Below are 72,089 nucleotides of genomic sequence, written 5' to 3'. Positions count from 1 at the left end.
GATGATGAGCAGTCAAAGGAGCAGCCAGAAGCCCGGCCAAGTTTGTCTGGCAAGAGTACTGCAAAAGGTATAAGCAGACTATTGGGGAAAGTAAACAACACACAGCATATGTTAAAACTATATTAGAGTGAACCTGAATTTTGCTTTTAAGGACTTTATTTTAAGCTCTTACAAAACTTATTTGCTAACTATTAAATAAACAATTACTTTCTTTTGTCATACATTTTCTAAATATTTTTTGAGTGACATACTTGAAATTGCTGTTTGATATGATTAAAGCTGTACTCCCGCTACATTTTAGAGCATTACATAGTCGCCTCTGACAATCAACATCCGTTGCACCCTTCGTTTGGTCTGCAGGCACTTAGTCGGTTGTCTGGGCTGCGTCTTCAAAGAGCATTATATTCAATCATGGGGGTTAATCATTAGACAACGCTCTGCACAATCTCACTGACAGGCTGGAAAACTAACTGACAGATGGACGGACTGCGTGTCGGATAGTCAGTTAGCTAGTCCGTCAGTGGATGTTTTGCTTTGCAAATTATGCATAAGAAATGCAGCAGTTGAGCCATTAGATTGAGTGGCCCACCCGGCGTATGATTGATATTTCAATAGGCGGATTTGCTTTGTTCGCCGGTGGCGAGGAATTTGCTCGGCTCACGCTAATGACTAACACGGGTAATTATAATGGCCTTAATCCCACCTACGCACACACACGGTGCTCCTTAATTGGGTGCTGAAAAACGCTAATTATTTCGTTCAGTGAATGCGCCTTTTGATGAACACCTCGTAGGTCCTTTTTGTGCTCACTCATCCTAATTAGTTGGCTGAATTTTACCCATACGTTCTCTATAAATAATACAAAAGTCAACGACCAAGGCGCCTCCTGCTTATCAGGAAAATATCTTTTTTAGATATACTTTGTTAGAGTCAAGGTCTAAGAAAATCATTACGGTCGCTTATAACGACAACTCTAAGTACTTTCGTTTGTAAAATATTAATAAGGCTTAGCATTATACTTAAGCTCAACTTAGTGCACTTTTACTGCTTTTTGTAGGTGCCTGCGAAAGGACAATGTAGTGAAAATAGAAGACTTGAAATGCAGCGACTAAAAACACTTGCTGTCTAATTTGAGTTACCTTTTTGGCTTGGTTGTTCATTTCTATTTGCTTAATTAGCGGTCCGTATGACAATGAGTCAACCCACTCAACCTGCTAGAGAAACCCACAACCTCCAAAAAAAGCGGAAGCTAAAAAGCTTATATGGAAAATGTTTTCCCTCTTGCTATCCATTAGTTGACTAATGACATGGAGTGTAGAAAAGTTGTATGCATATGTATTGTTTTACTTTGACAAATAGGTTCATTACACGTAAGTCAATTAAATACATTCGTCATACATGTGCAGGAAAAATTGATTAAACATGCTTTTCAAAATAAAAGTATGTAATAGAAAAGGTTCATGTGCAAATTGTAAGCTAGAACTAAGAAATCATATACATAATATTATTATTTTTCGCTTAAAATATACAAGAGGATACTTTTAAAGTTGAGTTTATTGGTCCACACATTCATAGATGTTTATGCTCTGCCATTTCTAGCCATAGTTGGCATTTGGTGCTCGCAATGCCGTTGTTGTTCTGCCATTTTTGCGGCTTTCGGCCAACACACATGCAACAAACAGGCAAACAAAACACAAAGAAAACCAAACAAAACAAAAAGTGGCCCAAGGACTGATGGAGGATGCGACTGCTGCAGCCCATTGGATGCGACTGTGAGAATTTCTCTTGGCATTTTATTTAAGCGGATTATTTGGCACATTTGCGCTTGGGTTTTATTTTTTTATTTTTTTGTTGCTCCATTATTTCGCTTTGGCGTATGTGTTTTTGTTGGGGCTTTCTGGTTGGCATTGGAATGCCTAATGAAAGCATAGCTGGCGGGCATGTGTGTGTACGTAAATTCACCTAAATGATGTGCACCCCAAATATGAGGCTTATTTGGCATTGTGACAAAAGTTATTTAATTATGATTATGCCGGGTCCTTGGTTCTTAGCCCGGCACCTAACTGCTCGTCCGTGTTCACCCGACTGCCCATTTGCACTAAAATTTACTTAGTTCCGTACTAACGCTGCACAGGCTCAGCAAATGTAGACATAAAACTTAAACACGCACAACCAACTTCATACAGTTGTGGTCACGATAATAATTCTTTCGCACTGGTACGCTCCTAAAGTCTTTGTTGTAAATAAATTGCTCGCTTACAAACAAAAAACGCAGTTATTTTATGGTTAACAATGCCACCAACTATGAGTTTTAACCCTAACTGTTCCAAGGAAGAACTAAAGGCTACTCTTGGCCTGTTTGAGTGCTTATTTTAGCCCGAATCACGTTACATGTTAGCTTTGGCGCCAGTGTCAAACGCTGGGCTCATGTCGTACGCACACTCCCTGGACTTAACTTCATCATTTCGTCCGCATGTCCTTGCTCTTGTGATGTTCTCGGTGTAAGGGCCATAATTATTTCCAAAATAATGTTAGAACTGAGTCAGTCAATTAAGATTTCTGAACCGAAGTTCTCTTGTCCTTGCCGTGTTCTGCCAAATATTATTTCAGCTAACACGAAGTTGGACTTCCCTGAACTAGCTGTATTACTTAAAACTGGCTTGGAAGCCTATCAACACATACACGCTCGTAAGAGGACCTCCCAAATAAATGCTAATGAACTGAATTTTTTACTGATCATGTTGAACATTAGTTAGGTAATAAATTGCGCAGTTTAAAGCGTATTAAAGTGTAGTATTATGACGACCATTTTGAAGGCAGCCAGATGATCCTCCCTGGATTCATATATAATTATCTATAATTCAGGCCGACAGTTATTAAGCCCCGGGCTGAGTTTCAGATATTTGAATGCCCATTGTCGACGTTCTCCGACGTTGGCTAAAACACTAGTGTTCCTGTGCTTATATACCTAATGAAAATTAATGCTTGAATTTCTTGCATTCTCTTTGCAAGGCCGGCAGGTTGATAATCCCTGGCAGGACGATATCCAGCACAGACCGACCATTTGATTCATTTTAGGTTAAGCCCCACATTTAATTAAGTGAGCAACACTGCAACACTTCCTCCCTAATGCAGCAGAAGTGCGTGTGAAATGAGTGTTAAGCTGATTGAAGTATACAATTAATTAAAGAGCCATTTTCTCGTGAGAACAAGAACGATTTAATATGGCCGTGGGTTACAGCTAATAGCTTTATGGGATTATAAATTAACAAAATGCTATGTGGGGCGGCTTTTTCCTATGCAGCTTAAGGGATTTATATTTTTTCATTGTGCCAAATTCATTTTATGACAATTGAAAGCCTCCGCTGGGCTTAGTTCAATTATAACAGCTTTTGCCAACTGCCAAGAGAGAAAGGGCGAATTGTGAGAAGCGTAAACAAATTAAACTCTGACAAGTCGAGAGCAGCGGGGAATGGGCAATGTGAAATGGGAAATGGGATGCAATTGCAGTTCCCTGAACAAATTGCACTTTGACTGCAAAAGGCAAGTTTTAGTGCCCCGCTGGAGGGGAAGCAGGCGGGGACGAAGCCGGCAAAAGTGCCCTCCAATGCATTTGACGGTCGTCCCGGGCGACCAACTGACAACGCTCTCCCTCTGACCTTCTATATCTGCATCCTCTATCCCTATCTGTTTCGATACAGTGAAAAAAAACCCTATATATCCTAGCACATCCGCAAATTTTAGTGTAAATTTCTTCATACATATTTCGGGGGAATAATATGATAATTTACCATTTATTTCTCACAATAGATTAATCTGGCCTCGTGTGGTTTATTGAAATAGCACTTATTTGCTGATATTTTCCGCGGTGTGTCCCTCTAGAATTCACCAGTTTTCGGAGCAGTCTAAGGCCAAGAACCAAAAATGCTAAACCAACCTGAAGACGGGAGATGGATGAGTGGTAGCCATTTTATGGGCAAGGCAACAGCAACGGCAACAGAAACAGAAACAGCCATAACAAAAGTCAAGAAAATGAAAACAGAACTGAAGATGAGATGGGACAGGGGGGACGAATAAATAGGGGTAAGTCGTGGCAAAGACAGTAGAAATGAATTTCAAGTAAAGCGAAATGAAATGAAACAAGGGAAATTACAAAGTTTTAATTCAAACATTCGCATTCGTTGAAAATACTTAAGCTGCAGCTTTTCCGAGAGATGGATGAGGGGCGGCATGTAACTGGGGCGTGGCACTGCTGCTGCACTGAGACTAAACGGAATGTTTTCCTTTCCAGATGCAACCGCCGCCTTGGCTTTCTCCATCGACCTCTCCTATACCTTTCTCTCCGAAACAGAGACACACTCACCTGGTTTTCCACCCACCTGGTTTTCCCCCTGACCTATGAGTTTTCCCCCCTGGTTGGCATTCTGATGCAAAGCTGCTTGTGGGCTGCATTTAATTGCAAATTAAAATTCTGCGCACAAGACTTTGTATGTAAAAGACTGGCAGACGCAAAGGATCCAAGTCCTTTGGGGTCTTCCTCGGCAGTAGCAAAATAAATAAATGTTGCCGGCTGTTTTTTGGGATTCAGCAGAAGGCCCTTTTTCCCCAGCATTTACCCAGCACTTGCCGCTTTTGTTTTTCTTTTGCCGCCACATAGACAAATGCCTAGAGGAATTTCCCGACGTCTGCATTAAGGAAGGAGGATCATTCCGAGGTCGGAGTCCCAAGCCGGAAAAATCCAAAAAAGATATCAGTATTATTTGGAGCATGCAGAACATGCAATTATAATTCAAAGGAGCAATAAAGTGACTTTAAAAAATACACATTGCTGGCAGATGCAGTAAACTAATTTACTCACTAGTTTAAATCTCTGATGTCTCCACAAATTGTTGAAAACATTTGGCATGTTATGGAAATTTGAAAGGTTTTCTCAACCTAATTTAATTTAATAGATTTAAATCGCTTTTATTGTTTAATAAGACCAAACTCATATTTTTATTGCTTTTCTTTGAACCTTGGCCTTTTGTATCTGTGTTTATTATATTTCACGAGCAGAGTTCATAGCTTTGAACCCTTTCAGTGTTTCATGTTAAGCCCCAATAGAGTACTAGCCCAATGAATTTTCCCAAACTTTCAGGGAATATTTCAAATGTCACAAGCCCTTAATTGTTGACCTAATGCTCTTATATATTTGAAAAGAAACCAAATTGAGTTTATTAAAAGAAGATTCGTTTCATTGTTACTATTATACATTCAATATATAGCTCCAAATTGGAATGGGGATATGCAAATTGTTTTGGACCCGTCTTTGATGGACAAATTGAATAAAATATTTTGCGGTATTGTATATTTTCCATTAAAATCCTGTGGCAAATTGTTGCCACATCTCCACCTAACTGACGCAGCTCGAAAAAAGGCCACTGAAAGTCAACTAAAACCGCGGCTAGAACTAAAGCCACGTTTGCATATTGCAAAAAAACTCGACAATAAAAAATAGGTACAGCGTGGTGGGTAAAACTAGCTTAGAACTGCATTTATGCGCTGACAAACTGACCAAACTGCAACTCCATGATGGGAAAAATTGCTGTCACAACACAAAAACTGGCGCCCACCTGCGAGTTTGTACAGCGAGTATGTGTGGCTGAATAAAACCGCTTAAGTTTTCACTCAGCGAACTGTAAAACTGCATTTGAATGGGTCAAAAGAAGGGGCACTGCTACCACCAAGGTAAAAAGGTACCATGAACTTGGTCTGCAGTTGCCTTCAATGTTTATAATAAAAGTGCGCGACTTGTCACACATTCAGGATGTAGCTCGTTTAGATTTTTTGCCACAGATTATGTTTTGATGGAACGCCAGCTGCACCAGCAGCATCTGCCGCCGCCTGATGATGATTTTAGTGGCTGCCAGATGCTGTCGAGCCGCAAAAGAGAAAAATACAAAAAAAATAAAAAACTCAAAGAAAGATTAAAAAAAATTTGCAAAAATAGAAAAAAACATCTAGCCAACGACGGGAACTGCTGACAGCGGCAAACGAACGTGTAGCTGCGGCAATAAAAACCCAAAAATCCGAATAAAAATGCTGCCAGTGACGTGACGCCGCCGCCGCAGCACAACTCTCAATTTTGATGGCCACCGCCGAGAACAACTAAAATCCTCGAGCTGGCACTCTAGTTAGTTAGTCGAGCCACTGCCGGGCAAGAAATTCTAAATCAAAATTCCATCCAGCCGGCCAGAGGGATCCAGGTGGGTTAGTGGGCCGAATCAGTGCTGTGCGCTGTGGTATCTATCAGCCAAAGTCAAGCTGGTACACCAAGGGTTATACAGTAGTACGGATGTGTATCTGGCTTTTACAATAAAGATTAGAATTATTTATTGAATTCAAACTGTGTATATGCATAATACGGTTTCAAGAGTTGAATGGTTCGCAAATGGGGGGACAATTTGCAGGAGCATTCAGGTACTTAACTAGACGTTATTCTCCACTATTTATATCCGCAGCTGCTTTTATAATCCCCAGTGGCCAACACTGGTAAGTTGGTTAGTGGGTTTCTGGTGCTCTGGTGCTTTGCAACGGTGCGGGCTGGCTAGCCATTCAGTTTGTAAACCGCGCTGCGCGTATAAATAAATATTTACAACTCGTTTGCCGCAGCCAAAGGTAAACGCAGGAGCACGGGAACGATGCGTCCGGAGACGGAGGTCCTCGGAGCCGCTCCTTCAGGTGTTGAAGCGTTCAAGGACCTGCCCACCTGCCGCCTGGCCACCAGGTAAAGCTGCGAGCTGCGAGCTGCGGGCTTGAACACCTTTTGCGTCTGACGCTGCCGTTGCCGCGTTAACAATGCAAACTCATTGTCAGTTGTGTTTTCTTATTTTCGTGGCTGCAGGATGAAAACGGTTTTCTTTGGCAGTGGATTTCAATGAATTTCGGTGACTTGTTCAGCGGCTAGAAGCGGGTTTGGGGCGACCGGGGGAATTCCTAGGGAATGAAGCTAACTTTTAAAGCAATCAGGAAGCTCGAGATTATTAAACCAAATTAAGTACTGCAGTAAGGCTTGACTTTAAGTGCAAGGAAGCTCCAAACTAGAGTAATAAAATATACTTTACGACTACTTTTATTACACTCCATTTTCATAAATAAAATAACGTGGAATGGGGCCACTTCAATATAAAGAAAATATTTTAAAAAGAAGCCGGAAAAAATAGTTGTTATAAAAAAAGCATCAACAGATAGTTGGAGAAATATCGAGTTTTAGTAATATAAAATGTTCATAATTAATTATTTCCCATACAAATACAGCCCTAATTTTGAAGAAAAGATGGGAAATAATGATCCAAGTATGGATTGTCATGCCTCGTTGAGCTCGTAATTAAACCAATCGAGTACTACATAAATTTGGAAACTTCAACTTTTTTGCATTTGGCTCAAATTCGCTTCGAGGCAGAAGGAAGCGTTTCCGACCATATAAAGTATATATATTCTTGATCAGGATTAAGAATGGACGAGTCAAACCGGCCATGTCCGACTGTCCGTCCGTTCATATAATGAATGAAGAAATTCAAAAAAATTAGGAAATGTCCAGAGCTGAAGTTCTAAAGTCCATTACTCAACTTATTTTAATCGGATTTTGAAGTGGGATACCTCTAAATGTTTCTGGAGCAATTCTCTAAATAACTGCATTTAAATTTAAAAATGCAATTTTTTAAAATTTTTTTGTAATTTTTTTCATGTGAGATGTGGAAATTCAAAAAATTAAGAAATGTACCAAAACTGAAGTTCTAAACTCCATAACTCAACTTATCTTAATCGGATTTTGAAGTGGCATACCTCTAAATGTTTCTGGAACAATTATCTAAATAACTGCATTTAAATTTAAAAATTCAATTTTTTAAAATTTTTTTGTAATTTTTTTCATGTGAGATTTTGTGGAAATTCAAAAAATAAGAAATGCCCCAAAGCTGAAGTTCTAAACTCCATAACTCAACTTATCTTAATCGGATTTTGAAGTGGCATACCTCTAAATGTTTCTGGAGCAATTCTCTAAATAACTGCATTTAAATTTAAAAATCCAATTTTTTAAAATTTTTTTGTAATTTTTTTCATGTGAGATTTTGTGGAAATTCAAAAAATTAAGAAATGCCCCAAAGCTGAAGTTCTAAACTCCATAACTCAACTTATTTTAATCGGATTTTGAAGTGGCATACCTCTAAATGTTTCTGGAGCAATTCTCTAAATAACTGCATTTAAATTTAAAAATTCAATTTTTAAAAATTTTTTTTTAATTTTTTTGATGTTATGATTTCTAAAAATCTAAAAATATTAGGAAACGTCCCAAGGCTGAAGTTCTAAACTCCATAACTCAACTTATCTTAATCGGATTTTGAAGTGGCATACCTCTAAATGTTTCTGGAGCAATTCTCTAAATAACTGCATTTAAATTTAAAAATGCAATTTTTTAAAATTTTTTTGTAATTTTTTTCATGTGAGATTTTGTCGAAATTCAAAAAATTAAGAAATGCCCCAAAGCTGAAGTTCTAAAGCCCATAACTCAACTTATCTTAATCGGATTTTGAAGTGGCATACCTTTAAATGTTTCTGGAACAATTCTCTAAATAACTGCATTTAAATTTAAAAATTCAATTTTTTAAAATTTTTTTGTAATTTTTTTCATGTGAGATTTTGTGGAAATTAAAAAAATTAAGAAATGCCCCAAAGCTGAAATTCTAAAGCCCATAACTCAACTTATCTTAATCGGATTTTGAAGTGGCATACCTCTAAATGTTTCTGGAGCAATTCTCTAAATAACTGCATTTAAATTTAAAAATGCAATTTTTTAAAATTTTTTTGTAATTTTTTTCATGTGAGATTTTGTCGAAATTCAAAAAATTAAGAAATGCCCCAAAGCTGAAGTTCTAAAGCCCATAACTCAACTTATCTTAATCGGATTTTGAAGTGGCATACCTCTAAATGTTTCTGGAGCAATTCTCTAAATAACTGCATTTAAATTTAAAAATGCAATTTTTTAAAATTTTTTTGTAATTTTTTTCATGTGAGATTTTGTGGAAATTCAAAAAATTAAGAAATGCCCCAAAGCTGAAGTTCTAAAGCCCATAACTCAATTTATCTTAATCGGATTTTGAAGTGGCATACCTGTAAATGTTTCTGGAACAATTCTCTAAATAACTGCATTTAAATTTAAAAATGCAATTTTTTAAAATTTTTTTGCTATTTTTTTCATGTGAGACGATGTGGAAATTCAAAAAATTAAGAAATGTCCCGAAGCTGAAGTTCTAAACTCCATAACTCAACTTATCTTAATCGGATTTTGAAGTGGCATACCTCTAAATGTTTCTGGCGCAATTCTCTAAATAACTGCATTTAAATTTAAAAATGCAATTTTTTTAAATTTTTTTGTAATTTTTTTCATTGTAGATTTTGTGGAAATTTAAAAAATTAAGAAATGTCCCAAAGCTGAAGTTATAAACTCCATAACTCAACTTATCTTAATCGGATTTTGAAGTGGCATACCTCTAAATGTTTCTGGAGCAATTCTCTAAATAACTGCATTTAAATTTAAAAATCCAATTTTTTAAAATTTTTTTGTAATTTTTTTTCATGTGAGATTTTGTAGAAATTCAAAAAATTAAGAAATGCCCCAAAGCTGAAGTTATAAACTCCATAACTCAACTTATCTTAATCGGATTTTGAAGTGGCATACCTCTAAATGTTTCTGGAGCAATTCTCTAAATAACTGCATTTAAATTTAAAAATCCAATTTTTTAAAATTTTTTTGTAATTTTTTTCATGTGAGATTTTGTAGAAATTCAAAAAATTAAGAAATGTCCCGAAGCTGAAGTTCTAAACTCCATAACTCAACTTATCTTAATCGGATTTTGAAGTGCCATACCTCTAAATGTTTCTGTCGCAATTCTCTAAGAAACTGCATTTAAATTTAGAAATTTATTTTTTTTTAATTTTTTTGTAATTTTTTTGATGTTATGATTTCTAAAAATCTAAAAATATTAAGAAACGTCCCAAGGCTGAAGTTCTAAACTCCATAACTCAACTTATCTTAATCGGATTTTGAAGTGGCATACCTCTAAATGTTTCTGGAGAAATTCTCTAAATAACTGCATTTAAATTTAAAAATGCAATTTTTTAAAATTTTTTTGTAATTTTTTTCATGTGAGATTTTGTGGAAATTCAAAAAATTAAGAAATGCCCCAAAGCTGAAGTTCTAAAGCCCATAACTCAACTTATCTTAATCGGATTTTGAAGTGGCATACCTGTAAATGTTTCTGGAACAATTCTCTAAATAACTGCATTTAAATTTAAAAATTCAATTTTTTTTAATTTTTTTTGTAATTTTTTTCATGTGAGATTTTGTGGAAATTCAAAAAATTAAGAAATGCCCCAAAGCTGAAATTCTAAAGCCCATAACTCAACTTATCTTAATCGGATTTTGAAGTGGCATACCTCTAAATGTTTCTGGAGCAATTCTCTAAATAACTGCATTTAAATTTAAAAATTCAATTTTTTAAAATTTTTTTGCTATTTTTTTCATGTGAGACGATGTGGAAATTCAAAAAATTAAGAAATGTCCCGAAGCTGAAGTTCTAAACTCCATAACTCAACTTATCTTAATCGGATTTTGAAGTGGCATACCTCTAAATGTTTCTGGCGCAATTCTCTAAATAACTGCATTTAAATTTAAAAATGCAATTTTTTTAAATTTTTTTGTAATTTTTTTCATTGTAGATTTTGTGGAAATTTAAAAAATTAAGAAATGTCCCAAAGCTGAAGTTATAAACTCCATAACTCAACTTATCTTAATCGGATTTTGAATTGGCATACCTCTAAATGTTTCTGGCGCAATTCTCTAAATAACTGCATTTAAATTTAAAAATGCAATTTTTTAAAATTTTTTTGTAATTTTTTTCATGTGAGATTTTGTGGAAATTCAAAAAATTAAGAAATGCCCCAAAGCTGAAGTTCTAAAGCCCATAACTCAATTTATCTTAATCGGATTTTGAAGTGGCATACCTGTAAATGTTTCTGGAACAATTCTCTAAATAACTGCATTTAAATTTAAAAATGCAATTTTTTAAAATTTTTTTGCTATTTTTTTCATGTGAGACGATGTGGAAATTCAAAAAATTAAGAAATGTCCCGAAGCTGAAGTTCTAAACTCCATAACTCAACTTATCTTAATCGGATTTTGAAGTGGCATACCTCTAAATGTTTCTGGAGCAATTCTCTAAATAACTGCATTTAAATTTAGAAATTTATTTTTTTTTAATTTTTTTGTAATTTTTTTGATGTTATGATTTCTAAAAATCTAAAAATATTAAGAAACGTCCCAAGGCTGAAGTTCTAAACTCCATAACTCAACTTATCTTAATCGGATTTTGAAGTGGCATACCTCTAAATGTTTCTGGAGCAATTCTCTAAATAACTGCATTTAAATTTAAAAATGCAATTTTTTAAAATTTTTTTGTAATTTTTTTCATGTGAGATTTTGTGGAAATTCAAAAAATTAAGAAATGTCCCAAAGCTGAAGTTCTAAACTCCATAACTCAACTTATCTTAATCGGATTTTGAAGTGCCATACCTCTAAATGTTTCTGTCGCAATTCTCTAAGAAACTGCATTTAAATTTAGAAATTTATTTTTTTTTAATTTTTTTGTAATTTTTTTGATGTTATGATTTCTAAAAATCTAAAAATATTAAGAAACGTCCCAAGGCTGAAGTTCTAAACTCCATAACTCAACTTATCTTAATCGGATTTTGAAGTGGCATACCTCTAAATGTTTCTGGAGAAATTCTCTAAATAACTGCATTTAAATTTAAAAATGCAATTTTTTAAAATTTTTTTGTAATTTTTTTCATGTGAGATTTTGTGGAAATTCAAAAAATTAAGAAATGCCCCAAAGCTGAAGTTCTAAAGCCCATAACTCAACTTATCTTAATCGGATTTTGAAGTGGCATACCTGTAAATGTTTCTGGAACGATTCTCTAAATAACTGCATTTAAATTTAAAAATTCAATTTTTTTAAATTTTTTTTGTAATTTTTTTCATGTGAGATTTTGTGGAAATTCAAAAAATTAAGAAATGCCCCAAAGCTGAAATTCTAAAGCCCATAACTCAACTTATCTTAATCGGATTTTGAAGTGGCATACCTCTAAATGTTTCTGGAGCAATTCTCTAAATAACTGCATTTAAATTTAAAAATTCAATTTTTTAAAATTTTTTTGCTATTTTTTTCATGTGAGACGATGTGGAAATTCAAAAAATTAAGAAATGTCCCGAAGCTGAAGTTCTAAACTCCATAACTCAACTTATCTTAATCGGATTTTGAAGTGGCATACCTCTAAATGTTTCTGGCGCAATTCTCTAAATAACTGCATTTAAATTTAAAAATGCAATTTTTTTAAATTTTTTTGTAATTTTTTTCATTGTAGATTTTGTGGAAATTTAAAAAATTAAGAAATGTCCCAAAGCTGAAGTTATAAACTCCATAACTCAACTTATCTTAATCGGATTTTGAATTGGCATACCTCTAAATGTTTCTGGCGCAATTCTCTAAATAACTGCATTTAAATTTAAAAATGCAATTTTTTAAAATTTTTTTGTAATTTTTTTCATGTGAGATTTTGTAGAAATTCAAAAAATTAAGAAATGCCCCAAAGCTGAAGTTCTAAACGCCATAACTCAACTTATCTTAATCGGATTTTGATGTGGCATACCTCTATATGTTTCTGGCGCAATTCTCCAAAAGTCTGCATTCAAATTTAGAAATTTATTTTGTTTTAATTTTTTTGTAATTTTTTTGATGTTATGATGTAGAAATTCAAAAAAATTAAGAAAAGTCCCAAGACTGATTTTCCAACTTCCACAATTCAACTTATCTTAATCGGATTTTTCCCCAATTTCTACCGATATTCCAAAAAATGTTGAAATTTCTCGTTTGCACTTCCACTAGCTGAGTAACGGGTATCGGATAGTCGGGGAACTTCGACTAAAGCTATCCTGTTTTTTTTTATCTGAATGGTTATTAAAAGCAAAATAGTGATTATGATCCGATTGGCAAACGGACGTTTTCATGCCATAAGACTTTAGAAAATTATTTAGCTACAAATAGGTTTCCTACACCGAAGAGCTCTGCCAAAATGAAAGATTTTAAATCATATAGAGTGAATACGTCGACAAAAAACGGAAGCGGAATGCATGAAGCAAAACAAAAACCGGGCTTCATGAATTAAAGATGACTTTGCCACGCGTAGTGCCACGAAAGGGGGCGTGGCATTCGGCACCACTGACAAGGACATCGACTCTGCGAACAAAGCGAGGTGCAAGTGGAGGAGTTGGATCCCCGGAGTGAGTCCGTCGAAGGGTCGTGGGACGGAGGGGCTGAAAGCAGCCATGGGAGATACCTAGGCAACCGAGCGTGACCAAGAACGCCCAAACCCTGTTTAATGTAAGGAAAAACGCAATCAAAATGCGACACTTTTTCAAACACTTGGGGCGCGGGAAACAATGAAAATTTCATTTCTTCATTTCAACGCATGCTCCTGTCCTCCGTCTCAGTGTTCTTGCCTCTGCATTGCCTCTCGCCGTTTTTTCATTTGTTCGTCAGCCAAGAACAATGCTTAAATAAACTATTTATTGTGCTCGCTGCTGGCAAGGACAACGCAAACGAAAGGACACAGCATCTCCTGGCATCTGAGCAAACGCAATTAAATTTGTGTGTAGCGCATAAATAAATTTTAAGTGGCAGTTTAGGGACCTCCACTGGCAGGGCTTACCCAAAATCCACACAGATTGCATAAATCCGGACGAAAGAGCAAATCGAACAAATCAATATTCCGCAGGGAGCCTGGCCAGAGTTCTAAACAACCTATTTAAATGTATGTGCAGTTTTTAATTTTTTGGCATTTCCTGCACGCCAGTTAAGCCAGTCGGTAGAGGATTGTTTTTCGCCATTTGACATTTTAAATTATTTACCGGACTTTTATGCCAGGCAATAAATATTGAAATATTTGTGTGTGTTTTGCGTGTACTGTCGAGGTTCTTTTTGCTTGAATTTAAATAAATTTCTGCCGCAAACACCCACGCCAAGCAGTTTAAATAGTTTATGTGCAGCATTTGTGCACTTCTATTAGGTAAAATGCATAAATTTCATTTTCATTGCATACTTTGCAGCGCCCGTGCAGAACAAAAGCTGAAAAAAGGAAAACAAGTTCGCATAAGTCCCAGCCCATATGTAAATGTGACAGCCCGTATGGCACAACCTTGGATGGGGATCTGTGAAATCAGTGCGTGATGAGGGGTCTTGGGGTCTCGGGACTTGGGGCTGAATTATAAGCCCAAAGTAGGCGCGCTGCTTTACGAGCCCATAAACAAGATGAGTCGGGGTGAAGAGGATGGGTGGCAGCGTTACGAGATTGCAGAGGATGGGCCGCCCTTGGGAGCCTTGTCATAGATTGCTAAAGTTGTTCCCAACTTCAGATTCTCGAGTTTCTGAAGGAGGACTTCAAACGAAAGAAAACGTGTGTAATGCTAGCTGGCGATTCAGGAAAATTACAACCTGGCAGGCTCATTAATTGAAATGCGGCCTATATGTATACGTATATGTTTATTAAACATAGTACAGCTATTTTCTAAAATCCTTCATTCATATGTCAAATATATGCATTATAAAGGATTGCGGAACAAGGAAAAAGTGTGTTTCGTATTTGCACTTAAGTTAGATTTATTAAAGTCACAGCAAATGAAATTTGATGCCTATGCCAGTGCTTGGACCAAAGGCAGAGCTAACACCAAAACTGAAGCTGCTGAATTGCATGTATAAGTCAGGACAGGTCGGCACTAATCAAAAACATAAATTCACATAAAAATATCAAGGAGCAGCATCCACATGGACGTTGATGTAAGGACACCTGCATAATGTCATTGCCGATGCTAAAGTTGAAGGTTTATGAGCTGCTCACAAAAATGGAAATTGTCTACCCTTGCTGTCACTGTATGTGTTCCCAGTTATGCATTCATTTACACAGAGAAACTAAAGATATTTTAATTTTAGATACGTATTTTGCAGCTCAAAGCCAGTTTATCCTATTGACGTAATATAATTGAGAATATGTACCCCTTTTCTATAACAAATCAAGGATGTGCGAGTATGAATGCTCGGTGAAACACATTGTAACGTATCCATTGCTAAGAATTTGTTGTCGCTGATTCCTACAATTCCTATGCATTCTTTTAAATTTTTCAGGTATTTTCCCTCAGTGTAGGAGCTGTAATAGTTTGGCGCAGACACCTCGGCACTTAACCAGACTGCTCAGAAATGTGCCTAACTGCCGGAGACTCCAGACGACTGTTGACTCCTCGTCTGGTTTGGTCTGGCTGGTGTGTGTCCCCTTGAGTGTGTGCACATGTAATAAGCATAACAACACTAAATGGCTACTTATGCATGCAAAGGCAAAACACTCGGCCCAGTGACAAAAATTGAGTGCATACGAGCACCACAATTACCCACTGCACCATCCCGAGTGCAGTTGTCTAAGCCAATTTCCCCACTTCCCAAGAAGACGTCTCCGGTGCCAGGCGGTTTCAGCCAAGCGCCGCGTTATGGCTCATTCCCTAAATGGTCTGCAGCAGCAGTTAGCGGTGGTTTCCGGCCTATCTAGTACCGAACTAGTTTCAGCACAGGGGAAAACGGTAGAGCAAACTCTTTTATTTACTTAAAAGTATTCTACAGTTGAATAAATATTAATTTATTTAATTGAATAAATTAACTCACATTTATGTCATAACAAATGTATGAAAAAGCCTTGTATAAGCTGCAGAACGCAGCTGTATCTGATTTAAATATGCAACTAAATTAGCTAGAAAAATGCACTTTAAAGTGATTCTATGAAAGTCAGCAAGAAAAAGCTGGGTCCCCAATTTGGCCGGCAATCATCCGAAATATCCTTGTCGCAATGCCCGCTTATCTTGCAGCTGTAACTCTCTGACAGAGCAATTATAACCACATCTCGCCCTGTGTCCTGTCCCTTTGGCCGCGGTAATCGCTGGAGGAGATCTGCAACAGTTTTTGGCAGCATTCCGGCTGCAATGGCCATGAAATGGAGCCGGGTTACGGGCCGTTTAGTTCGGTCAATGCGTGTGTAATTCCAACCCATTGGCTCTGCGGCCTGACATCTATGCGATTATACGGCGGTACTCGCAATTTGGGCAGTAGAAAGTAGAAAATCGGAACGGGGTTGCATGTGTCATCTGAGCCCATTGTACAATTGACAGTCGGTCAGATGAGCGGCAAAACAGCCGGCGGGCATTGGAAGCGGGGAGGCAAGTGACGGTGCCCCATTTGCTCTGAATTGCTGTTCTTGTTTTCGATCGCGAACACACATTGCGCATTTCAATTCAATGTTGCTGACTGATGGCCAAAAGGAGGCGTCGCTGCTTTTGTGGCCAAATGGCCCACGTGCCACATGGCCCCCATTCGGCGATGCTTTGACTGAATGCTCCACATTGTTTGGTTCCCCGAGTGGCAAGTGAAACAAGCTGGAGCTGTCACGTCGGAGCTGCTCTCCAGACACTCTGTTCTACGGCGGTACAGCACTAAAAGCACTGGAATAAACAAATAATTTCAATAGGATTCCTAAGAAAAGATATTAGGCAAATTAAATTCATATCCGAATGCCGATATCGAAGGCCAAAAATACTTTCTAGATATATGTATATATTATATTATGATATTTCTCAATACATTTTCCAAATATGTATATCGACATCACTGAAGTCGAGCTAATTATTTTCGCAGTCATAGCAATGAGTTCCACTCTGCACCCAATGGCATTGAAGTGAGCAAAAATTAAATTTGTTTTCTCCAGCAGAAATGAACACTTTCCTTGAAGGTATTTGCTGAAAAGTCCCTCGCTGCGTTGCGTTGCGTAACGTTTCGCTTTTCTTTAGATATCTTCAGCCCCCATTCTCAGCAGTTATCTCATTTGTGCCCTTAACTTTCTGAATGCATCCTCTTGCCAGACAGCTAGCTGCCCTTTTAGCATATTGCCAAGCACTTGGCTGCCTGCCCAAAGTACGAGTATCACTTGACACGGGATGACCTCCCTTCCGACCCCAAACAACACCTTATCTCGCACAGAAACACACACATGACAGGTGCACGTCTTCTGGATTCGAGGAATGCTAAAATGAATTGCCGCTTTTGTTAAGATTTCTTGCATGCTCCTTGGAACCGTTGCAAATGCAGCTGCCGAGTGCTCGTCTTCCCTCGCCTTTGGCAGGAGTTCTTGTGTAACAAGTTTCACGTGCATGTTCTCAACAATGTCGCCATTGCCAGTTGCATTCGCCGCCATCGCCATCGCCTTCGCTGTAGCCATTGCCGTTTCCGTTTCCGCTTTCGTCCTTGGCATCAGAGAACGCTCGGACGCGCTTCCATGGAGAATGTCATGCAAAAACATTAATGCTACCTTTCAACTGCTCCGCACTTGCTGCCTTTATCCGGTAGATAAATTGTTGCTCACACCCCGAGACATTTGGCTACAAATTTTTGCCATTTCTTCACCTGCCAAGCGTTTGTGCATTGCATTAGCCCAGATAAGTGTGGTCGAGCGTTTTTATTTATTAATTCGGTTTGTTTAAGGATATTTATGATATGCTCTGGGTTTCACTAGAATTTATGATATTAAACGAGGATAGTACATAACCTCCGGGTGGGACCCGTTTGTGGTTCTAATGAAGAAGTTGAAAATGCTGAAATCGAAGTGCTGTCAATATCATATTCCGACCCTCAACCCAATTGCGGTTTAGCTTTTCCCCTATCCTCGGCGAATGCATTTTAAAAATAAATTTTGCCCAACGGTGCAATTTTCGTGCTAACAAATTTATGTGCTCAACAATTGATTTTCCAGTGCAGCAAAGGTAGCAGCCATTTTATACAGGTGAAATAAAAGGCGTCAAATTGGGGGGCGGGGCAGCCGCAAACGGTGCGGCACTTCATAAAATATGAAATTAGATTTGCAAGCAGCTCAAACCGTAGTCCACAGGCCATCGCCCATCTACCTTTTTGCTCTCAAGCATGTCGATGTCCATATATACATATATCCGGATGCTGGTCGAAAAAAAAGCTTAATGCTCGCGCGCGGCCAAAGAATGAAGGAAATTGCTGGAAAGTACGGGCAGGCGGATGGGGTGGCCAAGTGGAAGTGGATGCGGAATGGTCATGGCAGAGTCAACCAAGCGACCGACATTGACTTGAATGACTTGACATTCGATCAAAAAGTTCGACGGAGAGCACCACGAACAGAGGCGGAATCAGCAGCCGCGTCGGAGAAAAAAGGAGCGGAAAAAGTTGCCTGGATTGGGTAACAAAGAATCCTGAGTCACCCTGGAGTCAATATATTTTTACAAGATTATTAATAAGCAGAATTGTATTTTATATAGCGCAGAAATGGACCAGAAGAAAGGAAAAATATGTAATTTAAATTATATTTATGATAAATGCAGAAATACTAAAGTTTATGTAAAATATTGCAGTATATTTTTGGATTCTGGAATAGTTTTCTTAAGAAGTAGTTTGAAATGGAGTAACTGGTGGTCTCGACAATTCCTGACACTGTCCGTGATTTGTAGCGCATTGAATCCGGCTAAAGGGGATTCCCTATTCTGAGCGAAATATATATTTATATATATGTGGAAAAAGTGAAAGAGAAGGGGCGTTGGGAAATACAAAGCGCAACGCGCGGCTAATGCCGCTTAATAGTTTTTACATTTTTTGCCCTGGTCTTTGTTCGCTCGCTTGGCCAGAGACCCAGAGACATGCTGACTTAACTGGTTTGCCCCCAATCCTGCCCAGGATTGAAACTCCGACTACCGTCCGATGCTTTAAGACCCAGCGACCGTGTTCAATAGCTGGAAAATGTAAATCCCATTGAGTTGGTCGCTGGTTTTTTGTACTTCCTTTTAGTCCGCTGCTTTTTCCATTTTCGCCAGACTGAGGGGTTAAATGCTAAGGCTAATGCAACAAAAGGGGCGTGGTCAAATGTCTTCATCGGTTTGATTTTCAATTTGATTGCATTTAAGCGACATCCGGCATAAGCTTCAAGTCGTCCGTTGTCGTCCTTTGTCGTCCTTTGTCCTCCTTATATTTATATGAGTGAGTATCGTAAAAATTTATCGCCAGTCAAAGAGTCCTGCTTCTGCTATTCTGCCTCGTCCCGGCTTGACGATTTATGCGATGATTGATGATTGTCGACACATCTTGAATGCAATTTACTCGCTTATCAATCGACATAGCCATATATGAATAATAGCCACAACCGAGCTGGGATTAAGCAGTGCAGCGCAGGTGGAGGAGAGGTATGTATTCCGTATTCGAGCTGTCTGGAACGTTGTCCAAGCTAATAAACATAAATTTGCAGCTTTTCCCTTCCATTTGTTATTGCCGCTGCGAAAGCCACAATTGTTGACATCCCAGACAGCTGCACAGGGAATAAAAATGTCACAGGTTATTAAACGAATGCTGATTTGTGAGACATTAGGCGCAACTATTTAATGCACAATTTTCAGTCCAATTTGCAAACCGTTGATATTGAATCCCATTTACATGGCTTAAATATTTTTGTGTAACGTTTAATTTATTTATAGATCATAATATGTATAACTTTGCTCGTAAAAAATAATAAAGCGATCTCTTCGTCGTGGGTTTGAGTACAGCATTCATAAAACTGGGCATCACATTTTCCTTCTGTGTACAATTCACAAGGTAAACGAGTCGGCATTGGGCACAACTCTGCTGCTTGACAACAATCAATCAATATTTATGTCCTGAAGCTGGTTTGTAGGTAGCTGTCAAAACTTGCCACAGTCCTGATATAGACGTAGGTATATCTGGAAGATGCTTTTCCCCCAAGCCAGCAGCTGTGATTGTTGGTGGCTCTTGTGGCACTCTAATGATAATGACAATGGCAATAATAGTCAGAACAACAAGGGCGGCCAAGGACGAGAAATCTCCAACAACCTCCTGTCAAACGAAAGCGTCTTGTTCCCGAACTTTTGTCATTTACACTTTGCAGATTTATGTTTATCCGCTCGACAGGCTTTGGCATCTACACTCCTGCCCGCTCCTTTCGTCCTTCGAAAAATCCTTTGATTGATGTCCAGACTAAGCTAATTACGTGACTCAAAAAGTGCCCGGCAACTGAGACGAACTTAAGCTGAGGTGCTCAAAAACTTTCGCCCTGGCTAGTGGCGCGATTAATTGATTATTTTCAAGGGTGCCAAACAAAGCACTCAGCTCGGGGGTATAATAACGATAATAGCAAAAATAATAGTCTTGAGGTGCTGTCATCATAATGCTTATAACATTGCCCTCTTCCTCTCTCGCGTGGCAGGCGTTGGCAGAGATTACGCATTAAATAAATCATCGGCCTGCGGAGCGCGTTGATGTTCCTAACACTTCACTTTGGCCGGAGAACGGAGCTGCTGAACGGAGCGCCGGAGTCGAGATTTATTGTAAATAAGCATGATTATCATGGCATCACGTATACGCCATGTTGGGCGCGGCACCATCAGACAAACAATTGAGATGCTGATGGCAAGGCCAGCATTTCAAGTATAATTAGCAGGGGCCAAACAAAGGTCTTACTCTTATTTATATACATATATATGTATATTCCTTTTGTATAGAAATTCCTATAGTTTCTAGTCTTCTTTGTTGAGATGAAAACTATTCTTATGTTAGGAAGTTTGTTGCTTGCTCGTTCGTATTGGTTCGAAATACTACATATCAAGTGACAGAGACTTCTGATAAAGTGCGCTTGGATATTCTGCAGCTTAGGTTTCTCTGCATTGCATCCGAATATGCGGCATTGCGCTAAACCCAATATCACAGTCACCCCTGTCACAACTCGACTTGCCTTGAATCCGAGCTTGATACTGCTGTCTGGCTGTCTCCACTCGCTTCGCGTAACCTCAATGTGTTGCCAGAGCCCATCAGAGTCAGCATCCGCATCGTGTCCTTGGCATCCTGCGCCCTATTTGTGGGCGACCAGCACCCAGCGCCCACCACCCACCGCCCAACGGCCCTTTGCCACTCCTTTAACCAGCCGAAACGGCAGCTTTGGTCGCATTACTGTGGCGCTTAAAAGGTTAAAACGTTTTTGACTTTGAGCGCCGACGTCTGCAGCCAGCAAATCGTCTAATGAAAGCGACTTTCGCAAATGAAATAATTCCGCAGCCATTTTTTCCGCGGTTGTTGTGCTTTTCGCTTTCTGAATGTGGTAGGGCTGTGCCATTTTAATTGAGCCAGTTTGTTTAATTAAACATTGAAATTAGAAAATTATAAAGTCAAATATTTTAGGCCACCGCGTTGGCGTTGAAATGGAATGTGGCGTCAAGGTGAGATTTTCTGTAATAAGATGCAGAGGTTCTATTTACTTTGGCTTAAAGGTTTCCTAAAGCTACTTCCGTTTAGCACAGATCCATCTTTTGGCTTTCACAAATACATTTTCAAAATAATAATAAAGAAGTTTCCCGTATTTGTGTTTCTTATGTATTACAAATGTTATTGCGTTTTGGACAATGAAGAATTGGGTAAATGTTGTGCAAAAACTCATCATACGCAAATTAAGCGCATTATAAGGCTCATCGCTGGCCAAATGGCCTAGACAAGGGCTCAAACTGCTCGTTAGATGAGCCCAGTGAACTTTGTGGCTGGGAAGAGAATGCCAACTGAAGGAAACTCCTCTCAAACTTGACCCAGTCCGTGGCCGAGTTTTCCAGCAACATCCAGGCAGCGTTACCTGCTGCAAGAGGGAGAGGGAAAATGGACTTTAAGTCATTTGCAACTCGCTTTTCTATGGTTTTTCCTTTTCACTTTTAGCTTTTCCTTTCCTTTCGGCTCTCTTAAATCTGGGCAAACGACATTCATAATTTTTATTTACTTTCCTTCTCTCATTTTCGTTTCGTTTCGCCCTTGCTTTTTCTTATTGCATTTTAATGCCCTCTCCCTCGGCGACAAGGCGCGTACCACATTTCGTATACTTAATGAGATTTTTCGCAGACATATTTGCAATTTGGTAAGACCAATGTGTAAAAGTTGGGACCGCAAAATATTCCATCCCTTTGCCGGCGTCTTTGGTTCAATTTCAAAGTTTCCCTCCAGTTAAACCCAGAAGCAACAAAAACTAATTACAATCTCAAGTGGTTTTTTCAGCACTCGGCCTTAAAGCTAAATGTTGCTGGGGCTAAAAAAAAGAGTAAAATGGAAATTATATTAAACAGTGCTGCACAGTGCAGTTGCAGAGCCAGTTTAATTTTAGTTTTTGCAACTATTTCTCCTCTGCTGCTTATTCCTATTCGTATCCTTATTGCTGTTTTGTTTGTGCTTTTAACTTGGCACTTTGTGCGCGAATTTATTCTTTCTTTTGCTCGCTGCAAATTGCACCTCTGTGATTATGGCCACTTGGCATCGTCTTCGCCGGGGCTTTGCTACGGCATTTGGCCATTTAGGAGGTGCGCCCGGGATGGTGGCTCTAATGACATTCTTTCCCCCAGCGAAATGCACTAGACATTGTTCATTAGGAGCCAAGCCCGCTCGTTGGGCACGAACCCAAGACAACTTCAGCTAATTCGCAATTGGCCGGAGAAAGAGCAGCTGCCGGGATTCCAGATGGATCCTCCGCGTAAGACGGCACCGGAACATCTTTCAAAACTTGCAGCTAATCTGTGCCAGCAGTCCGGCGAGCTTCTCCCACTGGGCAAGTCCAAATGGGAACTCCGCTGGTGGCCTGTGTCCTGGGAAAACTTTCAATACACGACTAAAAATTGACTGTTTATTTAACTTGAAGATAAAGATACCTTTAGGTACTTAAGCATACATAATGGCTTGGCAGAAAAAACGTACTAAATTATTCCGTATTTTTACAACATATCTAATTATGACTGTCGATTTGAATAAGCCACTAAATTTTTATTCGTGCAGCTCCCATTCAAATAGTGTTGCGTCATTATTCAAAATGTCAATGTCATTTCAGTCTCTTGTGCTCTCTGGCGGGTCCTTTCTCATTCAGTGACACTGCAGACTCGTTTTTTGGTGGCTGAAGTCTCAACTCAGTGCACTGACAGCTGATGATTTTGGAAGGATAATGGAGGGGTGTCCTCCCGAGATGCCCCGGCGTTTTGTCATGCTTAACTGCTGCTGCTTTTGAGGCCTTCTGACAGGCCTCCAGTTTAAAGTTTCGTCCAAAATGCGAACAATGGTCCCTGGCCTGTAGATCCCAGTGCCATTTTCGGGCCTGCCTTAAATCATAAGCCCAATATTAGCTTTTCCGGATATTTCAGGCACTGAGTCCTTTTTCGTATTTACTTGCTATTTGCCAAGCGGTCCGCAATGGCCATCAATTTATTTAACAAATGACAAACGCTTTGCAAATCAAACAACAATAACTAATAGACAGTTTGTTTGCCGCTCGTTCGTCCGCTTATTTTTTGTTGTTCCAGTTATTTAGTACAAATGGGCCTGAGGGCCGCTTATCTTCGGGTCCAGGCCCAAACAAAGGGCCGTGTGTGGGAACGGCCGTTACAATCAGACAACCGCAGTAATGCACCATCGAAAATATGCGATATAAATGTGTGTGTATAAAATACGTATGCATTATAGCTAATAACCGATTTGCGTGCCCAACGCACATAAGCCAACGCTGAGGTCGGAGGTCGGAGGTCGCATTTGGCCGGCGGCATTGTTGCTATTATCGCTCGGGCCTTGTGTGTTTTTGTTACGGCACAATGCACTATAAGTGATAATCTTTTATTAAGTTTTCGTATGGCAAGTCCTTTCAGCAGGCTAGTTGCTTTAGTGAAATGGCAATATACGTTATAGAAGTTGCTAAATACAATCAATTTAAATCAAAAACTTTGATTTTGTTATATAAATAAATAGATAATTTAGCAAGAACAGAAACCTCACGCTCAAAGCTCAATTGCCAAATGATCTGCTCTAAGCTTAGCTTAGCAACGACTACCACCATGGGTCAGATCTGTTCCCAGCTGTGCTAGTCAAGTGGGGAGAGTTGCGGCCACAGAAGTCGAAGCACTCCACTTACTATTTTTGATCTTTTAGACGGGTCGTTTAGACGGCTTCATAAGCGCGGCTATAAACAAGAGACGTCGCTGCCGACGCCGCCGTCGATAAGGCCGATGCTATTTTCGAATTGGGCGATCTGTCAGCGCTGCGAAGTCGGTTTTGTTGAGTTGATCAGTTGAATTCACGTCGTCGGCGAGTCGAGAAGCAAAACGCGGAAACGCTTGAGCAAACAAAGCCGAGAACCTGAGCTGAGTGTTAAGATACTTTAAGTGTGGCTTTGCGCGCGAGTTTTTAGCTTTGACAAAAATCAGAGCAGTTGCAGATCATAGTTTTTTGCAAGCGTTGTGAATGAGCCAACTTTAGCGGCGATTATTGTGCAGTGCAGCTTTCAAATCCATCTCAGTGTGGTAATTTTGCAGTTGGCTAATTGTGCAAGTAAAACAAAAATTCAAAACAACAACCACGCTTCGTCTAGTCAACAGTATCTGTGTGCGTGTGTTTCGGTGTATCTGTATCTGTGTTCGCTCAATCTTTGCTCAATCGCAATCTTTGGGCATTGCCAAAACAGGTTAACTAAAAGCAAACGTGTTCTTTACGTTTCTGTTGACTTTTGCCAGCCGCAAAGCCAAAAGTTACTCAGCGAAAAATAACAAAACAACAAAACTATAGGGGAAAAACACAAATTACAAGGAAAATCAATAATAGACTGTTGCCACAGTTCCTGCAATCCGCGGTTTCTCGTCGGAATAAAAGCAGCTGCGGTCCGTTGAAGAACTCCAAGGAGCACAGGTAACCGCAGGCCATTGGCCTCCTGCACATTAAAATGCCGAGGGCTAAGTGGATGCTGAGGGGATTTCCAACTCAACCAGCTCAAGGATGCCCAGATAATGCAGGGCTTCGCATTCCCAAAAGAAAAAACCATTCAGAAAAAACACCAGCTTCGTCAACGACCTGCTCCAATTCGATTTATGCAGTCCAAGGTCAACAGCAACGGCTTTAAAATGCAAACTGAGGCAAAGTTGAATCTCCAAATGAATGCTTCTGCTTTTGCTGCTGCCTTTGTTGCCGCGACTTTTGTCTCACGTTTTTTGAACTTTTCAGTTTCGGCCGACTTTTGTCGGACCGATGTAAAGATGTAGCGAAAGAGATGAGATGTAGCGCAGAGAAACCATGTTTAAAGAAGTAACCTTTAAGGGAAATCATTTAATTTACTGCTGTAGTTTTACAAAACATGAACTGATAGTTTATTTGACTAAACAGTTAATATAATATATTATAAAATATAATTCAAGTTCTTTTTACGGTGGCCTCTTAGAGTACTAGGGAAGTGCCTTCTGCTCCAAAGTTTGCATATTAGCTGTCCTTCTGCGAAGGGCCCATAGCTCTGGCGCTTGAACAGCCGTTTATAATTATTTAATTTGCTGTCTGTAACCGGGTACTTAACCTTTCTAAAATTTGGCCACAAACCGCAACAATGAGAGTTGCCGCAAGAACAACAACAATAATCGAGGTGGCCGCGTTACTTGGCACAATTAAAACCGCGAAACTCGACTCGTTAGTTAACTTTGACTTGCTCAGCAAAAAAAGCAGTTTTAAAACAACTAAACGCATAAAGGTTACGATGCGCCCACTAAGCTTAGTGATTAAATGTAGAGAGGTGGGTCCAAGGAAGGAACCCATTAAACTCTGACTAATTTTTAGATGATGGTTTAACTAATGAAAAATTATGAAATTTATGTTGGTCAAGGCGCGCGCTTTTGGGTCTGCTTGCATTAATTATTTCACGTGAATTGCACAAAACTGGAAATCAAGTGACTCACACTTAGCAAAGCATTACACGTTATTTCAATTTTTTCAATTTTGGCCAGGAAAGCCATAAAGCCGATGAGGCTTTATGTAGATCCGTGCAAAAGGTTCTTAAGATCTTGCAAGTCAGAATGAGTGATACGAAACTCGATTTTCGCATTTTATTAAAAATAAACTTTGTCCACAGCAACTCAATGAATGCCCAATGGCATTGTTGGAGAATGAGTAATAAATTTGGCATTCATCAGCTGGCAATCCTATCAGCGGAAATTAAATACAACTTTTCGGGTAATTTTTTTCGGTAAATTGGAATAATTCTGCTTAAATTGCTAATTGTTTTGACCAAAAATTCTAATTAGTGCATCCGTGTTCAATTTGAAGCACTCGTTAGTTGCCAATTGCCGACGGCAATAAATTGCATTTACCATTTTGGCACTTGTTTGGGACTTTTTAAAGTGCAATTAACGCCAAGCCGCTGCACAATTATTTATTTATACATTGAATGTTTTTTTTTTAACTTTTCCATTTGTCGAGCTTTGACAACTCTTAACTGTGGAAAGTGGGCCTTTATTGAGTTTGTCAAGGCGCATCGTCGTTTTGGCCATTTGTTACATTTGCATGCCAGCCAGCGGATGCACATGTAATGGCAATTGATTTACAAGCTATGCGAATCAATACAAGCCGGGTAGCAAAAAATTATAGGCATTTACGTGGGTATGTGTGTATATAATTATTCAATTAAACGACCGCACAGCGAGCCAAAGGTAACCGCCAATAAAAGTATTCATTCAAATACAAATAAATATATTTCCCCTTTTTATGCGATTTTCCGGCGTGAGACATGGTGCCACGAATGCAATCAAAGTAGAACTTTATGGAAGCGACAAAAAATATACAAAAAACGACAGCCAAAAGTCTGTGGCAAATTTTATTTATCTGTTTGATTTTATTTGCAAAAAGTGTCAGATAACTGAAAAACATCATAATAAATGAGCAGCGCGTGCGAAGCCAAAGAATGTGCAATAAAAAAGGCATATTTATTTTTGGGTTCAAAAAATAAATTGCTAAAGGGTGTTATAATTGCCTTAAAATATTGATACAATAATTGTCAATTTAATTTCCGTACTTGGATACAAAAACAAGCATTTAAAAGATTATACTTAAGTTTAAACGATTTGCAATGCAATTTGTAATGCAAATGCGATTTGTAAAATATTTGCTCTCCTAATTCTTCGCTGTCTTGACCCATTAATAAATATCAATAAGCATTTTCTCGTTTCTGAGTTCAAAGTGAAGAGTTGCTAAAGAATTGCGCTTAAAGTAAATTGTCAATTTATTTTCTCATTTGGCTAAAATAACAAGCATTTAAAAGATTATATTTGAGTCTAAACGATATGCAATGCGGTCATTATAAATTATTTGTTGCCCTATTTTTCACTGTCTTGGCCCATTAATAAATATCAATAAAATCAATTTGCAAGTTTCCACACTGACAATTCAGTCGAGTTTAATTATTGTAAATAGCATTTGAGAAGGAAGTAAAATCAATTATGCAAATACCCCTAACAAAGTTATGAAATACGTTGGGCAAATGGCCGGAATTAAATTGACTTTGATGCGAAATCAATGGAATCAATTTGTCGATAAACATAAACAGTCTCCAACGGCATTTTCCAACAGTAGATTTTCCAACTCATAGCTTTTTTATACCGCCAAAAATGTTAAAATGTTCATGCGAATATGCAAAGTTTCTTTTCTCGTCATATTTGCAACGTTTATCCCACTTCCTGACAGCCGACAAACACTAACTGTAATAAGCCACTTGTAAGGCAGCAATAATGTAGATCTATGGGCCAGATAGATGTGGGCCCTCCTTTCGGCACATTTGCATAATCTCAGGAAAATCTTTGGTAACAAGTAATCGAAAATAAATTTGCATAACAAATGCCAGCTTAGTGAGCCAGTGTCAGTGGGAAAAATGAGACATAATCTGCGAGGCTGCTCAGAGCAACAATCAATAAAATGTATACAGATGCAAAAAATATATAGACGACTTTCTGCATTGAAGCGCACTGAAATTTAATCAGAATTTAAATTGAAATTCCCCAGAAGCAAAACGAGACGAAAGGTCGCCGCCATTCGGCTATATATATGTATGTATTTTTGCATACTTTGTATATCAGCAAATAGAACAAACAGCGGCCTCCAGGCAGCAAAAAATACAAAATAAAAGAAACAAAGACACCGCTCCGGTGCCGAGTAATTGCCAAATGTTTACGCACATATGTACGATATGTAATATTTGCATATAAACAGGCATATGTAGCCGCTTTTCATTCCGACATTGCAACGCTTTTTTAGGGCTCCCCATTTGCATTTCATTTCAAAGCTGGTTTTTTCAGATACTCCTCCTTTTTACATTTTCAGCGGTGCGAATCGGTCTCCTAGGGGCACACCGAATATGAAGTGCCAAACGATGGGTTGTGATTTCATTTGGCGAGCGGAATGCGGTGTTGTTTTATGAATGGAACGGACGGAAAATGCGATGACATGATTTTCAAGGGTTTACAGATCGGTGACATTGAGAGAACTCTTTATGGATGGCATTGCGATTCGCAAATAGCATTACTTAATTGAATTTCCTTTTGTCACCGTCTTAATTGAAAACTGTACCATCCGGCTGTCCGTTCATCAACGCGCCCAGTGGCGACTCCTTAAGTCACTCTCGACAGATTATTCCGGGTTAATGACTCTTTCAAGTGACACTTGAACGCTTCTCCCTGCTAAAAGCCGCTTACAGTCTGGCCTTTTTGGCTGGTGGTCTTCAAGCAAGCCAAGCAAGGAAAAAAGCCAAAAACACAGAAGTGAAGCAAGTAAAGCAGAATTCAGTTTGCGATTACTCACCCAGCAAAGTTGACTAAGCAACTAAGCTCAGCTGGGAGCTGAAAGCTGAAAGCCGTGGCTTGAAATTGGATCACAGCTCTACTTTAGCCACTATTTTCCATTTTTTGGTAAGTGTTTGTTTTTGACTGAAAGCGCTCAACTGTTAAACCGAATAAAATGCAATGCCAGCGCATTTTTAATTGTTATTGCCACTGTTGTTGGTTTGTTGGCCGTTGGTGTTGACTAAATTTAGTTGAAAATACAGTTGAACCTTGAAAATGAGCGGGGAAATCTGTGCATAATTGCTTGGAAAATGTTTGCACAATTCACACATCAAACCGTAAACCGAAACAAAAGTCCGCAGCTCGCATGAGGTCGTCTGTGAATTATTTCAATGCGAACTCTATAAAAGAATACTAATTGAATACTGAATGCCAGGAGAAGTAATTACTGCAGCAATATTAAAGGCTCAAACGAATGACCCTCTTTTTTCGGTTAGTTAAATCATAGCCAAACAATTCCTGGCGATAGTCATTGCAAACACTTGAATAAAAGAGAAATACAAAGCATTTGTCACCGATATTTATTTATACCTACATCCAGATAAAAACAGCTGTGTTCAACAATATAAATGCGCTGCAGTTTTTAAATAAGATAGGTTTTCACGACTTCGCGGATTTAATTGAATTACATTTTATGCTGTAGAACGAGCCTTGGAAATTAGCAGTACTAATGAATCGATTTTACATTACCTTAAACTATACAAATTTTCCTATTCTTTCGTTTGCAACTGTTTGAATATGGAGAAGAAGCGATGTGTATAAAAATGCAATCAAATAAATTTGCTCTTCTTTTTTATGGTAAAACAAAATGGCTTTTGACTTGTGCATTTCATGTGCATTTGACGCTCGTTTTGCTGCCCTTTATTTATTTCCTTATTTTACTGTTTCAGGAGACCCCGGAGACCTTTTGTCGTGAATATTTATTTTAGCCAATTAATTGTCGTTTCGATTGAACAACTTTCTTGCCCTCCTCCCCGGGGGACGAAGAGCCTTAAAAGGCCTTTAAAGCATTGAAGAGGCCATAATTTGCCCAGTGTCTGCTATTGCCATTCACGAATATGAATGAAAATTGCTCGCCCCGCCAGGAGAAAAGCAATAAAAGCCTTTAAATATTTACACACTCAGCCAGAAAAGAGCAAACAGGCGGGCGCGCAATCTTCTTCTTGTATGCAAATAAATGCTAAACAGTTGAGGGCCTTGAATCCCTTCGTATTTTTTGTTTTTTTGTTTTTTTTGGCTTTTGGGGCGAGTGCGTTCGCCAGGATTTTGACTTCAAGTTTTGCCAGCTAACCACACGGCGTATACTTGATCGATTTGCCAAATGCTGGAATGTTGAATGTGAGCCGCACTTGCCGCACTGTTTGTTTGCTTATGTGAACTGCTGGGCTGAAAAGTGATTGTCGGTGTCACACAGATTTGTTCTAGCCCCCCTCCGCCCTTCCGCCCCACCGCATTTTCCCCACGGCTGTGTGTTGCGTTTGTCGCACAAATAACAGCAACACTTTGTGTGCAGCTGCATCTGCAGTTGCATCTGGCATGTTATTTGCTGTCTGATGATACCTAAACCCAGCCCCTGAGCCCCAAGTTTTCATTCCCCCGATAACCGCCCAGACGCAATGCACTTTATGTCTTGAACTGACGGCGGCGCCAGTTTCCCGGGGGTTTGCTTCTGAAGCTGCTCTCAGCACTGAGATAAAAGGGAAAACTTGGGGAGTATGGGTGACATAGAACCTTTTCTTCGTTTTTCTTGGTTTTACCGGTTATTGTAGTTCTGTATTGCTTTAAATTCCGCGTGCAGTTGTATGAGCATTCTGGTCATTTTGTTTTAAGCCTTCATTGATGAGCCAGATACTATTTGTGGCATTTGTTCTCTGTGCAACTAGGCTGCTGTGCATCTTTCCCTCTTTTGCACTGATTGTCACCAGCAACAGCAGTACAATATCATCATCATCATCATCGTCGCCGTCGCCGTCGTAGTCGTCATCCCAGTCCTCGCAGTCCTCGTAGTCCTTGTAGTCCTCCACGCTAATCCTTGTCATGCTCCGACGACCCAGCGACTGCTTCGCTTGTTCCTCCCTGTTGTTATTGTCAAGTGCAAATGTGTCGGTGAAATATGCAAAGACATAAATATTTCAACATGTTGAGGGTTCAATGGTGCGGGTGCGGGAAAAACTACTGGGAATGTGTGAAAATCACCGACTGGGAACTAGGCATCACGATGCAATCCTTTGCCCTTGTGACATTGGACATTGTCTTGTACAACGGCCGTAACTGACCTTAGCCAATTTCCCGGACATTGCGCACATGCGATTCAATTGGAAGCTGGAAAATTTATGAACCCAGACACACAGCTCGTATGCTCATAAATAGAAATCACATTCGCATGCTTGAAGCTTCTAGATTTCCATGGATATATCACAGTGTTTATATTTCATTTAATGGGTAGTGTCCAAATTGCATACACTTTGCAATCATTTGCATTTCATATTAGCCGGCAACGCATGCGACGGCGTTTGACGTCATTGCACTGGCAGAAAATGTTCGAAAAACCACTCACCTTCCCAAAAAATAGAATGGAAAAATATAGAAGTGGAAAAGTGTGAAATAGAATCACTTTAAACTTTATCTGTCAGTTAATTATTTGTGCACAGGGCTTAGTGTACGCCTGGTCAATCGTGTCTCCATTTGGGCAAACAACCAAAAGCCATATTCATTGCCAAGTGCAGGCCTCAAGTGCTGGGTCGTAAGTCAAAGATACGGAAACTTTGCCGCACGAGCTGCCGGTTATGGGTACTTGCGAAACGGCAATGGCTATAAGACGATAGCCGACCAAAGTGCAACCTCAGCTGACCCCTATTTCATGACAGATCCGTCATAGCCGTGTTGATTAACAAGTCCGAATCCGGTTTTTCGCACCGAACTGTCGCTGAGTGAGCAGCTAGAAGCGACTTTTGATCTATTGCGGCTCAGTTGGCCGAGTCCCAGCCCCTTTTCCAAATTCGCGAAGATGACTTCATTGTTTGCTACTCGCGGATGCACATTCCTCGAGATGCACTCAGGTTTTAGATAATTCGGAGGTCAAGAGCGTGGTGTTTTAGGCAGTTTAATCGGTTCGTTGTATAAGCTATGTGCCGGCCTAATCATTGCACACGTCAGGTAATTGCCCGGCAATTGCTAATTTCCCTCGGTTCAAAGTGCACAGATCAGGTAATGCACATGTCGAGAAAGTTCACGTTAAAGGTGGTCGGCAATTAGGAAAGATAACAATTATTTAATATTAGCTCAGCCTGTTTGGCAGAAAATAGTCCACAATAGCAATTAATTTCCCTCTCAATTTGCACTGTAATTAGAGAGCAATCAGCTTAGAACTATTTGTATAGTTGTTAATGGAAATACACACGAGTGTGTCGCTGTTGAGGTTGCCAGCCTGATTGCATTGAAATCGGATCACTGGTTTATCTTGTAATTATTTTGCGATTCAATTCGACAAAAGACAGCCGCTCATATTTCTTGGCACCTTAAATTTTATCACTCATTCCGATTGCAACCTGGTTTAATTGCAATCGGCAAACCATTCTGCCGCTGCGGCGATTCGCTTGCCTGATCAGTTATTTGTCAAAGCTGATTTCGTGGCCGTCATCCTCGTATTTCGCCGTTATTTCATTGCATCGAACATGGCTATTTCGGCCAGGCCAGCTGTAAACTAGAATTTTGAATTCACAAATTTCAATTATCATCGCTGGCAAAATCGCTGACTCAGGCCAGTAGGAAATTGCGAATACCCAACGCATGGTTGCGAAAAATACGAGCCTAGGAAAATGGTTCATAACTGGGTGGGTTACGGCCTTCCACCGACATTGTGACAGCTTAATTGGGCCAGATGTGGGTTGAGTGGGCACCAGTTCGCCTCAGTGTATGCACATGTCTTATGCAACAGCTGGAAACTCACAAATGTATGCTATTCGAAATAGGGCAGGCCTAAACAACTGCAATGTTTTCGCACAATGGCCTTCAAATAGCCACCATCATGTCGATTGAATAACTTACTTATTAACTTCGCAAAATATTGCCATGCACAAAAGCAAACCATATGATCGCTTTAATAAATTAATGTCGGTTATTTTAAGTGACGACTTTATACTCACTTAATCAAATTTATAAATAAGAATATTTACTATGCTCTAAAATGTTGTTTACAAATAATTGAATTTGGACAAATAGTTTGTACCACTCCCAAATTTCCACTGTCTGTTATGGGTTAGAGCAGGGACTTCTAACAGGAAAACAGGCAACTAATGACTCGTAATAATTGCGGCTCATGTTCGGTAAGAAAAATAGGCTTCATTAAATACAAAAGCGCTTAGCTGATGGCAAAGGCCCCACATCCACATCCACATACAAATCCCAGGCAAAGTATAGTAACAACATTGGGAAAACCAAACCAACGAGCATAACAAACGATCTATGAACATTTCTGGCCATTTCAACAAGCTCGAACATTTTGCGGTTACACCCAGGAAATTGTTTGTTGGATTTGTGAATTATATTTTGCCAGCCAAGCAGGCAGGATGCAAAATTTAAGCCGGCGAACAAATATTCCAGCATGTGTGCGCCAGTTTGTCTCGAGTGAGTTAAAGTCGGTTGATTAAGTTGTGCGGCAGCCTTTCAATTTTTAGCAGCTCGAAAATTATGTGAAAATGGAATTTAAATGCAAGCAATTTGTTATTAGCCACTTAAGCCTGTTTCCCACAATGCAATTTTCCTCCTCCGTGGCCGAGTACACGAGGCGTATACACAATGTGGCCAAGGGAAATTATGTTAAACGGTTTAAGGCCTACAGTCGAGCAGCCCTCAAGAGGAATCCGCCTTTGACTTGTGCCAAATTATTTGCACATTTGCAGCTCGCCGATGGAGAATGGGCTGCTCCGAATTATTTGCTAACTATTTGGGAAAACATTTTACTCCTCCACGAAATGTGCGGCCATTACTAACACATGAGCGCATTTTTCGGCGCTGTCCGGCGAAATTTTTGTTGTGCAAATTTATTGAGCGTAAAATTTTGTGGAAATTCACATTTTTTTCGCCCGCATGTGCAAAACTAAAAATAAACATAAATATTTATCAGTCTGCATAGAGTTGTCCCATCGCTTTGCATATAGATACATGTCTGTATGCAAATGACAGTGCGGCGATCTGGGGCCTGTCATTGACCCATTTCCGGATGGCCTCAAACTCGTGGCAAGCACACAGTTAATGTGCTGGAAGCTTGGGCCCAGCACTTAAATGATTCACTCAGGCAGGCTCAAGTGTGCATAATTTTCAAAACCGCAACTGATAGAAATGGCATTCCAATTAAGCAATATAACTCGAGTATATTTTAAGACTCGCAGAAGTAGAAGGTTACAACGACTTCTGGCTGGGATAGTCCACTTCATACCAAGCGTAGACCGTATCAGTAACCGAGTGCTTAGTTAACTCTAAATACAGCCCATAAATGCGACAAAAATCGAGACGTAGATACTGCGGAGTGTATTGTGCGCACAAATAAAAACGCACTAAAACGAATACTCGGAAAAGATGTGACTCGCATTCCGTGGGGGTTTAACATTTCGGTTATTTACCTGCCTAAAAACAAATCCCCGTATAGAGAGATACGTGTATCTATGGCTAGACAAGTGTCAGGCACCAGATAATCATTTCAGTTTACAACTTTTTCCCTACTCCACGTGTTGTTGCCGCTGCTGTTGTTTGTTTTGGCAAAAAGTTTTGGCATCCCCTCGACTCATTGTCGCGCCTGCTTTATGGGCGTAGCTATTGCCATTGAAGTCGTCGTGGCCGTTGTTCCTTTTTATTGCGGCGTTTATATTTGTTGGCAGGAAATAGCTTTCGTGTGCTCACATTCGATAGATACAATCGCAGCACGCAACAATTTGCACTTCTTTATGTTGCTGAACTTCAAACTTTGTTTGGGATCTTTACCCCAAGCCCCACCGATACTTTGGTCCTTTATTTATATAAACATATTTTACCTTTCATGCATGTGCGCACCTGTTCCCCCTGCCATTCGTCTGTTTATCCGGTGCTATGTGTGATTTTATTTATTTCCGACTGCCTGCCAACTCTTACAAAAAGCCCATAAAGATTTCCAGAATGCGGATACAAATCTGTGCAGGCACACGTACCTACCATCCGAGAGATACACCCTGGGCAAGGCCAAGTTTAAAGATTCGTCCGGCCGCAAAACAGTTTCCCTTTCGCCTCCGCATTCCGCAGTCGGATTCTGCAGGCTTTATTACATTAAAGGATACTCGTAACGGGCTTGGGACTTTGCCACTAACACCTTCCACTTCGTGCCTTGAAAAATGACTGCAGCAAAGTTTTATTGTTTGTTTGTAACTTCCAGGCAATCTCCGCTTCAGCAGCACAGGCTAACACTAGAGCCCCAACGGCGACCTCCGAAAATCTATGAAATCGTAGACGGAAGCGTGTTTAATTTACCTATATAAATCAAAGAGCATGCAAAGCCACAGAATTTTTTAAATCTTAATTTTAAGAAAATATATAATTTGTATTTTAAATGCATAATTTTGAACATCCATTACACTTTGCTTTGATCATCTCGAATTTCTATTCCTTATTCTTAACTACTACTTTTTCCGCAGGACTTTTATAATGTGAGCAGAGTTAGAAAGGTAGCTATGTGAGTTTTAGGCCTTACAATTCCTAGACATGAAATTCTCTGGGACGGATCAAAAGTTTTAATTAGAGTCCAAGATTCATTCAAATTCCCTTTGGTCAATGGTCTTGTGCTGTGCATATTAATTGGATTAAAAACAAGTTAATTAACATTGAAGTCTGTGAGCGGTTGACCGAACCGCAGGGCGGATGAGCAATAAGTTCCGCAGCTGTGGCTGCCGGAGTGAATCCACTTGCAGTTATAATCAGCTTAGCACTAAAGTTGCATCATCATCAGTATCTGTAGCATCAGCATCAGCATCTGTATCAGTATCGGTAACAAAAGGATGATTGCTGCAACACATCTGGCTACTTAGATGTTTAAACAATATTTCTTAATTGAAATGCCGGAGGGCAAACCCACTAACATTAGCAGTGACAGCATATAGCTCATGAGCCGCAAAACACCAGGATAACTGGATACCAGGATACTAGGATACCAGATACTGCCGTACCAGGGAATTGTCTGGTCCTGCCTTCCATTTTTTGGCTGCAAGCGAGCGAGCTGAGCAGAAATTAATTACATTGAAGTCATTTATCAAGAAAGTTTATTTCTTGCAGTCAGAGCTGGCCAAAAAAGCCAAAACTAAACCAAACCAACCAAACCAAGCCAAAACGAAACGAAACGAAATGAAATACAACGGAGTAGAACCGAAAGCCTGGCCAACTCAACCACATCCCGTCAGTTGTTGTTTCCGTTACTTGGTTAGTTGTTGTTATGCTTATTTTTATTTTTATTTATTTGCCTGGCCCTGCCTATTGTTAGTGAGAAGTAAATCAATAAATGGCATCGGGCTTTGGATTTTGTTTCGTTTTCTTTGGCATTATTTGGTTTTTTTTTGCCTTGGAAAACCCCAGATTCAGCCCCATTGTTTTTTCCGTTGAGCTGTGCAAAATAATTGCAAAAGTTTTGCCCAAGCTGGCAAATTGTTTGCTGCATTTTCGATTAGCAAAATGTCAATTTCGAATGAAAATGAAAATAAAAAGCAACTACCAAAGCACTTGGCCAAATTGTCGTTAACTGGCAAATGCCACTACACAGGCGATTCGCTGGCAGTTGTGTTGGGATGGCAAATAGTGGATCCTGGACACAGGACACTGGTTATCCGGACATCGGGCTCTCTGGCGACGAGGGGATCCATTTTCAAAATTTGATTTCGTTCGACCCAAAAATGGGCAGTAGCCAAACGCCATCCGCCATCCGCAGCACCATCCGCACGAAAAATAGTGCAAGGATGCGGGGTCGCATCTACATGACAGCAATATCCATCACGGGGTTAAACCTTCCACTATGCTCCGTTCTGGCTTGACGATATACAAAAATTGGTTTAATCAACTGTGAAACAACTGCAGCAGCGACACTAGCTAAAATAGCCAGCAACAACAAAGGCAGCAGCAGCAGCAGCAGCAGAAGCGGCAAATGTTGCAACTTGGCTGGGTTATAGTGACAGGAATGGGCAGAGCCAACGGCTGCATCTAAATGAAAAGATTGGTTGAAGAAGGACTCTAAATACCCTTTTCAAGGATAAAATGCTTGTTTCTGGAACAAAATGCTTTGAGCAGATAGGAAAAGGGCAATGATTCAATTAGTCGATATTAATCATTTACTTCTTATATTTTATAATTAAAATTATAGCTATATTAAAATCGTTCAGCTACCTTCAGTGGTGTTAATGCAAAATCTTAAATGGGGACAGCTCCCGAAGACTTTTCAAGAGTTAGATCCTTGGCCATATTCAGCGTGTGCTGATGCTGTTGCGTGGGTCATGTCGGGCTATCACTATCGATATTCACTTTCCTTGTCAATGCACAACAGCAACACCAATTGCAGCAGCGGCAGCAGGAGCAGCAGCAACGGGAGCAATGGCAACTCCAGTGGCCAGGAGCTGTGCCAATTTTAGTTTTACTTATTCCAACTGCTGTCTATGTCCACATGAGGACCAACACTAATATCGATTTATGGGCTATTTGCAGAACTGCCGCGAAATGGACGCCGCTGCCGACGGAGTACCGCCAACGGCGCCAGCTGCGACGGCGACGACGGCCAACAGCGATCTGGACTTGGCGGCACGTCGGCGTCTCTTCATCTCACAGCCCTCGACGCTGGCGACGCGCCGCCAGCAGGCGGTTTGTGTGCGGCGGGCCCACAAAATGTATGGCAGCAGCAAGAACCCCAACGTTGTCCTCGACGGCCTGAACATGACAGTGCCCAAGGGTTCCATGTGAGTACCCATCCGAATGGATTAAGATATACGTACGGCATGAGGTCTAGTTCTCAGTTGCATTCAGACTGTGCGGCTTAGATGGTTGCACACATGTTGAAAGTGTCTTTGGCTGGCAGTACTGCACGTGCAACAAGAGCAATTATGCTTGAGTGCTAAGGTGCCTTAAAATTAGTTAGACCTGGTAGTGGGAAAAGCAGATAATTACTCTATGAATACATGTTACTTTTGATTTGGTATCCCCAATGATAATAACTCCCAAACTTAGCCTTACAAACAGCTGGCATACGTGATCGGTTAGCCGAGCTATTTCCAGTTTTCCAAGCCAATGTTTTCATTTTCTAATTAACCGCGGGGAATATGATTTGTATAATGCCAGCATATGCAAATTTGGTGTTTTTCTATCCCCAACTAAGCTCATTAGACGCCAGCCAATGATGAAAAGCAAAGTGTGGGTACACAACAGAAAAAGCGGAAATCATATGCAGCTGCCCACACGCGAACCGCACAGAACCGTGATGACCAAAATCCGAATCCGAATCCGAATCGAATATGCAAATTTTGGACTGTGGGCATTGGGATATTGGAATTACGGTTGGGATTTCGGGGGGAAGTGGCCGCTAACGAAATGCAAATGCAGTTTCCGCGAGATGTATTGAGCAGTTGGGCTCGTCATTGTTTGAGTTTGAGTGTTGTGTGAATGGCCGCGAAATGTTACTGACCGCAATTAGCACTCACATCCGACGAACGAATACAGGCGCACACTCAAATGAGGCAGCAAAGTGGCCAAGACGATGAGCCGCAGTCGACAGACTGAAAGTGGGTCAATGTCAGCTCGGCGCTTAAAAAACTGTCGAATTAACAGCGGCAACAACAAAAGTGGGCTATTGTGGAGCCGCAGCATCCATTGAGATAAAAAACCAGTTTTTAAGCCAAGACCAAAACCCGACTAGGCCAAATTCAGAGTTGCTACGTCGCACAGATATTGTACCTAGAAACTTGAAGTCAGTTTTAAATGCCATAGATTATTTGAAATTTCGAAAATTACTTCAAAAGCCTTATTTAATTGCAAATTGATTAACGATGATTGATAAGTAATAGAGACTCCTTAACTTATTTTTTTTAACAACCGCCTTTAATGATGCTAATTGGCATTTAATGATTGCTAATCTATGAGCTAAGTTCATGCTATGAAAAATGTAAATGCATACGATAATTTTGTACCTGCGTTTAAGTTTCCTTATAAGAATTTCTCCTAAAACCCTGAAGATACTTATTCTGAGAATACTAGGCTGCCTCCTCTATCCCTAGCCAATAATTTGAACCGTGCCCAGGTAAAACATTTCCGTCACTACCAGCCACAAAGTTCAGCAAAATTCAGGGTATGGCATTAGCCTGGTCATGATATAACCATTGCCTTGATGTGGGTGTTTGTTTTGGTCATTTAGCGAGATATTTCACACTGCTCAGGCAGCCCCACTGACTGACTGACTGACTGACTGTCACACTTGAAAATCTGTGAAAAACCAACAACAACCACACACAAAAGAGGCGCAGCTGGAAAAAATCACAAAACTGAAACACCAAAATGAAGAAAGAAAAACTGTCAGCGGCGCGTTAGTGTGAACAAGAAGATTTAGCACAAAATATGTCGCCCGACTCACACTCCGGACAGAGACTGCGGCCTCAGGACTCCGGGTTTGGGACTCCGGACTCCGGGCTCCAGACCCGCTTCCACTTCCTCATCCGATTCCCTGAGCTTTTGGGCCACGCTGTCAGTCACCCGAAATGCCTGAGCCTTTTACACTCAAAAATATTCATAATATACGCGTATGATATGATCTACTGCTAAAAAGTCTACGTAGAATACAAGCAGGAAAAATAGGGAATAACCTATGAGCGACCACATAAACAGCACAATTAGCTTAGTTTTTGTTAAATATTTTCCTCAGTGCACACAAAAATTGGGGGAAAAAATTTGAGAAGATTTGTGTTTTTGTTGTCGCCCAAAACTTTGAGCCGCTTTTGTAGGCGCGGCACAGACAGTCTTTCCCCATTTTCCTTTTTCTTTTTTTTTTTTTGTCTGTGGGCTGACTGACATTTGTGTTGTTGAATTCTTTGCCCGTGTCCGTGGAAAAGCGGAAGAAGTAGGTGTGGGCGGAAGGTGGGTGGGCCATCATTCGGATGTCTGACTGCTTCATGATAAATAATTGTGTTTTTCTTGCTTTATTTGCAATGAATTATAGTTATTTTTTTACCCAGCCGCAGAGAGCAGAAATCATATATACACTCGTACGGATAGGCAAACAAGACAAGTGTAGACAACAATGAACACTTGAAGTGATGTTTGTGGTCTGGGCCAGAGTGTTTGCAAATAAATCACGCCATTGATGCATAAATAAAGCGCAGAAATTACGCGGTCTCTGCAGCGCCTGAATTTATGGCCATCGGAGTGTGTTTGATTTGGCGGATTGAAAAGTCGCGCATCGGTTGAATAAATTGAATTGCGAAAATGGTTTTTGCAAATGGCAGGCAAATAAAAGCAAGGCAGCCACAAACTCCACTGACCCAAGCTTTCAGCCGCCAAACCGACAAATTAATTGGGACCATCAATTGGACTCGTAAGCTCTTGAGAGCCTTTACACTTCCTGACAAGTTTTATACAAGTACTAGTTATTTGTGAAGAAAAGTTAAAGCCTGTTTCATATTTTCAAGCAAATTATAACTAAATTAGATTAGAGCTAGAAATTAGCTAAATTAAGAACAATAACCAACATTAAACACGAACCGAACAGTAAGTTCCTCGTGGCTTTCCAACTCAGTTCACTGGAGTGCTTAATTTGCTGACGATTTCATAATCGACTTCCATGCCCATCCGTTTCCGCAGTCAATTACTTAAAGGCAAAGTGGTTTTCTTTAAGGCGTCGCTGCCAGCAAATTGATCAACTAATTGCTGTCCTGTCCGATGTCTCGTGCGAGTAATTAAATGTTTTATTTCACTGACCCCAAAAACGAAGTGTCCCGCAATGACAGCAAATAAAACCGCAACACTCGAAACTTCGCCTCAACTTCCATTTTCATCTCCGTCCCACAGCAAACTTGTTGCTCTTGACCACAGGTCGAAGGTTTTCTTGGCCCGAACAGACGGACATCTTGTGTCTTGTCTTGTGGTCATCGCCGTTTCTGCCTGCTATATTGCAAATTGTATTTAACGTGAAGGAAGTTGAAATCTTTCATTTCACTTATTCTGCCAAGTTCTTCCTTACCTAAATTCTGAAATTACAAGCTGAGGGAGTGGTTTTCATTTAAATGATTTAATTGCAATAATTGAATGAACTGTATGGGATTTGGCACTTATCCAACAGCAAGAACACAGATTAATACATTTTTAATTGTGTTTCTAAATGCGATTTAATACTATCAATTTATTACATGTGTAGTTGCAGAAATTTAGTTAGGAGTTTTAAAATCACTCTACCAAAACCATTTGGGCACACCCAGAAGCAGGAATGCAGCCTTTCTGGGTGTGCAGTCACCATCGGGTTTTTCGGATGATAATGATGATGATGACGTGACCGCCATCCTTTGCCAGGTGGAACAACCAGGACAATAACAATGACTGCCCGTTGCCGCCATTATTTTGACATACGAGAACCTGAGCCCACTGGGCGGTCGAAAGGCAGGGAACAGACCAGTTTGGAACAATGCCGAACACGGCGCTGTTTTGGGGCGGCAACCCTGCTCCCAGGACCAAAAGGCATTACAATGCTAAAAGCTCAGGGGAAAGGGGTTTTCCGAGAACGCAGTGGTTGGGGTAACATGGGCAACACGAAGAAACATAATGGCTGCTTACAATTTGTGAACGAGCATAATGCGAACATTACATCCGCGCCATTGTTCTTGGCCAAAAGGAGGAGGGACCGGGTCAACAGGGTGTGGCTGGATGGGGAGCAGTGGGGCTGGATGGGGAGCAGTGGGCCTGCTAGGTAGGCTGGGTGGCTCAAATTAAATTAAAGCTGTTTAGTTGTAATTGGTCGTTGAGAGGGGTCCAGACAGTTGCCTGGTTTGCCATTTGGTCCCTCCTTTCGACTGGAAGTGACCCTTTTTCTGGGTACTTGACAGCGTCGACTTTTGGTTGTGTTTCGCTCGGTCTTTGGATTTTTTGCACTTTATTGCACCTACCATGAAAATGGCGAATTAATGGACCATGAGTAACGCTAAATTGAGTTCAGGCACACATAATAAACTTGGCCAACGTCTGAGATTTTTAATCTCCGCCAGCCGCTTTTAATTGATTGTAAATTGTTATTGAATTATTCAATATAAAGTCAGGGCCAAGGCTGAGGTTAAGTGTAAGCCATTTTGCAGAGCAGTTTAATGGGGTTATAATTATTTTGTGATAAATTGACTACACGTAAAGGCCGGATATTAGCCGTCATTTTCTTTCTTTACTACTTGTGGTTGAATTACAGGTTTTATTTGTCCGTAATAGAAGCTCCATTTCAATGGTGTAAATAAAGTCGTTGATTCTTGACTTGGCCTTAACAATTAATGTGTTGTTAACCGTAAATTGATTGTAAAGGAGTATAACGCAATCTGAAAAAATTGACTAAGTCATCAAGTGTTCCAAATGATATGCTAAATAATCATTGGTGAAAACTTTAAATCATTTCGCTATTTAGACAATAGACAAATAGTCTTAAATTACTTTAGCAATGAACAATATACCAATAAACGGAGTATAGAGTCAGCTTTTACTGTTTATGTATTGCAAACTATATTTCGCCGATATCATAAACTTAATACTGCAATTGACTTCACGTGTGTTGGCTATGTGTTATTTAGCTCGACTCGAGTGTGTAGGTATTTGAGGTCAATAGCAAAATCATTATCTACTAATTACAGACCGATTTATGCATAAACAAATCTACATTTAATGCACCCGACTCAATACTATTGACCATCATCGCATGTGGTCATTAGGCCGCACAAAACCTGCCAATCAATAGTTTGTTTAACCTTATACTGTTGATGTCGGCGGAACGCCTTGTGAATTTGAACTGTATTTGCGTAAGAAATTGCTAGCCCGGGAAATAATCGGTCCTGTATCTGAGGTAGTGCGTCAATCGAATTATTATTTCAGTGTCGGCTATTGATGACGTTTGATTTCACTCAGTCACAGCCCGGCAATCACAGTCCGGAGTACAAGAATTAGTAAATTATTGAATGCCTTTCAACGGCAACTCACCCGCCCTGTTGGGCTGTCAATCGATGACCACCCAGGTGACTTTGAGCAGTTACAATACTACTAGTTGCCTTCCGATTTCCGTGTGTGGCTACGATTTATCCAGCACAAATAAACCAGCACCCAGTACTGCACTGGAAAGTATGTTATTGAATGATAGACTTTACTAGTACCAAAACTAAGTATTCATTTCTTTCTGTGTGCACCTAATTCGAAATTCAAGTGGCTGATGGTAAGTCAAATCGTTTAGCCATGCCACTTCGCCTTGCTGCAATCATATCACTTTTGGTAATTTGTGCTCTGTCACTGGTGTCGCTCACGCGTGGCGCTGAGATATTCTCATGTTAAATGAACCTAATTAATGAAATTCTATAGGGGAGTGGATCGGAATAACCCTTTTTGAGGGAAATCTTAATCGTGACTGACAGCTTCTGGCTGCTGGCAAACCAATTAAGGTCCTGCTTTTCTTGAAAAATATTCAAAAGGCAAACAGAAAGCCCAAAGAGTGTTGCAAGGATTAGTCCCTTCAGCCCAAACCACAGCGATAGACTTATTTCCTATTAAAAAGCGGAAATTAAAATCTTTATGGCAAATGATTAACCAATAAGGAAGAACCAACAGAAAAGGGCCACTCAAAGGGAAATCAGCGGAGAACTTGAAATTTGGTTCAGCTTTGAAGCTATCACTTAAGAAAAAATCTATTAATTAAACAAAAATAGCATATAACATATTGCTTTAAGCCTGATTAAAATAATATTAATCTTGTTTTGTATGTATCATCAAAGTAAGAAGCTTGAATTGAAATACATCCCACATTCCCGCGTCGCCCTTAAATGCCATTTACTGCCTCCTAATATTTTTTTGTGTGGAGGCCAACTGCCGCTTCAACGCCGCTGAACTGTTTTGGCATATAATTACCGAAAGTGGCCGAAGGCTTAGCCATCCAGCCACATCCCCGTCGCGCCGGAAGTTCAACAGCCGTTGCAATGGCCAGCTTATTAGTCAAATTAGGCATCCAACGGTTGGTGGGAGCTAAGGGCATGGAGCTGGGGGCTGGGGGCTGGGGCTGGGGGAAAGGACATCGCGCCACGTCGAGAGTTTGTTTGCCCATTTAGAGAGGGCCAATTGAAGCGTCAAGTGAGTGACGAGCGAGGGTAAGACGAAAAAGGCAGACAGGAGCGGGCCAACGAGTCCGTAATGAAAATCGATTAAAAATGGCAGAGGGCAATCCGCAGTTCCCTAGCCTCAAGATTCCGGCGTAATGGCAAATTAATTGTAAAGTATGCGTCCATTTTGCTTTGGTTTTTGCCTTCGCCTAAGGACACAAGGAGTTCTCTTCCTGCCTTGCGCGCTTGTGTTTTTTCTCCCACTTTCCCTGCCCGTGGTCCTTTTGAACGATTGAGAGCGGCATAAAACAATAATTAATTGATTGAAAGAGGACTGAAGTACTGGTCGCGCCAGAAGGCAAAACGTCGTCGAACTTTATAGCCATCGTCATAGAGTTTCCTGCACAACCCCTCGGTTAAGTGGCATAGAAAATTAGTTCTGCCCGAGAGGTAATATGTTAATTTTCCGCATGTATTTGCCTACCATCGAGCATTGCAGTTACTTCGCCAGCCTAGACTATAACTTAATTTAAAAATATCCAAAATCCCCAATATACTTTAGGGCCATGAATGGTTTACATGTTCCAACAGATAAAATACAAGTATATAAATCTAGCTCAGAAACACTATTATTCGCTTATGGTTTCGTAAGTTGAGCTGAAATGCAGCGCAAGGATATCTTGCTGGCGGCTTTCGCCCCAATTTGGTTCACTGGAAATTCAATTTGCATTGAGGCTGTGACAAGTGCAGGATAACCGAGAGCATTCAGCAGCGTTTTAAGGCAACCCCATGCCAACCAGCCGTTCGAATTGAAATTCAAGCAGCAATTATCCAGAAATGAAACGAATTTCGGGCGGTGAAGGGGAAGAAACCCGTGCAGGACTCGGCGTATCCTGGCCCAGGACTTTACATGGGTGGCTAGGACGCGGCATTTGAGTGTTGGCCGCAATTAGGAGCATGCGACGGATTCAATTTGCTTAAGCCCAGTGGCCGCTGTTGCTGCTGCGATTGCTGTTACTGGGAAATGTTTAAATAATTGCATAATGCTCTCAAGTCTGAATCTCGGGATCTGATGCGCCCTCCTTGGCTTCTGTTTGTCCATCCATTTGCTGTCAGTGCTGTGATTTTGCGCTTAATTTGCTTAAGCTGCGCTTCATTCTTGGCTTTCCGCACTCCCTCGATCTTTTTCCCAGACCATTCAAGTGCACTGAGGCAAATTTTGATGTATTTAAGACTGCTTGCACAGCTGTTGGCTTATTTGTAGAGAGATGTTGTAAGACAGATTGTTGACAGCACAAATTTCCGTAATAATAATAAATTAACGTTGAAATGTTATCTTATATAGCATACAAACACGTGCGATAAACACGGGAAAGATTCTCAATTTTTTTTCCGTGAATCCTGCGGTTGATGCGGAATGGCCGGCTGCTGTCAATGTTTATCCGTGTTAACGCTTTTCCTCTTTGCGGCCACGCACTTAAAATGCTGGTAATTTGCAGTGCACAGCAATATCAAAATGTCAGGCCTTCTTTCTTGTGAAGCCGATGCATCCGTCTGTCAGTTGTTCGCTCCCTCCGTCCATCAGTCCTTCAGGCAGTCAGTCACTCAGTCAGTCACTCAGTCAGTCAGTCGTTCATTGCGGCATAGTATGCGCTGTTGAAAATTAACAATTACGCACCGCAAAGGAGGCGGCGGCAGTGGAAGTCCCGTGTTGCGGGTTATAAAAATAAACTATGCCGCAGGCATTACAGCGGAAACGGAAGTGCGCATTAAAATTGTGCTCGGCTGGCATGTGTGTGTATGGACCCGCAATTAGCAACTCACACGTGCACACACCGTTATGTGTGTGAGTAATTAAAACGGAGTGTGCGCATTTAATAAGTTAAGCGTTCCCTCACCAAAAGCGACTTGCACACTGCACCGATACCTATGATTATGAAACCAGAATCAGTATTGTATTAAAAAGGTAAAGCATAAGCAAATACATGTTCTGTTTGATATCATTTTTAAATGGGAAATCAGTTCCACAAGACATTGGTTTGCAATCTAAAGATTCGAGCCATTTTCGGTACAAGTCCTTCGTTTTCCAAGTGTAGATCGCTGTCCAAACACTGCTGGCCAGTCAGATACATAGTTGCTCTCTGATTTTGTATGTCCATTTTCCAGTAAAGTGGGCTTCGTGTATAAATCAGGTGTTGCCATACTTTATGTCCTTTGATAAGGAGGGGCTTACCCCTAAAGGATTATGGGAGCCGAGAATTTACAGCTATTTGGGGCGAAATAAATATTTAAAGTGTAGTAGCTGGGCAAATAAAATAGTGCAGGTTGTCAGGAATAATAAAAGTTCAACTAGCTGGCTCCTTGCGATGCCATGTATGTGAGCACTCTTTTTATTCCCACCATTAGAATACGTTCCCCACATAACTGGCGGCTTTTTTCGTTTTTTTTTTTCGTTTGACCTTCCTTCAACGTGGCGTATGCGCAACTTCCGGCAGAAATATTACATAAATAAAAGACTACAGAAGCCTGTATGGCCATAATGGCAAAATAAGCAATTAAATTACGTTGGCCAGCACCTTTATTTATATGCTGCATCGCCTCAGGCGAGCCGTAAAAACAACAACGGCAGTGCTAAGTAGAAAATTTCCATTAAAATGGAATTATGTGCGTCAAAACTGAATTTGCATTATTTAGCAAATGCATTTTATTCGCTCATTGTTATGCACCCTGACAAAATGGCTGCCATTGCAATCGCTAAATTGTTAATTACATGGAATCTACGCGTCCAAATTGCATGGGAATTTTGCAATTGGCTTCGCATCCGCACGCACAGCTCAATGCGATAAATTTAAATAAATACCCACACGGACCTAACTCGGATCCGTTTAGCTTGTCAATAGAACAGCAACGAATCGAGGCTTACGACATCAAAAAACAGTAATTGGCATATGTATATAGATACAACCCGTGTTTGAAGCTGCACTCGATGCTGCTGCGTGTTCTATGCAATTTGTCTCTCAGCTGATTTTGTTGATTCACGATACATTGTCATGATTTCATTTAGCCTGTAAACAAATGGAAAAACAAAAGGCTTACACTGTGATTTATTTTGCGCAATAGAAATGCCTGAACATTTGTGCGCACAAAGAAAGGAGGGCAAACACCCATACCGTAATTAAGTGGTTTCAACTGATTAAATTTTGAAAATGGCCAGCTGAAACAACGGTAAAATTTACTTTAAATACGCTTAGAGTTAGAACACAATGTGTGTTCATTTAGATAATAAATGAACTTATATTCATTTAGGGAAAAAATATAAATTAACTCTCATAAAAACTAAAAAGCTGTTTATGATTTAACGTATTTAATGGAAAACAGGTGATTTCATTACCACGCAGGCATTTGATACAAAATCATTTGTCGAAAGTGCTAATGTGAAAATATGCTCGGCTTAAACCCATTTAATGTATTCTATTTACAGGAAGGGATAATATATTGATTAATAAACTCAAAGTCGAATGGGATAGCAAGCTCAGCACTTTTGATTAATTTGCTCATCCTTGCTGCTGACTTTCGAATATATTTCTTCCTTCCGGATGACTTACGGATATTTTGGTGTAATTTATATGGACTTGCCCCTAGAAGTTAGCGCGAAATTAATGTCTGTCCTTGAATTTTTCATAAACTGCCAATTCAACAGAAAGTTAGCGGCCACACGAGCACAGGGCCCTCTGAAACCGACAGATACAGGGAAAACGCGAAAAGTTGGTGGGAAAGTTCGTTTGACCAGAGTGGGCAGTGAATTCTTTTGAAAAGCATCTTAATCAGCAGTAAATTCACAACTAATCAGTGGCCCCATTGTTTGGTCCTTCTTCTGCATTGACTTTCCTTACAAATTCGCAATTGAAGTGCCTGATCACATACTTGCAACCAGCGCATTAGCAAAATCCGCACTTCGAGCCCGGGCCAACTTATTGCAACATAATTACAACTTACAAGAGCTACCATGCATATTAAGTTCGTACTACAGGGCGTATGGGAGATGCAGAGAGCTGGGATTGCAGATAATAATTTGAGAATAATTTAAAAATAAAGTGACGTCAGAAAGTTAGTCCTTCATAAAGGTCATGATCTATCGACTCATAAATTATATTTTCGATATAAGTTAAGAGCTGTCAACTCTTTCATTACCCTCCGTTTTGTCAGTGACGAACTCTTTAAAGTGTTTAGGAATTTCCGCATATTTTTCACATCCGCTCCTTTGACCGCAATTCAATTATAATTCGTTTTCTTGTTTCAGCAGCTAACCAAATTAAATGCAATTATTTCCTAAACTGTATTATCTCCCGCAATAATTGTTTTTGAATGTAAATTAAATTGCAAACATTTGGAATTTCTCTGCTCATCTCTAGTCGAGATTCTTGACTATCCCCGTTGTCTGGAGCAGCGCATTGAACTTACTTTTAATTATGCTGGCCACATGGACACGGACATTGTTTGCGCTTTGCTTGGCTCTTGGCTTAATAAATTGCAATTGTTTGCAAGCCAAACTTTGCTTGTCCCTCTGATGGCCCAGTTCTGTTGGTTCCCTGGCTGTGTGGATTTTGTAATTGGTTTGGTCTGCATTTGACAAAAGGAATGAAATAAAAGAGTCCGGCTAACAGCAAAAAAATGGATTTGAACGCAAGAAAGTTTAGCATTATGGCCAGCGACGGGCGGCAAACAAAGTTTTCGCAAACATTCAGTCGCAGGAAGACCACGTTTTTTTTCGTGTGCGGTTAACGAAGCAAATAGAAAAATGTTGCAAATGTTGTCGACTGGCCCGAGCCAAAGTCAAATATTTGGCCAAAGTTCCATAAACCAAATGGCCAGACAGTCCGAGGCTGGAACCAACTCTCTGTCTGATTTTGCCCTTTAATAAGCAATTGCCGTGCATCCAACAACAGTTGATTAAAATGGCAAAAGCCAGTCTAGAAATGAAAATCTAAACGCAAGAGAAACTATTTGAATATGCGAACCCCTTCTGAAAATTGTCTAAATTATAGGAAAATAACGATATGCTGGTCACTGATATGCAACAGACATGCTGCCAGACAGAGTAAACAAACAAACTGGACATGAGTGCATCCAGCCAGGGTGAAGGGTCTTCTCAAAACCAGATAACCAGAGGATCGGGGCCACATGTTATTGTTTTCATTTGTTTTTTCATGTCGGAGCTCCCCCTCCCCACTACACTCAAAAAAAAGGGTATACAGCTTGTTATTTTTCATCAAAATGGATATTGAAAACAATCAGCGTAGATTGCGATTTGAAATTCAAAGAATGGTTCCTTAAATCCGGAATGCATATTCAGTAACTTATTTTCCATGTGTACTCCCACAAAACGGGCTCACTTGACTAGCAAAAATATTTGGTTTGAAGACGGAACAGGAGGAGAAAATAAGAAACACTGGAAGGAACAAAGAAAGCTAAACAAATGCTGACTCGGCAACCGCAAGTAATAGGCCAAGTCTGGACGGGAGTCGAGGTAACAAATAATAACCGAGCACTTTCCTCTTCCGCTCTGCAGTTCTTTTTGCCTTATTCCTGTCGGACTGGACATGGAATTGTTTAAATTATTTACACAAGCTGGAAAATTAAAATGGACAGCTGCTGTTCAGGGGCTGAAAACGAAAAGCAGAAAACAGTGGAGCAGTGGAGCAATGGAGTAGCAGTAGCAGTCATTGTTATGACTGTTGCAACTGCTTGGGTCAAGTGTTGTGTATTGCGGCACGTACTGTGTGGATTTTGTGGAGTGGACTGGACTGGACTGGACTGAACTGAACTGGACCAGTAACTGCCCATGCTGTAGTTCATAACTTTTCATTTTGGCCCCTCTGTGGCACTCCTTCACTTTGTCTTTCGGGGCTTATCCTTTGTGGCAGGCAAATTTTAATTATTACCAGGCAGCCGAGAAAAGGTCCGATTGCGAATCTGTTGCCAAGTCTGAGTTTTATGAGTTTGATTGTTCTTCGGTCCGCACGCATTGCGTATGCGTAATGCGTGCGTCTGTATCTAATTGAAAAAATCAAGTATATGCCATGTTGTGCCACTGCTTTTGACGAAGCACAAGCTGGCAATTGGATGGCCATAACGCACAGCTGTTGCTACATAGTAGCACACTTCCACTGGCAATCCAAAAGGGGAGGATTTCTTTGGAATAAACTAATGAAGCGAAGAATACACTGGACAAAAATAAAAATAAAACAAACGGAATGATAACTACAACAATTTACTGCACTTATGTTAACTTCCCATTCATCAAACATTCTACATTGAAAAATAGTCATAGATTTCAGTAGGAGTATCTGGAAATTTCTCGTGGAAAGCTTGCTCAATAATATAATATTTTGCATAAAGACCACCACCAGGTGGTAGATTTGGAATGTTAATGGACATTCTTTTCATCAGTCGAATAAGTGTTTCAAAGTCGTGTACCTCGTGCTTCTCAATCACTTCCTTGGTTATTTGAATAATAGTTTGATCGAGGTTCCTTTCGGCCTTAACGGCATCCATATCGACCTTCGGTGCTCCCGGCAAAAGTAGGAGGAGCAGAGTCATATTGTCCCTGCTGCCTTTGTGCAGGCAAATATCCAATATGCTGTTGACAATCATCGGCAGGTCATAGGTAACCAAAAGTCGTGAACTGATAAATTCACAAACCTCGCTGCTAGTCATCACATCCCAAATGCCATCGCAGGCTATAACCATAAATTCATCATTTTCGGAACGATTGCAAACTGTTATATCAGGTTCCGGAGACACCATCTGATCGACAGCAGACTTTGAGATATCATTCTTGAAATCATAGTCCCCGAATGCCCGGGAAACGGCCAAAGTGCCATTTACCCTTTTAATCATTACACTGCCTCCGGCATTTTGAATGCGTTCTTGTTCTTTGGGAGAAAATGGCTTGTGATCTTCTGTGCTGATGACAGCTGCTCCATTTCGCGATATCACAGCACGCGAATCGCCACAGTTGGCCAGATATATTTTGTCCGGTGCTACGAAAACGCAAATGGCCGTTGAGCCACCTTGGTTGCGCTCATACAGCTTCCTCATATCCTCATCCAACTGCAGGAAACCCTCTCGTATTCCGGCCTCGTACATGTGCTTTGAAAAGGATTCGGCTTCCAATATAGTATTCAGTAGGTGTTCAGCGCAATGCTGTGATATTTCATTGCCAGCGTGACCATCGAATACCGCAAAATAGGACCACATTGAGAAGGGATCCTTCAGGCGACAAGCGGCCGAGTGGTTGTCCTCCATTTGCATTCGCCAACCTTGCATAGAACTCACGCAGTAGCGCAGACCATTTCCGTGACCCTCTCGTGCTTGCTTTTCCGTTTCCGGTTTTTCCATAAAGCCACCCATTTTATGATCCAAATGATTTTCACGCCGCACTCGAAATTTCCTTGGCTGATGCTGTATATCAATAATTTGAAAGTGAAATTTGAGGCAGGGCTATTCCGAATGAGTTTTTCTCTGTGTACGCTGACTTCTTGCTTTCTGAAGCATCTAATTTCACTCCAGACGACTGGAAGTTATTGCTCTTGCAGTATCGAACAATTTTTGGCAAGGCCCAATTAATCAATGACAATTCAATTAGCATCGAGCCCATAAAAGCACAGAAGATCTCCCACTCACTCATGGTTAACTTCCATTCCAAGTACCCCGAAAACTTTCGATTACGGACATCTCTCGACGACGAACTACCGAATAACTAAACAGATCGGTGTGGGAATTGAATGGCCATAAGAAAAGTTTACCGTTTAATTAGACAGGCAAATAGGCAGCAGTCAGCAGGCAGCAGGGAGCAGGGACCGTTACAGAGTCGTTGAGGGTCTAAATGTCAGTTAGCTCGTTCCCCCGACTCGGCAACTGCTGCTGCTGCTGCTGCTGCTGCTATTCGGTCGCATTCGCATTCTGGCGAACAATGAGCTAAATTTTCCATGGAAAACTACTAAGTAAGCTTGTTAATTAAATACGCATTACCGCCCCTGTAATTGCCTGTGACGCGCTGCTTAGCAACAACTACACCTACTAATGAAATGGGGTGGTACAAGGTGCAGAATGGGCTGAAGCGTATCCGGAATTCCCATTCCGCCATTGGATGGATGGGGGAGGACACAAGCTAATTGTTAAAGTCAAGTGCAAAGTTTCAGCGCCCCAACCTCTCAGTTTCCCTCCCAGATTCTTACCCGTGCACTCGTCAATGTGTCACGGCAAGGTGAACGAAGTGATATGGGTGCTGGGTATATCCTGGCTCTATTGAGTAAGCAACTACTTATTAAAATTGTAATTAAAAATGTTTTTGCTCACATTAAAACCGGCGGAAATGCAGAGGAGCGAACTTTGATTAACGGTGAAATTAAGCAAGTGGTAACTTCATTTAGCCAATGTGGCAGAGACATATCTGTCGCTAAAAAGTAGTTTTACACTCAAATACGAAGTAATGATCCCTGCAAATCACGCGACTTGCGAATGGCAGTCTTCAATTAATAAGCGCATAACTCATTCCCAGCCAAATGCATGCCAGGCGACCTAATTGCACACACTAATGAACTAATATACGTTGAAATCATCAATCACGGCCATCCAGAAATGAGTTGCGGAATGCATCGGGCTCAGACTAAATGCCGTCGCAGCAGAACAGCAAATCACAGCAACAAAAAAAGGTTAATGGGTTGAAATATCAACATCAACATCAACTCGGGTCGTCAACGTCAACGTCTGCATCGCTGCTTATTGTTTGTTTGCACTGTTTTCCTGCGGGCAAAACGCAGACCCAACTGGAGGTGGACAAAAACAGGGCTTACTAGGGGCTGAAATATGCGCACTCCGCAGGTAAATGTTGGTAATTTGTGACTTGGAATTCAGTTTTTCAGCGTCTGCTTTAGAGTCCCTGCATAGTTTAATGGCAGCGACCTCTTCTAACACGACACTTGCCCATTTAACGCTTTATGGCATTGTATTTATGCTATGCGATATGCAAAAATGCAATTGCATGCAAAGTAGCGAAATTCGCCACAGGAAACCAATAATAAAACTGGGCGGGAATACTCAATTGGCCTGCGGACGATGAAATCGCGACGGCCGGAACAAAACAGGGAAAAATATCACTCAAAAACATAACAGGTGAATTCAATTATACTGCATGAGCTGTGACCATTGAAGCACATAAATCCATCGAGACTATAAAAAAACTAGTAATAGCTAAAAAGGCTTATACAAATTTGAAACCCGTTCTATGTTGTTTAAAACTTTATATTTGGTTTCATGCTAATGAAACCTCAAATTATGTAAAGAATTAACTTTGAGCTTGATTAAATTTGAACATATTGAACTTTTCTACCACTATTCACTTTTTTCTCTTTGCCCATAAATGTATTTAATTGGTTTTCGTGAGTTCCAGGTTATTTTCCCATATACATTCCAAACTAGTCTGACAAAAGTTCATTTGAGATGAAACACTCAATTACAGCCAACAAATTATCCACTTTTCGTTAGTTTTATCTCAGTGCTTCAGTTTAGTGGAGTGTTTAATCATATCTGGCTTCATTGTCCAACCCGATGCTTGTTTTTTCCCACTCGCCGGTTTTAACCAACCATCCCTTTTTGGCCAACTCGGGTGTCCTTAAGCTGGACCGAGCGGAGCAGTGCTTTTATTTACCCCTTTGGCTTTTGCTTTGGCTTTGGCTTATACCAGTGTGGCTCTTTCTCCCCCACCTGCAATCGACCTGCATGTTATTCATGGCTAAACACACACCTGCACACCTAAACCGACCTCAAACCGCGACCCCCGTACCGCTCGACCCCCGACCTCTGCGCCATCTAACTGCCAACTGCCAGACCAACAATTTTCTAAACTCGCGCGCTGCGCACGTAATAAAAAATACGCCAACTTGGGTAAGGTCGTCTAGGGGGTGGTAAGTGGGCGGAGGGCGGTGGGCGGAGGCTGGCTGGCGCGCTAAGCTGTGCTAAACATTCCCTAAATATATTTTGCAACAGCTCCTCCACACACGAGATAAGCGGCGCACATACCACACCGACCTGAACCTGAACATGAAGATAGTGTGGGCGGAAAATGTGGGGTGTACGACAAGAGCGCTGGGAAAATGGGGTGGAAAATGGGCGCTGGAAAATGGCGAAGGGAAAATGAGGGGTTTTGGGCTCAGAGAGCGCTCAGAGAATACCGTGCACCGAGCAATGAAACTTTTTGCGCCTGAATATTTTTGCAAAACTATTCACAGTTGATTTTTCACCTGATGCTTTTCATCCTTGTGCCTCGGAAAGTGCGGCTCTGTGTAAGTGTGGGTGCGAGTGTGTTGGCTTGTATCTGTGTTGGCAAGTGCACCTGCCGCCGAGTCTTTGTGTGAGTGCTTAAAATATTTGAGCGGCATGCACACACGGGCGACTCCTCTCCCGAAAAATATCCGACTATCTGACCAGCAGTGTTCTGGCCTCCTTTTGGGCCCAACTTAAATGGAGCTCCAATGCCAGTTGCATTTTTCCGATAGGTTTCCCCTCTTCCAGTGGTCCCACTGCCGGAATTTACAGATTTACCTGTAATTATCTTTCCTCACAATCCAAAGGAATTTAGCCAGGAAATTCCAAGGGGATTCTGAATTTAAATGGGTGTAAAGGGAAATGGCAGAGACAGCACATCACTTTTAAAACATATTAAATGCATAGAAATTTTACTAAGGAACCAGTATTTGCTGAAGAATTACCATTTTTTTTAATTTTAAAAACTAGTAATAAAATTGAGCAGAAGACCTAATAGCTAATCCTGCGTCAAAAGTGTTATATAAACTTAATGACAAATAAAAGTAATAAGGGATAGAATACACATTTTACATATTAGGTTTTAAGACTATTTTTGGGCAAATCTTGCAACTGAGCAACTGTTACTGGAAACCACCTGCATACGTGTACACTTTAGCTCATTATAAAAACGACTTTAAGCTCAACTAACCATGTGCAATTCCAGATACGGTCTCCTGGGCGCCTCTGGATGCGGGAAAACAACGCTGCTCAGCTGCATCGTCGGACGACGTCGCCTCAATTCTGGCGAGATTTGGGTGCTTGGCGGACGACCCGGATCTCGGGGTTCCGGAGTGCCGGGTCCCCGGATTGGCTATATGCCACAGGTGAGTTGAACTCGGCCATGTTGTGCCTGCTGCTTTCCACTTTCCACCTGGAATCTGCTACATTTTTCATGTGCCTTTTATTATCCCATGCCAGAGCCGGCAAATTAAATCAACGCAATAAAATGGTGAAAGCACAAAAGAAAACGTATACCCACTCAGAAATGAAAGAAAACTTTTCATTTTCACAATCCATAAGAACAACTCAACTGCACTTAACTTTCTTTAGTCTGAGCAACAGGACGTTTCTTAATATTTTAAATTTTTAGAAATCATAACATCAAAAAAATTAAAAAAAATTAAATTTCTAAATTTGAATGCAGATTTTTAGAGAATTGAGCCAGTAACATTTAGAGGTATGCCACTTCAAAATCCGATTAAGATAAGTTGAGTTATGGAGTTTAGAACTTCAGCTTTGGAACATTTCTTAATTTTTTGAATTTCCACAAAATCTCACATGAAAAAAATTACAAAAAAATTTTAAAAAATTTCATTTTTAAATTTAAATGCAGTTATTTAGAGAATTGCTTCAGAAACATTTAGAGGTATGCCATTTCAAAATCCGATTAAGATAAGTTGAGTTATGAAGTTTAGAGCTTCAGCTTTGGGGCATTTCTTAATTTTTTGAATTTCCACAAAATCTCACATGAAAAAAATGACAAAAAAATTTAAAAAAAATGAATTTTTAAATTTAAATGCAGTTATTTAGAGAATTGCTCCAGAAACATTTAGAGGTATGCCACTTCAAAATCCGATTAAGATAAGTTGAGTTATGGAGTTTAGAACTTCAGCTTTGGGGCATTTCTTAATTTTTTGAATTTCCACAAAATCTCACATGAAAAAAATGACAAAAAAATTAAAAAAAATTAAATTTCTAAATTTGAATGCAGATTTTTAGAGAATTGAGCCAGTAACATTTAGAGGTATGCCACTTCAAAATCCGATTAAGATAAGTTGAGTTATGGAGTTTAGAACTTCAGCTTTGGGGCATTTCTTAATTTTTTGAATTTCCACAAAATCTCACATAAAAAAAATTACAAAAATATTTTAAAAAATTGCATTTTTAAATTTAAATGCAGTTATTTAGAGAATTGCTCCAGAAACATTTAGAGGTATGCCACTTCAAAATCCGATTAAGATAAGTTGAGTTATGGAGTTTAGAGCTTCAGCCTAGGAACAGTTCTTAATTTTTTGAATTTCCACAAAACCTCACATGAAAAAAATTACAAAAAAATTTTAAAAAATTGCATTTTTAAATTTTAATGCAGTTATTTAGAGAATTGCTCCAGAAACATTTAGAGGTATGCCACTTCAAAATCCGATGAAGATAAGTTGAGTTATGGAGTTTAGAACTTCAGCTTTGGGACATTTCTTAATTTTTTGAATTTCCACAACATCTCACATGAAAAAAATTACAAAAAAATTTTAAAAAATTGCATTTTTAAATTTTAATGCAGTTATTTAGAGAATTGCTCCAGAAACATTTAGAGGTATGCCACTTCAAAATCCGATGAAGATAAGTTGAGTTATGGAGTTTAGAACTTCAGCTTTGGGACATTTCTTAATTTTTTGAATTTCCACATCTCACATGAAAAAAATTACAAAAAAATTTTAAAAAATTGAATTTTTAAATTTAAATGCAGTTATTTAGAAAATTGCTCCAGAAACATTTACAGGTATGCCACTTCAAAAATCGATTAAGATAAGTTGAGTTATGAAGTTTAGAACTTCAGCTGTGGGCCATTTCTTAATTTTTTGAATTTCCACAAAATCTCACATGAAAAAAATTACAAAAAAATTTTAAAAAATTGCATTTTTAAATTTTAATTCAGTTATTTAGAGAATTGCTCCAAAAACATTTAGAGGTATGCCACTTCAAAATCCGATTAAGATGAGTTGAGTTATGGAGTTTAGAACTTCAACTTCGGGACATTTCTTAATTTTTTGAATTTCCACAAAACCTCACATGAAAAAAATTACAAAAAATTTTTAAAAAATTGCATTTTTAAATTTAAATGCAGTTATTTAGAGAATTACTCCAAAAACATTTAGAGGTATGCCACTTCAAAATCCGATTAAGATAAGTTGAGTTATGAAGTTTAGAACTTCAGCTGTGGGCCATTTCTTAATTTTTTGAATTTCCACAAAATCTCACATGAAAAAAATTACAAAAACATTTTAAAAAATTGCATTTTTAAATTTTAATGCAGTTATTTAGAGAATTGCTCCAGAAACATTTAGAGGTATGCCACTTCAAAATCCGATTAAGATAAGTTGAGTTATGAAGTTTACAACTTCAGCTGTGGGCCATTTCTTATTTTTTTGAATTTCCACAAAATCTCACATGAAAAAAATTACAAAAAAATTTTTAAAAATTGCATTTTTAAATTTAAATGCAGTTATTTAGAGAATTGCTCCAGAAACATTTAGAGGTATGCCACTTCAAAATCCGATTAAGATGAGTTGAGTTATGGAGTTTAGAACTTCAGCTTCGGGACATTTCTTAATTTTTTGAGTTTCCACAACGTCTCACATGAAAAAAATAGCAAAAAATTAAAAAAAATTTAATTTCTAAATTTAAATGCAGTTATTTAGAGAATTGCTCCAGAAACATTTAGAGGTATGCCACTTCAAAATCCGATTAAGATAAGTTGAGTTATGGAGTTTAGAGCTTCAGCCTTGGAACAGTTCTTAATTATTTGAATTTCCACAAAACCTCACATGAAAAAAATTACAAAAAAATTTTAAAAAATTGCATTTTTAAATTTTAATGCAGTTATTTAGAGAATTGCTCCAGAAACATTTAGAGGTATGCCACTTCAAAATCCGATGAAGATAAGTTGAGTTATGGAGTTTAGAACTTCAGCTTTGGGACATTTCTTAATTTTTTGAATTTCCACAACATCTCACATGAAAAAAATTACAAAAAAATTTTAAAAAATTGAATTTTTAAATTTAAATGCAGTTATTTAGAAAATTGCTCCAGAAACATTTACAGGTATGCCACTTCAAAATCCGATTAAGATAAGTTGAGTTATGGAGTTTAGAACTTCAGCTTTGGGACATTTCTTAATTTTTTGAATTTCCACAAAATCTCACATGAAAAACATTACAAAAAAATTTTAAAAAATTGCATTTTTAAATTTTAATGCAGTTATTTAGAGAATTGCTCCAGAAACATTTAGAGGTATGCCACTTCAAAATCCGATTAAGATGAGTTGAGTTATGGAGTTTAGAACTTCAGCTTCGGGACATTTCTTAATTTTTTGAATTTCCACAAAACCTCACATGAAAAAAATTACAAAAAATTTTTAAAAAATTGCATTTTTAAATTTAAATGCAGTTATTTAGAGAATTGCTCCAAAAACATTTAGAGGTATGCCACTTCAAAATCCGATTAAGATAAGTTGAGTTATGAAGTTTAGAACTTCAGCTGTGGGCCATTTCTTAATTTTTTGAATTTCCACAAAATCTCACATGAAAAAAATTACAAAAAAATTTTAAAATATTGAATTTTTAAATTTAAATGCAGTTATTTAGAGAATTGCTCCAGAAACATTTAGAGGTATGCCACTTCAAAATCCGATTAAGATAAGTTGAGTTATGGAGTTCAGAACTTCAGCTTTGGGACATTTTTGAATTTTTTGAATTTTTTGTTAAGTTAAATATCTTAGATTATTATCTTGTCAGGCCACACAAATATTCAATCTATGTTTTAGGTGAACATTTTAAATTAGGTCTTTGGGTTTAATTATTAGATTCTTCAGTTTCTTCAGAAAGGCCAAATTGCCTATCTTTATTGAAGTCTGCTGGGAAAAGTGGAGTCATAAACCAGCGAAGCCGGAAAGTGGGCTGTGTTTTTGCGAGGAAACAGTATTCAGCTGGTGAAAATTTATAACATCCGGACTCCAATTTTGGTTTATTGCAGGAAATAGCCCTTTACGGCGAGTTCACGATGCGTGAGACCCTAATCTACTTTGGCATCATTTCTGCCATGTCCAAGAGCGACATCGAGGATCGCACAGAATTCCTTCTCAAATTACTCAATTTGCCAAATGCCTCCAAATTTGTCAAGAACTTGAGTGGCGGCCAGCAGCGGCGAGTGAGTCTGGCGGTGGCCCTGCTCCATGAGCCGGAGCTCCTCATCCTGGATGAGCCCACTGTGGGTGTGGACCCCGTTTTGCGTCAGAGGTGAGTGCTACACTGTGCACAATTTACATGCAGATGACAGCTGATTAACTCTTAATTTTACCGCCTGCAGCATCTGGGATCATTTGGTGGACATTACGAAAAATGGTCACACGACTGTGATAATCACCACGCATTACATCGACGAGTGTGCCCAGGCGCATATGGTAAGTAGTCAGAGGATTTCCGGTGAAGTGTTAAGCGGGTAGGGACGCAGGGATTTGGGATGCTCTGTGGCAAGCAAGTGTCAATGGCTCTTGGCGCCCACGCATTGTTCGTCCGGGTGATTTATGATCAGCCGGCACATCCATGTGTAATATGCGGCGTATGAGCAATATTATGCTGCCACTGCCAAGGTGAAAGTTCAGCTATCAGCTCCGGCGAGCGCTGTCAACATGCGGCGCTAAGTGCTTCCGCCTGCCCCTTGGCAAATTTGTATCCTGCGGGCGGCTGCATCAAATCCGTGTCCTGCCCGAAAATGCAAAAAAAAAATGAATAGCCAAAAGAGGAAAGCCGAGGAGTACAACATTACTGACGGCTGTCTTCTTTGTTGACCCATGGCCGTGGCACGATTTACGAGGCATTTCCGAGCGGGACACATTGCAAAAATTTACTTCAGATTTATTTATGCCTCCAGCGAAACAGATGAGATCTGTATAGGGAAATATAACTGCGCTAGTCATTTAATGCGTGCAGCAAACAATGAACTCTGGCGCTTTCAGGCATGGAAAAAATACAAGAATAAATCGTGACAAGGCTCGCAAACAAACGCCCATCACAATGGACAGTTGGATAGACAGATAGATACACGGCCAAAGCGACAGGCTGAGATACAGATACTTGGCAACACGCACGGGATATGCACACATAAAACAAACAGAATCCTGAATCCCAGAGACACACACGCAAGCTCAAGTGGAGTGTGAGATGCATGAATATATCAATGACAACACTGTGGAAAAGATTGATGTGGAGAGCGACGAAGAAAGTGTGAATTGGGCCCAAGATCGACACTTGAGACACCCTACCAGGGGGCCCATTTAATTTGATTGATAGGGTGCAAGAAAATATTCATCAAAACGGCAGACTTTAAGAAACATTTGTTGCTACAAAACATATAACCAATTTTGTCATTATCGGATGACAATTTCATATGTTAAATCTTCGCGGGTATAGCATAAAATGGATTAATTGACATGATATCAAATAAATTAGTGCATCTTTGAAGCGTTTGAAGCGTTACGGCTAAAGTTTAAAGTAAAGCCAATCACATCAATATATCGATTCGTTATAAATGATTGATTGAGGCAAGTAGCTATTAATCAGCAATATGTGCAGGGAAAATTTACTAGTTTGAAAATATTATTCCAAATACCTATTTACACATTAAAGGCTCCTTATTACACATAATTCAAATCAAAGCCATTTGGGCCCGATTCCCCGATTATGGAAACAATCAGACAGTTTTGGGCCTTGATCTCTCTAACACCACTTGACCCCCAAGGACATCCAGGGTGTTAAATGGCTCACATGCTGTGCCGCTGCCAGCAATTGACAACACGTTTACGCCACCCCCAAATCCACCTCAACCCTTTAGAAAGTAAGCTCCACACCCCATGTGATGCGCCGGATGGGAATCCGTTGTCATGGCGCTCTGCCGCCAAAAGTCATTGCGGTAAAGAGTTATGGCCAATAAACAAAATCACTGGCAGGAATAGAAAACTCGCCTTTGTTTGCGGGCAATCGGCATTCAGCATTCAGCATTTGGCACTTGGGAATCGCACTGGGATTGGGTGTCAAGCAAAACAATCGACTGAGCCGCAGTCCAAGTCCATAAAACAAGGCACAAGGATCGGCAACGAGGTATTCTGGCCAAGTTAATCCGAGCGTCAGGCGTTGAAATGTGAATTTAATGCGAATTGTTGGACCAAATTTATGGTTTATGGGTTCTATAAAAAACAAACTTGCGGAAGAAGTTCCCATTCTGCTATATCGTACGTCCTTACATGCAAAGCCCCCGGGAACCACGACCACACGCAGCGGACTGAGAAGTTGTTGTGTCTGTGTAACTTCTGGTGACAGTGTTTAATTGCTCATATTGAACACGTGTTGGCCTCGCAGCTCAGCTCAAATGGAACAGCAACGGGGTCTCAGCTTAGATTGTGCACGCCTGAGCTGGCTCACAGGAAGAAAACACTGGAAAAAATTACACGTATTAAAGCCAGTCCCATTTTTCGAGTACTATCTAATAAAGTTAGTTTTTCCAAATATTAAAATGACTACAATAGATATTTAAGGAAGAAAATCGCCTCAGTTAACCACTTCACTGGTGTTTCTTTTCGGTGTACGAGTATTATGGCCGGCAGCAAATTGCTTTTTCAGCTTTTTCGTGGCACGCTTTGGCTTCGGCCAGCTCAAGTCGAGTCCGGGACAGAAGAGGACAAGTCTTCAGTTCAACTTGGCCGAAGGTAGTTATCTGCACATATTTTTCTCCAATTCTGCACGTCACGTGGAGTTCGCCGTAGAGTTTTTCTGCTGGATTTCCTTGCGTACTCTCTGTTTTCTTGCTGCCTTTTTTTTGTTGAGTCAACAGAATTGCGTGCCCAAAATGGGATTCCCTCAGCCAATATCTGCTAAGGTAGAGCTCAATGCAGCACAGACAGACACATAAATTTAACTGCCCTGGAGCCTGATTGAGTGAACCACTTCAATGGGAACGTACATGGCACTTGATCTATTTCCCACCCCTAGCCAGAAGCACCTTAAAAACAGGGGCTTTAAAGTGATTATGGCCTGATGGCAATTTATAAGCTGAAAATTCATGTGGCAATAAAAATTATATGCAGCATGGTGGCAAAAACAGCTATTAGTTTTTTGATTCTACTGCTGCAGCGAGGATGCACTCAAACAAAAGCAGGGGCATTAAACATAATCGTAAAATGCATTTACGACTGCATCCCATAGTGTTGTTAAAACTTTGCCGTGCTTAAATTCGGTTATTGTTATTTGTATGATGCAGAGATTAAAAGTTTTATTTTAATTGAAAAATATTTATGGACATTTAAAATTTGTACGTGTTTGATGGTGTGTCATTGGAGTACTCTGCACATATGCAGCACAAACCTTTTCTGCGGCATCGTCTTCACAATTGACCAAACATTTTTATTATAAAAGTTTAATGTGTGAATGATATTATTTAAGGCCGTATATATAGCAAAAATATAAAATTCTTAAAAGCAGCCGAAGAGCAATCCTGTAAGCTAGTAAAATGGGCCACATAAGGATTTGGTTTTTGTGGTAAATGTAACTTTGCTCTTTAATGCCGTTTGCTTTTTAAATAATGTGGTGTGTATGCTGGCAAATATTGAACAATAACAACTTCATATTGACATACAACTTCCTGCCGTGTGAAGTAATCCAATTAAACGATTTGTGTACACTTTATTTTCCTTTAATGTTAATAAAGTACCTGTGTAGTAAATACTTGTTCAAGATTCCTAGTGCACAGAATGTGATTTAAAGCTAGTATTCCATAAAAGAATTTTTATATTGCAAAAGTACAGCATATTTTCTGCTTCTATTAACAAAAGTCCAACACCTACGGTGACTTTGGAACCCACATCAAAGTCGGGTCCGCATTATGGCAAGCCTCAACGCCTGCAGTACCGTCGCCATGAGCCCACTCAACCTTCCCACCCACCAGCAAACCACGAGGTCAATCAACTCGTCCCACACAACAGAATCTCAAATGGCTTCTAGTCTCTCGCTCCTAACAAAGTGCAGCGCTTCACTTTTTTTGACAGACATTGCTCCCCAAATTTAATGTCAGCACTGCTGCCGCTGCCTTTGCCATTGCCTTTGGCTCTGGGGAAATTGTTGGTTGGCCCAAAAAAAGAAAATAGCAGCGTAGGAAAAAAGAAAGCAGTTGAAACAAAAAACAAAAAGCCAGGACAAAAAAAAATAAACTGAGAATCGCGTATACGCCACATGGCCACACAGCAAAGACACAGGGGCGTGTCTTCGCCTCCGACTGTCCCCAGTTGTACATGCAGCACTTTCTGCTCTAATAAATGAAATCAGGGAGCGTAACATTATGTGATGGATATATTGTTACGAGTGCTCCACTTCAGCGTTTACTGGTGGAAGGGAGCCCCCGAATTCCCTCCTGGTGCGCCTTTAATAGTTGATATTGTTGCATTTCCTCTTGTATTGCTGCCGCTTTTCCGTTTTTATCCTTATTGTTTGTCGCGTAATTTTCCGCATGTTGCTTTTGAGCAGCCAACTCAAAAAAAGACGCAACCGAAATGCAAATGGACAGTTGAATAATTGCTAAAGCTGATGAGTGACGGGAGATACACAATAACCAAGAAAAAATAGCATTACCAACTGGTTTTCCGTTCGCTGATGAAGTGTTGATGTGATTCAACCACTTTGATTGCCACTTTAATGCAACGTTGCACGTAGCGTGCTATTAAGCATTAAGCTGCAAGAACGTAGCACAAAAAAGGCTCACGGTTTTTATCGAGAGTTTTGCACGAGTATATATATTTTTGTATGAAACGTGAAGGATTTGGGGATTAACCATCCTCATACTGTTTGTAACCCAATAACGTAGGTAAGCAAACTTGGCCTATGTAGATTACAAATTTTCTATAATACAAACAGAACACTAATGAAAATGCTTTGAGAATCCGTATGCTCGGGAAAATTCAGATCCTATGTAAATTTTGGGAATTTCAGATGAACATCCAAGATTTATTTTGCCAGCTGCATATATTCTAGAATAAATTTCGAGCTCGCCCACATCCAGTAAGTGCCACCTACGAACCCAGCCATAAATATCATGTGCATTTTTCAATTTCCTCTGCGTGCCGGGCACGAGGCGAACGGAAAATTATTTATGGCATGCAAAATTGCCGGCCATAATAATGCATATCACATAGTAGGCCAATAAAATTACAATTGGCTGCCTCGCCACGAGGACCGTAATTTAGTTTGCCATTGCAATTCAATTAAGACGTTAATTGGCCCTGAGAAGTCGAAAAGACAGTCGCCAGTCGCCAGTCGAATTGCCCAAACACACAACATGCTCTGGGGGAAATGGGTGATTTCCTTCCTGGCTGGCCAAAATCAGGAGCCGAACCAAGCCAAATCAAGTGGCAAAACTTTGTTAGCTATGTGTGCGAGTGTGGTTTATTTAGCATAGAATTTGCCTGTGCACTCGGAAAAATCGGGGGGAAATCGGTGCAAAGGGGTCCTGCAGGAGCCAGCCCACTCATGTGCATGCCTAATGAAGCCATCCATTTGATGTGGAACTGATGAACAAGCAGCGTCGTCTTCATGGCAAACTTTTCCGCCCGCAGAGGGGCCAAGGGGATGACGGCTGGTCATGTACGGACACAGAAATCAATTAAGTTAATTTCCGCACGTTGCGTGAGCAAGGGATTACGCCGGGCATTGGTAGTCGATAAAACTTCATCGACACATCCACAACAACAGCAGCAGGAACTGGAATAGGAATAGGAATAGGATGTGCATAGGGGCCGCAAACTTTGACAAAGATTCTGGGACGCGGACACGGACAAGGACAAGGACGACTGGCAAGTCGCGTCAAAGTCGAAAAGTTAAATTGGCTTGACGACACTTTGCGGAGCACGCTCCAAATCAATTGACTGACAAAACAGGGATGTTACAAATCCATTTCAACTTAATTTCGAGGACTCTCGGATGTGAGGATGTGAGGTTATTAGCTGGGGGATATTTTCAACTACAAATATTTGTTGTTCATTATTATTTGTTTAATTTTTTAAAACTCTTTCAGATCGGCCTATTGCGTGGCGGAAAAATGCTGGCTGAGGAATCGCCGGATTATCTGCGTCAGCAGTACAATGCCGACTCGCTGGAGGATGTCTTCCTGAAGCTCTCGGTCTTGCAGAACATGGGAAAACGCCGTCGATCGTCGATAGCTCAGGAAATTGTGGAGCAGGTGACGGTGCCGGCCATCTCTAATCCCGCCTTGGACATGTCCGATGAGCAGCATGCTGCCGAAATTTCCGGCGAGTTTGGCGATAATATTTCAATGTCGTCCGCGGCCCGGGATCCGATCAGTACTACCGCCCCCGCAGCCCCACCGTTGCCACCGCCCCAGGAAATACCCACATCCTTCTGGTATAATCTCCATGTGATGCAGTCGCATCACCTGCACGCCCTCATCTGGAAAAACTTCTTGTGGATGATGCGCAACGTGGGGTGAGTCATGAAGTTGAGCAAGTCATCAAATACCAGCAAACACATCATTTAAAGTAGTAATACTTGACTGCATCTGATTTATTTACCTCAAACTAGGCCCGCCCTTTTATCAATCCAAGCTCATGCTACTTGTGTTGCATAATAATGGGCCGAGCTTACCAGTGCTCCTCAATTGCTAACCAACGCCGGGTGATTTTTCCACAGGGTGATGCTGTTCATCGTGGGCCTGCCCGTGGTGCAGATACTGCTCTTCTGTTACGCCATCGGCCATGATCCCACTGGCCTCAAATTGGCCGTGGCGAATCACGAGATGTCGGGGGAAATGATTATGGAACAATTCTGTCCAGTGCACACCGGATGCAATCAGACGATGCTGAGCTGCCGTTATCTCGATATGCTGGTCAAGAACAAGAGCATGGTTGTGGTGAGTGCAATGCAAATTACCTACCCGACTTCTCCAATGCCCCTATTTCGCAATCCCCCGGGAGCAGAAGGACATGGACAGTGGGCAGGACGAAAGATAGGATGAGGCAGTGGCAAGTGCAGATGAAGATGCAGCTCCCAGCCCGGGGGTGCAATATCAACTGTCATTGGCTTTTTGGTTAAATTGTGCAGTGCGAACTTTACAATAACCACTCATGTGGCTTATATCCAGAGCCCCCGATTCGAATACGTTCGCCCTGCCGTCCGCTCCTGTAATTTATTTCAATTTGTGTCGACAGCCGAGTGGCTCCCCCTGTAGGGCCCGAGTGGAGGCTGAGGCTGGGGCTGCCGGGTCTTCAATCTACTGCACACATCATTTCGTCCTGCCGCACTCCTAAATCAGCCCCTCCATATACTTGCCTTTGTCTTGGCCAAATCGCCCAGGCAGTGCTGCTTACTTGGCCAATTTCCAGTTAACACTTGTATCTGGAGGCTCTGCGTTCCTAGAAACTTTATAATGTAAGGCGGCTGAACTACAAGAGAACTGGTTTATCGTTGAAATTTACAAAAATAATTATTTAGATTCAAGAAACCCTACAAGCCAACTAACTATAGGAATTTAATGTGCAGATTTATATATTTTTAACATATATTATTGTAACAATTTAGCTGGTGTTTCTTAACCAAACGAACAACTCTGCTCCTGGTCGTGCTCGTGCTCCTTCTCCGATGCAAAATGAAGAGGATGCTGCCATTGCCTTGCCTCCGATGTGGCCGTTGCCCTTGGTGTTGGCGAACACAAATTACAGCTGCTTATCTTTGGCACAGCAACAACAGGCCAGTCGGTCGAGATCATCAATAAATTTACTGAACTGCCATGGGCGGCGATGGCCAGAAATAGTGGGCCAGGGCAGAGCAGAGCCGTATTACCGAGGCCAAGAAAAGCCGCTTGTGGCAATTTATTGCAAATTACGCTTCAAAAACAAAGTCGCTTTTGTTGCCTAATTTGAGTTTCGTTTCGGTCGAGCGCTCGACTCCTGGCTTACGATTTCATGCATTTTACATTAGACACCATAATAAGCATAATAACAGTAAAGAGGCGTTGGGAGTGTGGGTATTTTTACGATTAGTTTGCACAGCATTCATGTAAAATTGAAACTTGTTAGCAGGTTTGTTGCAAATTTCTGGGAAACTCGAGGATACTCTTCAATACAGTCCTTTCGCGGAATCCGTTTCGACAATCAATTGCTTTCCGATGAAAGATAATAAAACAAAATCAGCATTGAGACCTCAATGTCCCATCAAATTATCCCGCCAGCAGACCGTGACCTCCTAAACTTTTAGAACATTTTCAAATAACAATATAATAAAGACCGCAATAATAAGGCCAGCAACCGTCCGCATGCCTCAACTGGCAATTTGCGAAGAAAACTTTTTACCTTTGGAAATTGAAAAGCATACCCAAACCGCTGGCTATCAGACTGAATTTGTATAACTTCGGACAAAAATAAAGGCAAAATGGAGAAAAAATAATACGCGACCGTGTATCTTAAGGCCGCATCAAAAGAGCCACAGCGAAAGAAGGGGGAGCACGAAGGCCAAGTTAATTTTGGTCAATGAACAGCGTATCAACGTGCCATCAGCACTTGGCTAAAACCCTGCCCCAGCTTACCTTCCCAAAATTCTGTGGGGGATTGGAGCTCCAGGCGGGCCTCAAGGGGGGTCAAGAAAATTTGAATTTTTCTCGTGTACTGAAGTCGAAGCGTTTTCTGTTTTTTCAATACCACTTTTCCAAGACGGCTACCTACTGAAGTTGGGGTATAATGTATTTATCGAACAGACTTCAGACTTGGATAACAGGTGCGAAAAGCAGCTGTTGAGCTCATAATAATTAAAATTTAATTATATATCATAGGAATATAGGAAATTATTGATTTTTTGCATACATTTAGAATCGAAAGTAAAACGTAATTTCTGTGACTTTTGGTCATCGGAACTTTTAATTCGTATTCAGAAAACGAAAGTGGAAGAGTATAGCGATAATTCCCGTTGTCCCTTGAATTTCTTCTGCCTTTTTGGCTTGTGGTTATGTTTTCACCAGATCAAAAGCATTTCCTTTACCCTTGTCTTAACGACACGAAAGTCGTCCTTTGTGTTGTTGGGCCAACCTCCCAATTTTCTGAAGGCAGCTCCCTGAATGGTTGCAGTAATAATTTTATAAACTTCCCCCACGGCTAGGAGCCCAAAAAAGAAGTCTTAATTTATGGGAAAATGGAGAAACATATTGTGGTCAGCCGATGTCGTTGGCTGTTGTCCTTGCTTCTAATTAAAAGTTCATTAAGCATGAAAATGTAGCTCATTAGTGTAGAATCTGGCCAATTTCATGCTTTTCAATGTTGTAGAAAATCTAAGAAATTCTGGTAGGAGGAGTATTATTTGTTTTTGGGAATATGTATTTATTTTACAAGAACCATTAGAGTTTTACATTTAGAAATGCTTTTGGAACTCTTCGTGTTTGAAAGCAAATTAATTATTGATTTAATCAAAGGTGCGCAAATATTTTTGTTTTATCTGAAAACCCTTTTACTACGCTTCTGATGGTACTTGATTAGCGACAAGCTTTTACTTGAAGAAAGTGCTCGAAAGCGCATCCTTGGCTTTATTTTTTCCCTAGCTAGAGAGATTTTATGAGCAAAGTTAGGGCAAAGTCGAAACAAAAATTGCCAAGGTAGCTAGGGAAAGTTTTTCTCCAGCTTCTTTCGAGCTCATTTGCGTCGGGCTTCTGACCAAGTTGACTTCATTTGCGCATAGTTTGCGGCTCAAGTTTGTCATAAACAATGTTGAAGTTAGGGTTAAATAGTAGCATAAAAGTTGTTCAGGACCTACAATTTGATTGTCTGTAGCCATGGCTCTTCGCATTATAATTTATTCCAGGTCTCTAGTGTAATCTCCAGTTCAGGTGAATTCACATCCACCCTACGCAACATAGTTTGGCCAGAACCCACACTCACGCGCACATCCTTTTCTGGGCCATCAAATCTAATGAGGCCAATTAAACCACACACTCCAGTATTGGCCCCAAAATCGAGACATGTGTGTGCAGCATTACGACGGCAATTGCGTAAATTTCACGCCTGTTTGCGAGGCGTCTGTCCTTATGCCATTTCCGTTTAAATAACTGCAGATCGAAGCCGCAAAATTGCCCGAACTAAGCCCAAATACAAATGCCAATACACGCAGCCTGGGTTTTGTGGCCAGGCCGTTCTCCCTCGGCTGTGATTGTGATTCCTGTGGCTGTTGTGGCACATAAGTGACTGGCAAAAGTTTAGGCAAAGTTGTACGCCCCTCCAGTTCGATGGTGACTTAATAAATGTGTGAGCACTTCCCGGAACTAGCTCAAGATCCTTGGGACTGCTCCACTTTCTGGTGGCTGCCGCGGCCGTTGCCGTTGCCATTGCCGCTGCCAGTTCATTATTTATTTCACAGCGAAATGAAATTGTTACAGATAACACAAACAACATATTGTTGACAACAAGGAAAACAGGGTCCGCAAAAAGTAGGCAACGAATCGCAACGCAACGAAAACGCCTCTCCTTTGTTGTTGATTTGTTTGCCTCGCTGAATTTATCGCCTGGCGCAAAGTACGCACATTAATTACGGGGAGTTACTTTTATTGTTGCTACAACAGAACGCCCCACATCACATGCAGCAAACAATGCGACAGGAAATGAAGCGGGACACACAAAGAGACAGCTCACAAAGCTGCCAAGAAAGGAAGTGCCGTGGGCAGGAACCCCCGAATCCTGTCCTGACTACCGAGTCCTCGAATCGCGACATGCGTTGCTCAATAATTCAACGGCTCCGATTTTAATTGCACGGCAACGGCGAAAACAATGCCGAGCCGTTTGGCATCTGTCTGGGAGGCAGGTGCAATGACTTTTTAAGCTAATTGAATGAGCTTTTGATTGACTGCTGGCATTTACCCACACGACTGTTCATCTAAAGTCCCGAAAAATTTTACATGTTTTTAGATGAACAAGTCAGCGGTTTAAATGGACCTGTAATCTGAACCTAATCTCAAGAAAACTGTGTAAAAGATTAAAAGAAATATGAACTTCAAATTCTCGTTTCATTTGCAGCAATATGTGACCGAAGATGAAATGGCTTACGAGGAAGTGAGGAAAGGAAGAGCCTGGGCCGCCCTGGTAATCCAACCTAACTATACCGCCTCTCTGATGGAACGCGTGGAGGATGGCCGGTATGCAGAAGATGGAACCATTGAGTCCTCCGACCTGGCAGTGCGAATGGACTGGTCGAGTAAATATAAATGTTTACATATAAGTATGTAAGATAAATCAATGTTTTCCATCTACTTTCCAGATCAACAAATCTCACAGTTGCTGTACCGCGATCTCCAGTACACATTCTTCAGCTTTGTGGGCGACATGCTGAGCGACTGCGATGTGAATCCGAAACTGGGACGTGTGCCCGTGGACTTCCAGGAGCCTGTGTATGGCTATCGCAATCCCAACTTCACGGACTTTGCTGCACCCGGAGTTATCCTGACGATCATCTTCTTTTTGGCCGTGGCTGTTACCTCCGGAGCTATGCTAATCGATCGGAATGAGGGCATGTTGGAGCGTTGTTTGGTGGCTGGAATCACAGGGCCGGAGATCCTTCTCTCCCAGGTGGTCACCCAGTTCACGGTGATGCTGAGTCAGACGATCTTCGTCCTGATCGTCAGCTTCTATTTCTTCGAACTTACCTTGGTGGGTAACATCTGGCTAGTGGTGGCACTCTGCATCCTGAATGGTCTGTGCGGCATGAGCTTTGGATTCGTCATTTCCTGTGCTGTGGACACGGAGCGAACGGCGACGTATGTGGCAATGGGTTCCTTCTTGCCCATCGTTATGTTGTGCGGAATTATCTGGCCGATCGAGGGCATGTTCCCGCTGCTGCAGTTCTTCACAGCCTTCCTGCCGCTCACCAAGCCAACGGAATCCATGCGATCCATTCTGCAACGCGGCTGGGGCATCGACAATCCCGTCGTCTACAACGGCTTTATATCCATTTCCTCCTGGGTTCTGGTATTCCTCGTGCTCACCATCCTGCTGCTCAAGTTCAAGAAGGGTTAAGATCTTCTTTGGGTCTATCCGACACAGGAAAAAATGTGATGTTATGTTGGAAGCCAAACCTAAAGTAGTGATTGCTTTTGGCACATATAAAGGGACTAATCATGACCACTGAATTCGCATTATTTCCTGTGCCTATTTCTTATGATTTTACTAGGTTTTAAGGGTAGACTTATGCTAGCTTAGCCTGTAATTAGTCTTAGCCTTACTTCACTTGCAATAGGTTCCGGATCACCACTACTTCTTAGTATGGAAATTGTTGTGCCTTGTAGAATAAGCCTTCCCATATCATTTTACTTTCATGCCCATTCACCCACAAAACAACATCGAAACATTCTATTTATGTTGTAAGCTCGTGAACAAAAATTTGAAAAGTTTGAATAAATTGATAGAAAAACTTTGCCGACATTTACCTCAGAAATTATTGCAGAAAGCTTTGCTTTCGGTATTTGTGATTTATTCACACAGGAGAAAGCCCTGTAATTGCTCTGATTGCACTAGGTGACTCGGTAAGCAAACTGGGCGAAATCCGGACTTCAGACTTCGGACTCCTGACAAACGGCAGACAAAGTTGCCGCATTGTCGAAGTTGGTGCCAAGTGGTCCTGTGGTCCTTTCAATCAGTCATTGGTTTTGCCAATATTTATTTACCAAGTATCTGCAATCAAAGACCTCAAAAAGAAAGGACCTCAGTTTGGGCCACCGCTCAGAGACCCTTTCGTCCAGGACATTATTCGAGCGCC

The 72,089-nt window shown here is 40.5% G+C and overlaps 2 protein-coding genes across 2 annotated transcripts; one reads left to right on the top strand and one right to left on the bottom strand.

Annotated features, from left to right (window-relative positions):
• The first annotated feature begins 24,244 nt into the window (after positions 1–24,244).
• LOC6554262 (ABC transporter G family member 20) lies at positions 24,245–71,753 on the top strand. The gene is made up of 9 exons (XM_001981647.3): positions 24,245–24,896; positions 37,568–37,815; positions 55,199–55,358; positions 59,284–59,546; positions 59,617–59,710; positions 65,365–65,792; positions 65,997–66,216; positions 70,355–70,532; positions 70,596–71,753. The coding sequence occupies exons 2-9, from the start codon at positions 37,580–37,582 to the stop codon at positions 71,348–71,350; spliced, it is 2,334 nt and encodes a 777-aa protein (XP_001981683.1). The 5' UTR covers positions 24,245–24,896; positions 37,568–37,579; the 3' UTR covers positions 71,351–71,753.
• LOC6554132 (protein phosphatase 1B) lies at positions 50,437–51,662 on the bottom strand. Its single transcript, XM_001981648.3, has one exon. The coding sequence runs from the start codon at positions 51,577–51,579 to the stop codon at positions 50,476–50,478; it is 1,104 nt and encodes a 367-aa protein (XP_001981684.1). The 5' UTR covers positions 51,580–51,662; the 3' UTR covers positions 50,437–50,475.
• Positions 71,754–72,089: the final 336 nt, after the last annotated feature.

The sequence above is a fragment of the Drosophila erecta genome, unplaced genomic scaffold (genome assembly GCF_003286155.1).
Source record: "Drosophila erecta strain 14021-0224.00,06,07 unplaced genomic scaffold, DereRS2 tig00000000-arrow-pilon, whole genome shotgun sequence".
NCBI classification, from domain to species: domain Eukaryota; kingdom Metazoa; phylum Arthropoda; class Insecta; order Diptera; family Drosophilidae; genus Drosophila; species Drosophila erecta.
This window is presented reverse-complemented; position numbering and strand designations above follow the sequence as displayed.

Bases quoted from the DNA above. Each gene is read 5' to 3' on its own strand.
- LOC6554132 (XM_001981648.3), bottom strand. From the start codon at position 51,579: ATGGGTGGCTTTATGGAAAAACCGGAAACGGAAAAGCAAGCACGAGAG.
- LOC6554262 (XM_001981647.3), top strand. From the start codon at position 37,580: ATGGACGCCGCTGCCGACGGAGTACCGCCAACGGCGCCAGCTGCGACG. The intron at 59,711-65,364 runs GTAAGTAGTCAG...AAACTCTTTCAG, and splicing joins AGTGTGCCCAGGCGCATATG to ATCGGCCTATTGCGTGGCGG. The intron at 66,217-70,354 runs GTGAGTGCAATG...TTTCATTTGCAG, and splicing joins AGAACAAGAGCATGGTTGTG to CAATATGTGACCGAAGATGA.